The 72,089-nt window shown below is 43.1% G+C and overlaps 1 protein-coding gene across 1 annotated transcript; it reads left to right on the top strand.

Moving 5' to 3' along the window:
* The first annotated feature begins 21,644 nt into the window (after positions 1-21,644).
* On the top strand, positions 21,645-66,589 carry LOC126199516 (putative uncharacterized protein DDB_G0271606). Its single transcript, XM_049936439.1, has 2 exons — positions 21,645-21,650; positions 65,816-66,589. The coding sequence occupies exons 1-2, from the start codon at positions 21,645-21,647 to the stop codon at positions 66,587-66,589; spliced, it is 780 nt and encodes a 259-aa protein (XP_049792396.1).
* The last annotated feature ends 5,500 nt before the right edge of the window (positions 66,590-72,089 follow it).

The following is a 72,089-nucleotide window of genomic DNA, read 5'->3' as shown; positions in this document are numbered from 1 at the left end:
TACTACAATTCCTGCCTCGTTCACGACCATCAGAAGGGATGAATTTCCTTCACTGAGTAATACCGCTGCTAAATAAGATGCTAATTCAACGACTTTTAGTCCGCAGTGTAAGTGTTTAGGAGCTAATCGCCAAATAGTGGAATTAAAACTTTCATTCGCATTTTGTGTGGCCACCGAAACATCTCTCCAGTAATTCATCCCTTGATAGATCTTCATATATTGGAAGAATTACCTTCCGGACATCGGGGCGCAATGGAGCAGGTTGAGGTTCATGTTACATTGCGAGGGCTGGTCGTTTCTGCCACTCGTACTAGCTGTGTTCTCCCTCTGGGCAATACTCACGTCGAGGATTTTCATCCGTGGAAATCATATGATAGTATGTCGGCGTAACTGCTATTTCATATCTTGCACACTATTTGTATGTCTTCGAATCGCTAGTCCATAGTAAGTGCTACGCTTTTTTCCCCTAATGACAGTCTGCGTTTTCCACCACGCTTTATAGTTTTTCGAATGTTTCGGAGTCTAGTCCCCATTCTCTTCTGGACGTGACCCATACATTCGCTTTTTAAAACTCTGTTCTATGCTCATAGAATCTAAGCCAATGCGAATTTCGCTCTGAAATTTCGACAGCGTATTCTTGGATAGATAAGCTAACGATTTATGCAATAAAAACATCGCAGTTTTTGAACCTCCTGATGCGGTCCGCTCCACCCCTCCACCCCGTCACTCCCCCCACCCCCTCTCATGTCCGTTGTAAGGTTGGAGGAACGCAAACCCGTAACACTTGCCATTGAACCATGTCTAGTAAAGCACAATCTGGTTCAAATCTTCCTTCAGAGTGATGAAAGCTTTACTTACTTAAATTGTGAATAGAATACAGCTGTGTTGTTTTGTTACACGTCATAATTCGGAATATGAGACTATGGCTCTTTAAAAGTATCTGCTGAAAACATTCGCGCGAAACACAGCACTCATGCTATTCTTGTGACACACACACACACACACACACACACACACACACACACACACTTATCTTGCAACAACGGTAACATCACAGCACTGCAGCTTTAGTATTCTTTGGGCTTGTTGCAGCTTTAGTAAAACGTTAGGATCGTTTGTTACTGGTACGTTACCTCACACCAATCGATATGAAGTAAAGGTCTGTTCCAACCGACATTGTGTGGTAGTAATCATGGAAACCTAAAGTGGGATCTTATTTCATACCGACGTGAAACTATATCGTATCGAGGTACCCTTCCCACATTAAAAAAATTGTTATTTATGGACAAACACTTCAGTTTCACGTAATCGAAGCTTCTCTGTATCTGAATTTGTAGGGTAATAGAACATATTGGCAGACCGTGATTCGAACCCGAAATTCCTAATTATCTCGAGCAGCCGCCTTCACTATAGGCTATCTGCCCACATCTCCAGCCCTGACTCGAACTTTAACTGTCGCTGATGCATCCACGGACACGCAATGACGTCATTTGAAGTCATTGCATCATCATTTATGTATTTCATCCCCATAGATCTATCAATTTTATTTGAGTGCATTTAATTCATTTTCATGTGTGTCTGAAGTCCCTTAAAATGCCACACTGAACTAAATATTAAACGAACAGGCAAATTTCATTATACAAGATTGCAGGGAATGACATTCAACACCGGTTATTGTTCGGGAATGCAAAACCAATTACGGTTTTAAAATTTCATCACTTTCATCTGAACACCTGTCTATCTTCTAAACTGTCTATCTCATTGAAATTAAAGTTATTTCTCGATATGAACGAAATTCCGAGTCCTAATAGATGATGTAACCGCAGAACATGGAATTCTGCGTTTTGTTTATATTGATTTATTACTGATTTTACACACACACACACACACACACACACACACACACACACACACACACAGAGAGAGAGCTGTCAGTATCTATTCCCTCCGAACTGGAGCAACAAATTTCAGTGTCTCCCCTTCCGCATCCAGCCCCATACTCCACTGCTAAATTTCTCCGACATTCCTGTTCCTGGCCTAATCTGTCAACATTCTGTTCCACCTTTTATCGTAAGAGAACAAAGGGAATACTCGAAACTAATTCCCTCTCTTCCTCCAGCCTCGACTTGTCGATTGACAAACTAATCTCCGTCGAGCACCATTCATGCGGTCAAAAGCTGAGGAAACAAAGGCTGACCGTAATCCTTTTATTAAGGGTTCCCGAACACAAAGGGCCGGAAAGTACTTCTGGCGGGAATTAAATAAAGAATAGAGAGGACTTTGGCGAGGGGAGAAAAGGGGTGTTCTCTTCCTCACAGTGCCGCTGAGAAGTTGTGGTAACACCAAGCCCACTCAGTGAGAGCTAGGTCGATGTGGAAAACAGTGGACAGTAAACTTGGCATGAAATCTACGGAAGTGAAATTATCGGCAATCCGTAGTTACGTTAGATTCCCTAATTATTTTCGAGCAGAGAATTGACTTCTAGCAAGGTTTGATCTCAGGACTGAATGCCTTTGCCATGACTGACTTCATTAACAAGAGCTAAAAATATGTTCGAATATATAATCAGACTTCACAAAGGAACCGAATTTGAGGTCAATGTAATGAAATAGAAAATAAAGCGAATCAAACGACGATGGAGGACACGCTAGGCGAGAAGAATTTGACAGAGCGCTGAAAAACCCACTTCGAAAGAACTAAGCCGAAACGAGGCACCTGGAGTAGACGACATTCCCTCAGAACTAATTATATCCTTCGATAAGTCTGCCATGATTGGAGTATGCCACCTGGCGTGCAAAACATGCGAGAGGCAAAACACCCGAAGAATTCGAGAAGAACGTGGTAATTGCAGTTCCAAACAAGGCAGATGCTGACGTGTAAACATTACAGAACCCTGAGTTTAAAAACTCGTGGTTACAAAACGCTGACACGAATGAGTTGAAAGAATGGAATGGCTGGTAGACGCCGATCTCGGGGAGGATCAAGTAACACTGGTAGTATGACGTATTTTACAAGACAAGTTCCAGAAAGGAAAATTTACGTTTATAGTATTTGTATATTCAGAGGAAGCTTTGACAACGCTGACTTAAGATATACAAATTCTAAAGGTACCAGAGATAAGTATTCAGAGTGAAAAGTTATCTACAACTTTTACAGGAACCATGCTACAACACTGGAATGTAAGGACGTAGCATGGAAGCAGTCAGTAGCATAAAAGGGGATAAGACAAGGTGGTTACCCATACCCCAAATTATTCAATCCGTATACTGAGTAAGCAGTAAAACGAAACCAAGAATTTCGAAAGGGTGATAACAAGGAAAAGAAATTCCTTAACATCTACACTACTAAATAAATGCGAGTCGTCGTTTAACGTTGTTACCAAAAATCTCTAAATGCTTTACCAATTTACTTTAAATTTTTATACAACACTCTACAGAACCGTCGGAAAGGCAAAGGTTGTCATCTTTTGGTAAGTGTAATTTACAAATACACTTATATATTACTGTAATTATCAAGCAACTACTTTAACTTTGTTGTCAAAAACCTAGAAATGTATTTTTACTTCACATACTTTCATGATATTGTTATAAACACTTGAAGACGGCATATTTTCTATACTATAACGTGAAGGTTTGTATTACAAACTGCTGCCAGAAATAGAATGTTATTCTGCGCTCTACTATTAGAAGGTTCGGTTTTTGTTTCCTTTCTCGTAGTTCGCTCCAACTATGATAGCAAAACCATTTAAACTATTAGATGAGTTGTTTCCCTGTGCCTATTCTTTCTCAAAATCGTGTACACAACAATTTTCTGTTTTGCTTCTTACTCCCTGTCGGTTTTCACAGGAAACAGAGAAGTTGTAGAATGCTAATACGGAAACTGAATTTGCTGTAACAAACAATTAACAAGGCTCAAGGCCAGAGAGAAACGGGAAGGAAACAATGGATAGGGTGGATGAAATGGATGGACAGATAGAGAGAGACAGAGAGAGAGAGAGAGAGAGAGAGAGAGAGAGAGAGAGAGAGAGAGAGAGAGAGAGAGAGAGAGGGGGGGGGGGAGAAGGACAGATGGCAGGGGGGAGGGAGGGCGGGCAAGAAGGAAATTAGGAGGTATATCCAAATCCTATATACGTTTAGCGTCATTTCTTGCCTTTTTAGTCGTTACTTAACTGCGTCAAAATTCATTGAGGTATGTTTTATCCTGCAAATAAATAAAAGGTAGTTTGTGATTCGCTTTTTTTATAATCATCTTCAGTGGCGATTTCCAATGTTGCCAGTGAGTGAAGAAAAGCGGAAATCGGCGATCTAGAGTACGGGGACCGAGTAAACACACTGAATATGCTTCATAAATAACAAGAAGCGAAACGCGTATGAGAAAAAACAACCGCTTTTCATTAAGTTGCGAAGACTTAACATACCTGCATGAAAATATTCAGCAAATTGTAAAGCATTGCCTGGTCCGTACTCTGAAGTGTACATGTCAAATGTCTTTTCTGAAGGTATTCGTCTGGGAATTTGTCCGTAAGCGAAACGAATGAGAAATAGCACAAACATTTTTTTTTTTTAAATTTAGACAGAACGAGTAACTGGATAGGTACTGAATCGAATTGGGAGAATAAATTAGTGGCACAACTTGACCAAAAGAAGGAGTCTGTTGACAGGACACATGCTGAGACATCAAAGAATCGGGGACAAGGCGACAATCCTACATGGAGACCAAGACTTGACTACAGTAAAGAGTCATGCACAGATGGAAAAGCTTCCACAGAATTTACTGGCGTTGAGACCCTAATCGAAGTCTTCGAAATAATGAGTACATGTGCAAAATAATACGGTGAGAAACTTCTCCTGTTTCGGCGAGCAGAGCACTTCATAATGAAATTAGATACCTTGAAACTATTTGGCATTAAATAATTGAAACAAGGAAACAGTGCCGTTAGGGAGTAGTTAAATCTGTGCTTTATGATTACACCTTATTTTTCACTGCTTCGGAAACGAGACGGGCGAGATCGACATGATTTTTGTCACGACAACTTTAATATCTTCCATAATCAGCCCGGCCTGTGACATTTTACCCTCGATACTATGAACACAAGGTGACGAAGGAAGATTCAGTTTAACGTCACGTCAACATCGATGTCATTACGGACTGAGCAAAAGCGCTATGTGAACAATAGGGAACGAAATCTGCCTTGCCGTTTCGAAGGAACCATCCCGGCATTTGCGATTTAGGGAAATCATGAAAAACGTAGTAACAGATGACCGGACGCGGGTTTAAACCGTCGTCCTCCCGAATGCGAGTCCAGTGGGCTAACCACTGCGCCCCCGCCCCCCCTCCCCCCACCACCCCGCTCGGTGAAGGCAAGGTGAATTATCTCTTTTTCACAGCCAGCCTTGATACTGCAAAAATATTAATTTTGTGTATTGTTTCATGCTGCATCTCTGCGTGAGATAGATGTGCGAAATAAACATGTCAAACAAGATTTTCGCAGGTGTAGTGTTTTGTGCGATTTCTTCAACTGAATAAAAACGAACACCAGACCATTGTTTTGAACGGTTTTCCACCAACAGAATTTGACAGTAAGCTGATAAACATGCGTGACCAACTTCAGTTGTGCCGTTCCACCTTGGGAAATAATCCGAATGACGTACACAGTAAAAAAAAAAAAAAAAAAAAAAAAAACGAGATGAAACACGAAAGAATTATCCGAATGGGATGGAAATCGGTCGATGTACATATACAGAAACAAATTATAATTTCAGAAGAAACGGAAGATTTATTCACAAGAACGAGATTCACAAATTGAGCAAGTCAGTAAGGCGTTGGTCCACCTGTGGCCCTTATGCAGGTAGTACTCTGTTTGGCATTCACTGACAGAGTTGCTTCATGTCCTGAGGGATATCGTGCCCTAAGTCTGTCCAACTGACACGTTAGATCGTCAGAATCTCGAGGTTGTTGGAGGTTCCTGCTCATAATGCTCCTAACGTTCTCAGCAGGGGGGAGAGATGGCGAACTTGCTGGCCAAGTTAGAGTGTAGCAGCAATAGAAACACTCTCATTGTGCAGACGTGGATTTTATTTTTTAAATACACACATCAAAAAAGTTTGGCATCACCCCAGTTCCCAGAACTCGGGAAGATGAACGTTGACTGTGGATATTTTATCACAGACACAGTTCCTTTAACTGTTCTGAGGTGTCATTAAACCCGCCCAAAGATGTAAACAACTTTACATGAGCAGCGCTTATTAGACGGCGGGGGTCCGACAGCCATCAGTTCCATTCATACTTCCAGGAAGGAGGTACACGGCTCGTGTTGTCTGTAGTTGAACCATGCCTAGACGGTCTACATCACGGTTCGATCGCCTCCGCATTGTTACTTTGTGCCAGAAGGGCTCTCAAAGAAGGAAGTGTCCAGGCGTCTCTGAGCGAACAAAAACGATGTTGTTCGGACATGGAGGAGGTAAGAGAGACAGGAACTGTCGATGACATGCCTCGCTCAGGCCGCCCAGGGGCTACTACTGCAGTGGATGACCGGTACCTACGGATTATGGCTCTGAGGAACTCTGACGGCAGCGCCACCATGTTTAATAATGCTTTTCGTGCAGCCACAGGACGTCGTGTTACGACTCAAACCGTGCGCAATACGCTGCATGATGCGCAACTTCACTCCCGACGTCCATGGCGAGGTCCATCTTTGCAATCTTTGCAACCACGACACCATGAAGCGCGGTACAGATGAGCCCAGCGACATGCCGGATGGACCGATCATGATTGGCATCACGTTCTCTTCACCGATTAGTGTCCTATATGTTTTTGTCGAAGACGTGTTTGGAGGCAATCCGGTCAGGCTCTACGCCTTTGACACACTGTCCAGAGAGTGTAGCAAGGTGGAGGTTCCCCTGCTGTTGTTGGGTGGCATTACGTGGGACCTACTAGCCGCTGGTGGTCATGGAAGGCGGCGTAACGACTGTAGGATTCGTGAATGCCGTCCTCCGACCCATAGTGCAACCATAACGTCAGCATATTGGCGAGGCATTCATCTTCATGGACGACAACTCGCGCCCCCATCGTACACATAGTGTGAATGACTTCCTTCAGGATAACGATATCGTCTGACTGGAGTGGCCAGCATATTCTCCAGAAATTAACACTATTGAACATGCCTGGGATAGGTTGAAAACGGCTGTTTGTGGACGACGTGACCCAAAAACCACTCTGAGGTATCTACGTCAAATCGTCGGCGAGGAGTGGGACAACCTGGACCAACAGTGCCTTTATGAACTTTTGCATAGTACGCCACGAGGAAGACAGACATGCATCAGTCCAAGAGGACGTACTATTGGGTATTACAGGTACCGATGTGTACACCAATCTGGATCACCACCTCTGAAGGTCTCGCTGTATGGTGGCGCAATACGAAATGTGTGGTTTTCATGAGCAATATAAAGGGCGGAAATGGTATTATTGTTTATCTCTATTCCAATTTTCTGTACAGGTTCCAGAACTCTCGGAACCGAGGTGATGCAGAACTTTTTTGTATGTGTGTAAGCCCAGTATGTGTTACCATTAAAGGACGACAAAACGAGTCTTGCAGTATCGTCGACTTAACGCTATGGTGTAAGTGTGCCGCGGGCAACAACCAAAGAGGTCCTGCTATGAAAAGAGATGAGTGTTAACTTGGGAGCAATGGAGATTGTCTCTCAGGAAAGCGTCTAGCGAATTTTTATCAGCTTTTCAAGTAGATACGTTTTCTTCTATTTCTGGAGGATCTGGGAGGTACAGTATTCTGTCTCGCTACAACAACCTTGCATTCAGTACTTCCTGCAACCGTTTTGAAGCTCGTTAGTAGCTCAGGATTATTTGTTGCAACGATAACAAGTGAAAATTTTCAGACAATAAGTTTAGCACGATTTCGGACGATTTTACCACCGGATTTAAACATGTATTTTCGCCACATATCGAGAGTAAATTGAAGTCACCACCAACCATAATTGTTTGAGTCTGATGCGTATTTGAAGTAAGACACATGATTTACTACAGAATCGACAATCGAGGAGCCGCTAAGAACTTCATTGTTACTAAGCAAGGGCCTATGCAAGCGGTAGATGTTTTCCATCGTCAAATTTGACCGACCAGTTTCATGGCGAGGCTTTAAGCTTATTCAGATGGCGTTACAGACGTGTTCAATTCGGTTCAGATCAGGATAGTTAGTTTGGACAGACGTCAACGTGAAACCATTACCAAGCGCCTCATACCACTGCAGCCGAACTCTTTCCTAGTGACACCTTTATCATGCTGGAAGATGACATCGCCGTCTCGGAAGACATGAAGCATGCGAGGGCGCAGGTTGTCGGCAGTTACGGTCACATGGTCTAAATCTAAGACAGTGCCTTCGATTAGAACCCCTGCTCCCACCGACGACCAGGGGAATTAGCTCCACAATGCAGAAATGACAACCACCGTGGCGCGGTTACTGTTTCGAGCAGCTGTTTGCGTGGTTGACGGCATATCCCGGGACGACCATTGACCTGGTGTAACAGCAAACAAGATTCATCGGATCAAGTGACGTTTACATTGACCTGTGTTCCAATCTTCTTTATTTCGTGTCCACTGAAGTCTTAATTTACGATGTCGCTGGGTCAATACGGGAACAAGTCGTCTGCTGCGGAAACCCATGTTTAACGATTTGCGGTGTGTGCCGTGCTCTGAAACCATTGTGTATGCACGAGCACTGTACTTTTGCCGTTTGATTTGACCCACGTCGCCGCCTATCTTGCTTTGCGGAGTGAGGAAGTATTCCACCTCCACTTTCTGTAATGAAGTGTGGACATCCAATATCTTGTCGCTTCCTCGTGGCGTCACCGTGCTCCAACATCTTTGCATAGATGCTGACAACTGTAGCACGCGAACAGCCGATCGAATTCGCCGTTTTCGATATGATCGTTCTCAGGCGGCGCGCCATAACGATCTGCCCCTAGTCAATGTCGCTTTTGTCAGTTGACCTCCGTATTTCCGTCTCGTATAGTAGGTAGATGATTTCCCATCCTTCTCTGCTCCGCTTGTATACGCGCGCGCGCGTGCGTGCGTGCGTGCGTGTGTCACTGTTCTGTACGTTCCCTTGTTTTTCCTGCTGCATAATCACAGTTGTTTGTGGTGATACGTTGCTGTTGCCACGGAATGCTGTCAACGGCGGTGCGCTCTTTTCCGCCGCACGCACCACTACACCTAGCGCCGACAAAATGCACCCACAGCGCGTAAGTGCCGGCGCAGGCTGGAGCGGGCGACGTGCCCACGTGTATGAATACGTTTAACCTGTTCGCTTGCATTATTCAGGGCCTGCCTCACCTTGCACCAAATCATAGCCTACGGCGCCCAGACTGCTACATTTTTAAGGAAGTCCACTGACGCATCACGTAAGGTTACGAATCACTCTTCCAGTATTTCTATGTAGACCGATAGCCTCAGGGCCATGCGGGTTATCATTTTGCAGTATTTCATAGAATTAAATACTATGGACAGTTAATTCCATGGTATGTTAGCTGTCTTCACACACAGATAGGTATACGTGTTGTCAGAACATCGTTTGCAATAACCCTTCTGATGTGTTTCGGATACAGCTTAGGATACAATTCGAGGATTAGGTTAGGATGGGGATGGAAGCCAGCCATGCCCTTTGAAAGGAACCACCCCAACATTTGCCTGAAGCGGTTTAGGGAAATCACGGAAAACCTCTTTCAGGATGTCAGGACGCGGTTTTGAACCGTCGTCCTCCCGAATGCGAGTTCAGTGTACTAACCACTGCGCCACCTCCCTCGGTATGTAACAAGAAACATATTTTACTGCTGATGTCTATGCTGTATCAACGCCAGCTTTTCTTTTTAAGTAAGTGTACAACAGTTCACACTAGCAACCACAATGTGCGCACACTATACGAATCACGTCGTTCATTTAGTTACTGTGTTTGTACTCCCTCCCTGGTCTTTCATGTGTAAGAGTGACTGTAATATATTATATATCTTTGGTTTAAACGTTGTCTGAATGTCTGCGCCCTCTTAACAAGCAGGAATTCCTTGTTTCGGATGTGAGTGCTTTATCCTCTTCAGCGTCTTGACATCAGAACATAGTTGGTTAAGTCTGCTGCCAGTTATCGTAGTTTTGTTTACACACTGCCAGGCTTTCTGTATTTTCTTCTTTGTTGTCTTCTCGCCGTCCTTTACTTGACTACGTTGTGGTTTCTTGTTGGGCATGCGGCAGTATGAGTTATCTGAAGACACCGATGTATTGGCGTTTTTGATCTTCTTTTAACTCTCACGTTATTTGCCCCATTGTTATGTGCATATCAGAGACACTACCATTTTTAGGTTTAACGTACTTTCAGTTTAACAATTCACAGGAAGTCGCAGTTGTAGAAATTTGTTACTTCGTTAGTTTCAGAACAGCAACAACAGATCGCATGCCATCTAAAAATACTATTACTACTACTAGACATTACTGAATAAATTTGCAAAGAAAGTGATCACATGATCCATTTTAGGAAATACTACTGCACACGAAAAAAGATAAGGCAAACGGAGAAATACTCTTGAATCCGTGAAAACAGCATAACATAGTATTACAATTTACATTTTTCCATACCTTCCTAGCAAATGAACCCTACGGCGCGAAGAGGATGACTGAAAAAGCATCAACACCCTTGACGTTTCGGATAGCGTTTAAATTGCGTCTACTAGTTTTGAATGGTCCCCATTTGCTCTAACCTCTACACTAGAGCAAAATTTGCAGTCGCGCTGAACTACGCTTGGGCGCAATCACCTTCAATGGGGATGCAACCACACTCTGTCCTTATAGAAAAGCCAAGGGATGCCAGCAGGGTCTAAGGTCGTGAGGAATATCTACCTGCTGCCGATCGCACTATGAACCATCGTTTTCGACCGTCAAATGCGTGGGAATGAATATACCACGGATGGTTTCATTTACGTCCTTTAAGCCACCCCAAAATGCTTTTTCGTTTCGCTTCTCAACGGCGGTGTGTCTGAAATATTTTCCTCAGCCAGCCGTATGAAAACCACGTTACATCAACGCTAGGTGTCGCGGTTCTGACCTAGAAAGAAGGTGGCGAAATGTGGGTAAGAATGCTTTGACGACGTTGCCGTTTTGTGGCACGACCACGAGGGCATCGTGCAGAATTGTGGTGAAATTTGGTGCCAACGTGACATCACTAACTTACATTATAGCTCGCATGCAATTCTAAGCTGTGGCCTTTGTTTTTCCTGTGTGTTGACTCCTTGCTGTTCGAAGCCTCGCCAAGCCCGAGAGTAATGTCGCAGGGCATCACGCTTTTGCACCATTGCAGAGAGAGGTTGTAGACACCTTTGAGTCTAATTTCGAACTCACGCGTCGCAATGGGAGACAACTACACCGTTTCTAAGAGTCATCCTGTGATTTTGTTGCGCAGTGTTTAATACAAGACGAAGTGTAAGTGCATGACGTAGTTCTGATTGAAATGTTTTTTGAATGGGCTTCTTATGGATAGCACTGCGAGCAGTGTGGTCTGAATGAAGGCTCCGACGTAATCGGCCCAGTTGGTGGGCAGTATCACGATCTTGTTACCGAAAGGTTAAAAACTGAGTCTGTTGCGTAGCCGAAACGTCGAGCGAGAGAACAGGTATCTGCCGAGCTATGAAGGGGGGCTGGAGTATTCACTGGAAAGTTCGGTTCACTTTCGTTTTGCTGTAATAGAACTCTACGACAACGCTGCGAGGCAACTCGCCTCCCAAAAAGGAGCGACGTTTCAGCAGAAACGTTTTCGACGGCCAACGGTCGACCACGGAGAGGTAGCAGCACGGAGCTAACTGAAGGAGCAGCGGAGGATCCGCCAGAAGGTAGTGGAAGTTGCCTGCCGTCGGAGAAAGTTACAGTACCGTCGCTGCAGAGACTTACGTGTTATTTCAGTTACGTGACTTCCAAGGGCAACTTCTGGTCTTTTGAAGTAATTGGACGGTCAGTTTCCTAAAGCAGTAAGGAGAAATTCTCAAATAAAGCTTTAAGAAATTGCCTTTGAAAATTATAGAATTTCCGAACGCTGGAAAGTAAGAAATTTGGTAAGTATTAACACTGTCAGCGTAACTGAGTGAGTGGCGCTGAAACTTTGGGAGCTGTATAGTCGCTGTTCGAAAACTCTCTAGTAACAAAATTTTTTGCCTTACCAGATGATGCTTATAATTAGTGGATCATATTTTTAATAATAAATATTATTTATTAGTAGCCATGCGTTAGTGAAGTAAAAGTTGATTCTAGCTTGCGAAATGCCTTTTCGTTAAACGAAAAAATTATAAACGTTAGCAACACAGATTTCGAGCGGCAGGGGGATCCAAACGGATTTTTTTGCCTTTTACAGGCAATTGCTGTATCGACCGAGCTATCTAAGTACGACTTACGACCCGCCCTCGCAGTTCACCACCTCCAATTCCTCACCCCCTACCTCCCACAGTGGCATACAGTAACGGAAATCGAAGGCATGGGTATTGGCAGAGAAATTAACACTGTCGGTTGGAATAGTTATCCACAATGTAGATGAAATAGAATGAAATCCATTACACCGACAAATGCCGTCAACGATTCAGGTGGTTGGGATGGAACTCTGAATAACGGCAGTCGGCTCTGTGCGGTGTTAGTGTGTGCGTACGTGCCTTTACTGCGGATAGGCAACACACACCATTAGTATCAATGCGTGTTGTGTACATAAACCGTAACTCTGACAGTGCCAAGCGAAAAGCAGTTATGTGACGAAAAAGCAATAACCGCTACGTACAAGGAAATGGAACACACTAATCGTCCAACAGCCAAGAAGCTGAAGTGTTAAAGAACAGTGATACATTATTTCCTGAGAGCGGGCGCATGATATCGACAGAACGGGAAACATTGGCGAAGTGGAAAATTATCTGAGGCACAGAAAAAGTAAATTTTGCTCAAAAGCAAGGGCCAGAAACCGTTATTCTTCTCAACTTTTATCTAATTTACAGCTGCCAGTAACTGTCAGATGTGTACGCCGATTTTTGTTTCACAACTAACATCTTTATCTCGAGAAACTTCTCTAGAACCCCGCTCTAGCATCCAAACATAGAAAGACTAGACTGGAGTTTCCTCAAAGAAAGAAGAAAAAAAAAATAAGATGTCAGACTGCATAATGGGATGAAGTGATCTTCAGTGATGAGTAAACTTAATTTAGATGGGCCGGATGGATTTCATTATTTGCGTGAGCTAACAACAGATCAGAAATTTTGTGGTTTAAGTGTCATGATTTTGGGCAGCCTTCTGCGGTGAAGGTAAGTCACGCATTAACTGTCTGAACGATGGAATGAACTGAAGATGTACACGGAGATGCTAGAAGCGGAACTTACGAGAACGTGTGACGACCCAGGAGAGGAAAATCCAATTTATCAACAAGGCAATGCTTCTTTCATTGTTCCTGCTACAATCGAAACTTCGTTTTAAGATAGTGATATGGATCTCTTGTCCCACCCTGCAAGTCGCCTCGATTTGAACTCCATGGAGAACCTTTGGGGAATACTTGTAAGGCGTGTTTATCGCAATGGAAGGGACTTTGAAGCTGTATGTCTGCTCAAAAGGGTGATATGAGAAATTGGGTTGCAGTTCACTGCAAGAACTGCAAATCTAAAAACAAAAAAAGCAATGCCGAAGAGAATTTGTGAAGTAATTAGGGTGAACGGAGGTTAGACGAAGTATCAAGAATCCAGTAACACCACACAAAGCAGAGTGTGCCTTTAAACTAATCTCCACCCAGGAAATGGAACTGGCTTATTCCGTTACTCGTGTTATGAAAGAAACTGTAAATATGTTTTTTATGTCTTCTGTATGCTTCACCCATTATACTATTACTTTCGTGGAACCCTGCGTTTATACCGATTCCCACTAGTGCAGCCCCATCTATGCCTCCGCAGTATCCTTTCAACCTGTAGTGCTAGTCCCATGAGACGTGTGGAGTCTGGAAGATATGGTAAGAGTAAGGCTGTGAGGGTGGGTCGTGAGTCGTGCTTCGACGGCTCATACGATCGGACATTTGCTTGCGAAAGGCGGAGGTCCCACGTTCAAATCACACCGTTTTAATCTGCCCACGAGTTTCTAATCATCGCACACCCGGCTGCAGAGTGAAAATTCATTCTTCGAATTATTAATGCTTTTCAATCTTTGGAAATTAAAAAATGGGGTAAATTGCCTGTTGGACGTTTTGCAGTTTTGCACCTAATTTATTGGGAAAGTTGACAGTTTCAAGCAATTATAAAAGTAAAAACAATGGTAAGTGTCATTAACAAATTATAATTTAACATTTGTTAATTTAACATTTGTTAATTTAACATTTGTTAATTTAACATTTGTTAATTTAACATTTGTTAATTTAACATTTGTTAATTTAACATTTGTTAATTTAACATTTGTTAATTCAACATTTGTTAATTCAACATTTGTTAATTAACATTTCTATTGTGAGTAAAAATTATGTTGGTACCAGCGAGATACCACCGACATTAGGTTTACAGAACATTTATGATACGTACTTATCTAGCGATGACTATGTTATTAATACACAATTATCTACTTAATATCGTTTGGTTTTTCGAATTCTTTTGAGGAACTGCGTCGTACTACTTCAGGAAATTGATGTCTGGCACTGACCTAAAATTCTTGAAGTAAATATATACAGGAAGAGTAGTTTAGTGTTTAACGTCCCACAGACAACGAGGTCATTAGAGACTGCACAAGCTCGGATTAGGGAAGGATGGGGAGGAAATCAGGCGTGCCCTTTGAAGCGAACCATTCCGCCTTCTACCTGAAGCAATTTAAGGCACAGAAAACCTAAATCAGGATGGCCGGACGTGGGTTCGAAACGTCATCCTCCCGAATACGAGTCCAGTGTGCTAACCACTATTCCACCGCCTTCGATTAAACACGAACACACAAACAGTGCCCTATACATACCACCACTACCACCACCACCACCACCACCACCACCACCACCACCACCACCACTGCATCTACGTTAGTTGGCCATCTGTCGTAGAACACGATACGTTAACAGACCGAAGTTTTCCAATGAAGTATTTAACTGGGATGTAATCCACACCCCACTTGCTACCTCGAGTAAACTTCAGAGCCTTTTTCATATTAACTGAATTTTCCGCCTGTGCTAGATATATTATGTTCTGATAGTAATACTGAACACGAAACACTTCCTCCATGTTTCTGGTTGTATGGATGATGGGAGCTTGGAGCGATACTGTATGTGCATCCGCGGTTTTTTCTGTAAAAGCTGAAAATGTCTTCTTGTACTAATATCTATATCTTAAGATCCAAGAAATTTATAGCTGAGCCTTTCCGCTCCATTGAAAACTGAATTTTCATATGTTTTCAGTTTAAACGAATTAATGAGGTGTCTAATTCTCTAGTGGTACCAGTCCATAAACGTAACACATCATCCACGTAACTGACCCAGTATCTAATTTTGGAATTCAGTGGCGATTTCTGTGGTAAATTTATTTCGAGTTGTCCATGAATAGCTCTCAGCAGCAAAACAGGCGCAAACACATTGTTTTCCATTCGATGGTGCATGGTGTCTTATGTTTATATGAATCAGCCTTTCAGAAAAAACTGCAGACCATGTAATATAAAGCTTCCAGCAATGGCTACAGCTCTGCCCTGACTAGTAATTAAAAAAAAAAAAAGTGCATGAAGTTACACCACTTCTGTACGCTAGCCAACAGCAGTCACTAGACAGACGGGTCGCTACAGGAACTGCTGCAAAATCCCATATAGGGATAAATTGCCAACTAAATGTTTCGCAGTTACAGACCTGCATTTTGTAAAATCAACAGCATATCAAACATTTTATTCAATAATAAAGACGAAGTGCAACCCTTGGCATCGAGTGGAGTGTATAAAATCACATGCCAACAGTATGGAAAACTATATATTGGCCAGTCAAGCAGAATTGTGGGAACTAGGTTACCTGAATGTGAGAGAAACTCGAGATTACGTAAGAAAGATTCAATTTGTCGATAATCTGTTAACCAAAACCATTTTATATGACGTATAATGTGTCGTGTTTTACATTTCGTTAAGAAAAGCAAAAAATAACCATTATAGAAATCAACATACATATGGCCCAGAATGCAGTATTAAATTATCAGATTCAGATCCCATTTCCCCCTTTGCTAAATTAACATTTCGTGAGAAATACTGCATTCAACGTGTAAACTCAACCTGGTTTCTCATAATTTGTTAAATGTATCTCCACATAAAATAAGTTTGTTCCCTCTGTTTTAGTGAATTTAACGATTTCTGTGTGACAAAAAATTATCTTTTCCTTTATAAATGCTCTTTGTCCTTTCTGTATCTTTTGTAGAAGTAATATCTGTGTAACTCACCGATCATTTTATCTGAGTGGACCTTCAGCTGTCACCGTAAGATGGCCTAAGAAGCCGAACGTCTGTCAGTGAAGAAATAAATACAATTTTGCAAAACATTAGGAAATTTTTCTACTTAATATTCAGGAATTTTCCATTACAGATCTTAGCCAAATGCAACAGCACATTTGTTATCAGTACTGATTTGTGTTACTGTGACATTCATACGTAGTGATGGTATGGAAAGCTGTTCTTGAATACATAAAATTACCGAAGCCGCCTGGTGGCCAGTATCTCACAGACTGTTCTATTCACACAGAATCAACGAGCAGCAAGTACGGCCACTCCAGATGTGTTGAAAAGCTGATCACTTGACAGAATGAGACCACGAGAGAGCAGGCAATGCACGCACCAGTGCTTCAAAAAGCCTTTCCTTCTTATCTGTATACACAACACACACTGTCACTGGAGCAGCTGTGGGGAGCATCAACATGCACAAAAACTCCCGTCGCATCGTCGCCGCTACTTAGCGTTTATTATTTTGCTTCGTAACTTAACACTGGGTCGAGGAGCGACCAAAATGTCTTCTCTGAAATGTAAATCCGCGTCATTTCTCGGCGGAACTAATTAAAGTATTGCCAATATGTTCTCTCAATAATTCACTTCAGTGGGCACCGGCACTGGGGAAGTAAAAATTTCCTGAGGTTCACAAGTAACAAGACAGAGGTAATAGGAGAAAGCCGGCCGCTAATTTAGTAAATTTTTCTGTATTACTGTTGTAATATTTTCCAGTGTTCGCACGAACCAACTGTTTCCCTGGATCAAGCATGTACGAGAAAATGAGACTGCCATATGAGGGTGTTAAGGGAAGCTGAGAGAGTAGTGGAAATACAAGAGAGAGAACAAAATTTAAGTAATAAAGTTACAGTTAAGATACGAATTCAGGAATGTCTTCTAGTAGTTTCACATTTAATGAACGAAGACAAGGTTGCTTATGGATTTACACGAATTTTGTAATCTGAAACCGACGTTTTTATGATTCCATACAGAAGTGACGTTTTAGCTCCGATTTGGTGTATGTGTAACAACATTTTTAATGAAACATTGCTCGGCTTTATTGTAACTATGTTCTATCTTCGACGCTCACCTATAAAAATGAGAAAGATGGATTTATAGTAAAAATAGGTGATTTCTTTTTTGAACTAAGTTTTCCTTTTGTAATTATCATTGGAATACATCCTCTGCTAGTAAAGAAAGACAGAAACGTGAAGTTGTCTGGATAAACATTTTTGCAGATAACTGAACACTCAACTCTGTCTGGATAACGTCATACTCTGAAGTATCAGTAAGTTGCTTTCGACAGCCGCAATTTACGTGGCTGGACACTCACTACGAATACTTACAAGGGAACCTCCCCATCGCACCCCCCCTCAGATTTAGTTAGAAGTTGGCACAGTGGATAGGCCTTGAAAAACTGAACACAGATCAATCAAGAAAACAGGAAGTTGGGTGGAACTGAAGTAAATAAGCAAAATATACAAACTGTGTAGTCAATGCGAAAGATAGGCAACATCAAGGACAATGTGAGCCCAGGAGCACCGTGGTCCCGTGGTTAGCGTGAGCAGCTACGGAACGAGAGGTCATTGGTTCAAGTCTTCCCTAGTGTGAAAAGTTTATTTTTTTATTTTCAGACAATTATTATCTCTCCGTCCGATGCGAGGTAACTGCGCCGTAGTATGGGGCGCTACACCTAAACAAACATCGAAACACACGACGTCACTCGACTACAGCGCACGGAAGAGAGAGTATTCCTGCTAACGAGGCTCCCTGGCTGGCAGTTGACTGCTCGCTACTTTGGACGAGAGTGCATTAAATACGTGAGGTGTATTCCGTGGGCAATATGAATCCAGCAAATATAGCTCGCGACTTCAATAATAATCGCACGGTTTTGCGGTGCGGTCGCAGAACAGACACTGAACTTATTGCAGTGAACAGAGACGTCAATGAACGAACAACAGATCTTAACTTTGTGAAAATAAAGAAAGTAAACTTTTCGCTCGAGGTAATACTTGAACCAAGGACCTCTCGTTCCGCAGCTGCTCACGCTAACCACGGGACCACGGCGCTCCTGAGCTCACACAAACCTTTATGTTGTTTATCTTGTGTATGGACAACTCAGTTTGTATATTTTGCTCATTTTTTTCACAGTTCCACACAACTTCTTCCTGTTTTCTCGATTGATCTGTGTTCAGTTTTTCAAGGCTTATCCACTGTGCCAACTTTTAACTAAATCTGAGGGGGATGCGATGGGGAGGTTCCCTTGTTAGAAGTGCTGGTAGACATGTGCGGGTGAAAAACTGCGTGTAACAATTGGTAACTGAAACAGCCTTCGGTTAAGCAAAAGATACGCTACATTTTATGTTTATACGTTTTTATAACGTGTTGGTAATAAAAAAGGAAGTAAATTGAGTATCTCTTTGATTGGACCTACAGTTAGAAACGTAGAAGTTACCTTAGAAAAATATACATGCGAGCGATCGCCAGTGTGATTTTGGAAACGTCATGTATCGACGGAAAGCACGACGGAAAGCAAAAAATTGCAGACGAAAACCCAAATATCTGTGACGCCATCAATGGTGTTGCGACGTCTTCACTTCCGTTGTGGTGTTTCCCGCGTGCTGTATGCCTCGTGCTGCAGGCAGACGCTCCCGGCCCCGCCCGACAGAACGCGTTTTATTGAGTTAACAGACGCCTGCGCTGTGTGGCGTCAAAGGCATTGCCATGCGGCAGTGCAAAGCGCATTTCACGACAGGCGGAGCTGCGTGGGAGGCTCGGCTGCTCAGGAGGAAAACCTGCCGAAAGCCGGCAGTGGCGAGCGAGCCGAGGCTGCATCCCCTTCTCCTCCCCCGCCCCTTCCACCGCCACCGCCCGTTCCACCTCCGCCGCGCCTGGCCCTTTCGCCGGGCGTGACCCTTTCGCCTCGCCGTGCCTGGCGCCAAACTTTCCTGTTGCTCTCCGCGCCACCGCCGCCTCCGCTATTAATAACGCAGATCCGGGAAACACGGGGTGCGATGAGGCAACTCCCGAGTCCAGCCATCTTACAAAAGAGCACCAGCCTCCTCGGATCAGCACTCGGCCGACAGCGCGCCCTCCTTGTTAGTGAAGAGTTTTCCATTTTCAACGCCGAAAAAAGACGAGGCTCGCGGAACAGCCCTCCAGTGCTAGAGAAGCAGGAAGTCAGCTCAGGTCACCGGTACAACAAACGGCTGCGAAGTTGGCTTTCACACCTAATACTCTTCAGTGCCTGGCGTGCAAGAAGTTCCTACCAGTTACAAAGAAAATGGTTACAACCCGCACTACCGTGAGGGAGAGGAAATATGTGGCAGGCAGAAACGGAAGCATTTGACCGGACGACAGATGCGATTTCCCGAGGTTGCTAACGCACGACTGTGCGATGGCGCTTGACTCGGAGGTACGCCGGTTCGAATCGTGGCGGTGGAGGAACTTATCACTACCACTATTATTTGGCCGGCAAAGGAAAGTAGGGTGGTCAAATTAAGTTCCTGGTCACCGTTCTTTGCGTCGATGTCTTTGGTGAAATGACAAAGATGTCCGCAGTGTCATGAAGTGCGAACGTTTAACTGTGTTCATGGTGATCCGGTCGTCGAATGGCAACGTTGAACTTTAAGGTCCTTTTCGTGCTAGTTGGGAGGAGACGTCGGCTACGTGCCGGTACCGGGTTTCAACCTATACATTCTCGCACCGTTGCTGCCCATATCGATTGTACAGGGTGTCCGGAAAGTATTTCCCTTATTACATAAACTGATAACTCAGGCTAGAAGTAAGATACAAATATCAAACTGGTGTCTAATTGTTTACGAACTATCAAAGTTCTTTTTTCACACATAAGTAAACTTCCACATGAGCACCCTTTGTTAGCACGTAGCACATCTAGGCGATATTCAATTTCCGTCCACACATTAGCCAACATCACTGGAGGGATCGATTCAACGACTGTGGTTATCAGTTGTCGCAGAGTTTCAAGATCTGGTAAACGTGTTCGGTAGACCTCGTCCTTGACATAACCCCATAAAAAGAAGTCTAATGGAGTTATGTCAGGAGAGCGTGGAGCCAAACCGTTGGCCCATCAAGACCAATCCATCGCCCAGGAAAGGTCATATCGAGATAGGCACGGACGTCCAAACCCCAATGAGGCGGTGCACCGTCTTGCTGAAACAAGACATCGGGGTGATACTGAAGCAGCTGAGGAACAGCATACAGTTTTATCATGTCCAGATACACTGCAGATGTGATGGTAGCCTCAGCGAAGAAGAATGGTCCGATAAATCGATCGTGCAATAGCGCGCACCAAACATTCACATTTGGACTGCCTCTGGTGCACTCCATGACCTCGGCAGGGGGTTGTGAACCCCAAATGCGCACATTATGGCGATTCACTACTCCACTGACAAAAAAGGTCGCTTCGTCGGAAAAGGGAATTCGTCTGAGATAACCATCATCGTCCTCAATACGTGATAGCATTTCGACCGCAAAGTCATATCGACGTGTACTGTCATTGGGCAACAATGAAAGTGGAAGTTTACTGATTTGTGAAAAAAGAACAGTTTGTAAACAATTAGACACCAGTTTCATATTTGTATCTTACTTCTAGCCTGAGTTATCAATTTATGTAATCAGGTAAAGACTTTTCGGGCACCGTGTATTTCAGGAAGGAAGGTGAGGACGTAACCTACCGATGACGACGTCATTAGAGGCTGGGCATGAGGCCTGACTGGTGAAGGATTGGGAAAGATGTAGGCCAGGGCCACTACCAAGGTGGATCTGGATAGCAGCACTGGTACTTCAGCAGCATTTGAAATACGGCATACTCTAATCACAATACTGCCTTTTTGGACAAAATGCCTATTTTATTTTTGAATCCGAGTCCACCTACTTGTGATCTGTTAAATTCTCCAAGGCCTGTTACTCTGCTCGGAACAGACTTTTGTAACATATTAAACGAGGTTAACGATGAGCTGAAGTAGGCTAAGTAATATTCCTTTTCCGTCACATGTGTGTTCCCTTTGATACATTAGGCGACGAACTATTTTCTTACTGAATACCTCATATACGAGTACTGCATCTCCCAAGCTGGACGTCACACTACACAGGGCACAGAAGAAGACTACGGTTTAACGTCTCGCCCACGCAAGACCATGAGCGATGAAGGTAAGTTGTTTCACACGCTTGTGCCTGAAAACCTAGCGGTACATTTGAGAGAATGTGAATGAGAAAGTCTCCGAAGGGTTTAACGTCTTTTCATTGTGATGAGTGTAAGCCCAATATCGATAATGAGAAGCGAACAACGAACCGTAGCTCTTCTCGGGAAGAACTGAAGCTTTCATCTAGTACGACTTACGACAACTACGGAAAACCTTCATTACGTTGATGGGACATCGTTCAACCCGTCTGTTGACTGATTCAAATGCGAACGAGAGAGTGAAAAAGCAATTATCAGGAAAGTGTTGCCAGTAGTACGAGGCTGTTTTCACACAATTCGCCAAATAACGTGAGGGTTTATTCCATTAATTGTCATCGTATTTATGTTAGTTACAGCAGTGGTGCTTCAATAGAGGCAGCTGACTGTACAGATACGTTGTGGAGTCCACAGTTGCATGAATTTACAGTTCCATTAAGTGAAAAACGCGCCTGGTGTGTCCACAGGGGGCTGTAGCGTCCAGAGCGCGTTATTTTTCCGTTTGTAACAGTTTGAAAATATGTTTAAATAACGACACGCGGCAGCGGCGGGACTGTTGCACTCCCCACCAATCGGTGAAAAACGTAGCTGCTTGGCCAACAAATTTCATCTATTATTTAAAAAATTTATCCCACGTCTCTCGGCGCAATTCTGCGGTAACGCACTGTGTTACTGTCAGTGCTTGTCGAATTATTGACTTTTACGTACTCATGTGACCCTTAAATGGCTCGGTATTAAGGACCAAGCCGTGTCACCACGATGGTGCTCAAGAATCTATGGCAAGATGCGAAGTTATTAAGTAATGGTAATTGCTTCCAAGCCTTTTTGAACTAGGTGGTCATCTTAAATCCTACCGATATTTAACTTTCAAATTTAATTACCTAACTAATGAGCTCTATTTTCAAGAGTTTCCTCGTTTCTCCAGTTACGCGTTTTTTTTTTTTTTTTTTTTTTTTTTTCAGAGTTTAATTTCACTCCAACTCCCATCTTCGTTTACAAAATCGCTTGTCGATCGGCAATGAAGATTCTGTATCACCAGTGAGCACTATTACGGCTTGGTAAGTACCTCGTTATACTTTGAACTGAGCGTTTTTCCGCTTTTACCGTGGAATTTTGTGGCTTTTCGTGTGAGTCTGAGATTACAAATCTGAAGGCGTGTGGCTCAATCCTGAGCACATACAAAATTTATTTTTCAATCAAGTCTCTTGTTTCATGATCTATGTGAAGAATGCTGACCTACGTCCTGGTTCGGCGACCATGTTGAACCGTAAATCCCCCCATCAAACAGCAGAGTGTCAGTTCAAAGACCCCATGGAAAGTAAAGGCATACATTGTGAGTGGGTCAATACTAGGAAAGCACTCTGGTGTCCGAACTGAGTTTCGGACCAAGGGCAGCCTTTATCTACTTTTCCACAGGACTGAGTTGCGAGAATACTGGCAAGGAGACTAACAGTAGGCCTCTTACAACGTGACAGAGTAACGTCTATGTAACGTCGAACTCAAAATTAGCTAGAGAAAACGCTGAGGGAGGATAATGACTGAGCGTACCACACCGGAAAGCGTCCGAACTGCTTCAGGAAAAGCAGAGAAACCCTTATTAGATCGGCCCGAGTGGAGCTGAATACTGTGCCCTGACCTTCACGCCAGCCCACACGGTGGATACCGAGATGAAGGAAACCTTCCTTTGAAAATGTTTAGCGTTTTTATAGAACACAAATGTTCGCTTCGAGGTATGGACTTACTGACAGATCTTGAGTTTACCGCAACTCTGCAATCTTTGACATGCTAAAAGGAGTGTAAGAAGTATTTTGACACATGTTTCGGTTTCGGACATGAGGTGAGACTGTGCTAACAAAAAAACTGAGCATCATTTCCATGTGAAATGCGAATGAAATTAAAAATACAACGTACAGCGCCGAATAAAATAAAACTAGATATTGGCTTATTTTGGACGTTCAACCGCTTTCAAGGTCTTTTGACGTTTATCATTACTAATGGACAAATTTGTAACATCGGCAACACCTACCTGTGTGTACTTACATCTGCCTTTAAGTATTTTACCCGTGCAACATGTTAGTAATTAGGCCTGTAACCGTAGGTCCATTGCTTTATTTGCAGATACGATTGTTTCAAAAGAAGCTGGTTTTCTCGTACCTGATTCCGTATTTGCCTCTTTTAAAACAATATGCATATTCAACGCTAAAGTCTTAGGAACAGTTTGACGTCTTAGGCGCATGTTACTACCTAAAACGGAGCACAGAGTAGAAACAGGCGGTCGCAGTCTCAGCTCGATGTGCCCTATGGCTCACAGAGCCGTAGCCTGACACATATGATACTAACACAGAATCACTAGTGCCGGTACACCAACACGTCTCGTGGCGGTATGGTCCCGACACACAACTCACCGTGTGCTAGCCTGCCAGGGCTCGAAGAATTTAGCTTGACACGTTAACGAAGCTAAGCCTCAGCACTGATATGCTCAGAACCAACTCAGTCCCGAATTGATTGTTTTAGAATTTGAGTCCGGGATCAACAGGGTCACTTAGCATACAGGTCACGTACCACATGCACACTTCGTCAGTTTCAAATGTTAAATGTGGACAAGTATCTTATACTGAAAATTGTGCTGCTGTCTACAACGTCGTCTGGAAAAGACAGTAATGGAGACCAACACTACACGAATTGGCTGTTCAAATGACGAAGTACCCTACTGGACATAAAAACTAGCACCAGGAAGTGCAACATAATGAAATTTTACTTGTTCATGACAGTACAGTATGAAGAAAACAAATATGTAGGTGATTTTCAGGTATACAGGGTGTGATGTTCAGTACACAGTAACAACAGGTCTTAACTGGCATGGCATCGAGTCGATCTGAGCTTACTTGACAGATCTTAGTACATTATTTAATACTGTAACCGCTTTATGCCCGAGTTCCTCAATCTTAGCGTCAGGCAAGTGGTGGCGCCCCAATCTCTCTGTATCCTATGAGCAGTTGGCAACATGCCACAGATCTCGACAATGTGTTGACCAGTGCAAGAGTCCAACACACACTGTATTGATGTAGGTCAGGGCTCCATTGGCAATATGCTGTCTTACGTTATCTTGTTTAAAGATAACCTCGAAAATGGGCCACAGCCACCAGCCCTAACACCTCGAAATTATGTCCGCTGTCCAAATTACCAGCTATGCTTATCACTGGTGACTATGTGTGTACCCAATGGCATCACATACCATCATGGCACGTGCTGGTCCCATATGACTATGCCAAATGCAATTTGGTAACATCCATTCTCCTCGAAGTCCCCACAAACAGATGTCAACGGTGTCGTCGTAAGCTGTACCACTACTCATCTGGAAAAATGAGATGTCACTAATCCACCCAATGTTGCTGGACACACCTCTGTCGACGCACCTCTCCCTGCTGCAACAATGTCGCCATGCAAATAGCCATGCTCCTGACGATGTCATAATGTCGATGTTACTTGTGTTGCAAACAAGCCTATTTCCCAACTCAAGATTTGTATTGTGACTGGAGGATCCTGCAAGTATCTCGAGAGAGAGAGAGAGAGAGAGAGAGAGAGAGAGAGAGAGAGAGAGAGAGAGAGTGTACGCGTTCTCTCTCAGGCGATAGTGTCAATGAACACACTCTTTGATCGTATTTCCTCCCCTTCCCGCTGACCACTGATCTCCTCCCCCCCCCCCGTGTCCTCCATCTAAGTCTCTCCTGTATCATGCATCTCCCCTCTCCTCCCTCAATCTGCCCATAGCTACCTCTACCCACCTCAACCTGTCTTTAGTCAAGCTAATTACGTGTAGTCCCTGCAATATAGTTCAATAAAGCACGCTGATGCTACTCCCCCAACAAACTTCTCATGCAGGTAGGCAAAATATCGCACACTTTTAAGTTATTTGCTCCTGAAATGTAGGCTGCCCTCCAAAGCAACTTTATCTGGCAGGCAGATACTGTTCCCATACATCATGCCTGTCATGCAGCATAGCCTGTGCACCAGGGTATGGGAAAAAAGTTTTTGCTCTTATCTCTGATCCTTTTGAAGCTAGGCAGTTATAAACTCCACAATGTTAATACTCATTAAGCCTGCAGTTTCTGTGCCAAATTTGGTTGGAACAGATCCTGGTACTTCAGAGCAGACACTGGAGACAAATCAACCTAACAGTTGTGTTATCCCCACTATCAGCAGTATCACAGAACAATAAACCGCAGTCGCAGTAAGGAACTATCCTGCCACTGTCCGATTCCAAGAAGTGCTGGTAGATGCTTCTTACAAAAGACATCAATCTTTTCACAACAAACAACATTCAAATACTATTTGTGTGTTAGAAACTCACTGTTACTTTTCTTTAAAAAATAAGGATGGTGTTAGTACAATCTACTTTATACAGTTACGATGATATGCCGATCATTTACATATCCAATCAAACAGTTTTCTTCATTTTAATGTGATGTTTGCCGATTGCCAGTTTTGTGTATTATTGTTTGAATGGCCAGCAATGGTAACGTAATTAGCCTTTCTGCTGTATGTGAATGACTGAACGAGTTTAACACGTTTGTGAAATACGACATAAATTTTAGATATGAATGACTACAGTCATTTTTGCGTGAAAGATAAACAGCGCATTTGCACGTGATGCAGCTATCAGCAGACCTCTTTACAGCGAAACTGACAAATCAACGCTCAGTCTGTGGGCTGAGAGGGAGCTGACGCTATTAAGTGAAGCGGCGTACCGCTAGGCCGGGGCAGCACTCTCTGCTCCAGTTTCGTCGCAGGTGAAAACTCTTCGCTTGGCCGGGCAGCGCTCAGCTGCTGGGTGGCTTAGCGCAGGCGGTCACCGCCGCTGCCTTGCCCAACGCGCTGCCGCTGCTGCCACGGCCGACGTAGCGTGACGCAACTCAACAGGCAGCGGCCGCCGCATGTGCCAGTTCCCCAATTCCACGCACAAACACAAACGCAGTCCGATCAAGCCTAGTGACTGTCACTGTGCTTCGGAGGAGAACAGATAGATCTACTTGGCAGATCACAACTTTAGCACTGCTACCCTCCCCATCCAAGATAACCAAGGATAGATGGACCTAAACGGTCTTAGTACACTGTACTACCCAACCAAGTTATTGCACTTTGCTCTCGTGGTCATTATCGGGAACACGCAGTGCGTTGCAATAAACGAAGAACATTAATTTTTGGCTGGCGCATACACTGCGTAAGTACGAATAACTTCATGAGTATGACGCCTGGTCTTACAGTCGTGAACATTCTGATGGGCTTCAAGTACACAGGTAAATACACAAGCCGATCGAACCGCCCTCACTCCTAAGTCGACTAACGCCTACGGAAAGAATTCGGTTCTCGTCCCCCAGATGTGCACAAGCCGCCAGAAGCTAACGTATGTTATTGTTTATTTTTTGTTTATGGCAATGACGATGGTCGTCGTGGTGATGACGCCGATGACATTGTTGCTGCCGATGAAATCTTTGTTGACACCAGTGGCACTGTTGAGGAAATTGATAATAGCGCAGCTGAGCCTTAGGGTGTGTTCCTCAGTGCTCAGCAATGGTGTGATCTGATAAGGCATGCTGTAAATAGACTCAAGCAATAGTTGCGCTGCAGTAGCCGAGACGCTAGCTAGCGTGTAGTCTGCGATCGTCTTTTGGACAATCTGCACACAAGAAGGAAGTTCCCTATCGCGGTGGATTCTGCTGGAGTACCTACGATTTACTGAACCCAAATCAACAAATGCCTGATTTTGCTTTGTTCATGTTAATACTGAGTGGATCACATAAACCCGAGGCCAACGAGAAAGATCGCGTAGCGCGCGCGTGTGTCACGTCTGTCGTGTTCAAGCGTATGCAAGCTCTCAATAGCACACGACGAAGTTAATACCTTTAGTGAGTACCTTTTTGTACACACACTGATTTCCCGTGGGCCCCGCACGGGGCAGAGCGTTCGCGAAGTATGGCGGACAATGCGACTTGTTTGACGTGACAAGTCCGTTGCGGGGCCCATATTTCTCGAGGACCCCGCTGAAACCCTAGAATCCAATAGCGTATCAGACCAATAGTTCTTAATGAACAGCACAGTCGAAAGACGGCGTTATTCTCGCTAACAGTACCAAAGCGCACCTCCGGTCCCTAAACTATCGAGAGGCAGCCGCCTATCAGCTTCAACAGCATTCATAGGCATTTACCTTCGGCAGAGCCCGGTAAAAGCCTTCTCTCGTCTGTAACTTTTTCCGGAGGAGCGCCCGTCGCCAGAGTCGGTGAATCTAGAGAAGGGGCGCAATTGACAAGGCAGATAGCTTATTTAGTAGAGATGGGATTCAAACCCCGACCGGCTCTTTCTGAAAGTTTCCTTCATTACCTGATGCGAAGTTTTATCACCGTTTATTCCCTGAAATATTTTTAATTCGCCTAACGCTTCGACCCTAATAAGGTCGATGAGGCGTTAAACATTTTCTATTTTTACGTTATTTTGTAACGTTAGATTCGCAGTACCTTCAATAATAAAAGCAGTGTGACTCGCTGTCTTACGTAAGCCACTGGCTTTGTATCACTCTCGTGCTTTGTGTGTGTGCTTCGCTGTTAATTTTCGCACGTAGATGTTCAATAGTCCTCACGAGGCCGAACATACGGAGTGGTCACCAGGAATCGAACTCGAGGCCTGCACGTCAGGAGTCCGTGAAGCTAACCGCTGGCGCCCTGATATTTTCCACTGATGCACGATACAAGCTGTTTCTGCTGGTTTTTCAACAGTACTGAATGTAACTTTTTTTTTAGTATCCATAGACGTTATGTCTTTTCTTCCATCAGAATGTTTACTACTCTTGCCTTCCAGCTCCAACATTTTACGTAGTCTTAACAGTGTCTGCAGAGCAGTTCTATCAGGCGAATTGCCTTTGTGCCGTTTTCGCTAGAAAGGAAACTTGGAAAAAGTAATTCAAACATGACAACGTTTTTCAAGTTACAGCGATAGAAATATAACAGCACATGCAGTAATTAATCACAGTTGTGGACTAATAGGAACAGGTAACACGTCGAACACAAACTAGTTACTTCAGTTCTTGTTGCATGTATCAGGAAATAAATTCGTTGTAATGTTTCTGTTGATATAATCTGCAGCGAAACGGAAAAAACTACCCCTGAAATGTTACATCACCACTAAGTCTGTTGAATCATTGGTAAGTTTGTCCCCAACGCGCCGGAACTAAGATAAGGCGTGTCAAAGACAAAGACATCTGAATATCCAATTCATGTTTAGTAACGGTATCTCGGAAGGCTGAAACTTTTCGAACCAGTCACGCTTTTGTCATCCAATAGAACCAGGACACGTCTACAGTACTCAGACCAAGCTTCGCTGGCATATACACGCAACAAAATCTTAGTAATCTTTTGTTGTTTGACGTATTTATGTAACTGTGAAGCCAATACAAAATTTTGGATGGTCATACCAAAGTGCAAATTCAAGTCTGCCAATATTTCCATTAATCACAAAATTTTCGATTCAACTGAGTGTTCATTAATTTCGAAGACGAAAGTGATTGCGATGGAAACACAGGTAACTCGATATTGTTTACTTCACGTGTGAAAATTTAATTTTTTCATTTGTTAACAAGCATTTTTCTCGCTTTGTCGTCATGAATTGTATTACAAAATACAGTAATTCTGATTCTTACGAAGACCTCTGTGCATAGGGTAAACAAAAATGAGAAAAGTCTGTATAAGTTTTCTTAGTACTCCTTGAGCTTATATTAGTGGGAATCTATTTGTTTTTATGTGCTACACAGATAGCCGTGCACGGTCTTTCAAAAAATACCTCTCTTATCTCGTAGCTAAATGTGGAAAAAAAAAAAGCTTCGAGGATGTAGTACATATAGATTAATTCAGTGTTATGAAACCCTGAGTGCAATGAAATTAATCTGCAAATTATGTTACGCTTACACCAGATTGTATTAAGTTTTTACATTACTACTTAGGAGAAACAGCCATGAAATGTATATTTGGAATACGTTCATCACGAGACCGCACCAAAACCCTGGAGCTATCAAATGTTCTGATTTTCACTTATGAAAAGACTGAGAAAAGTGAGCTCTAGCACTATGATACTCTATCTAAAGTAATTTTCATTTGCCTTTAGCACGTCACCACAACTTCATTCGAAACTAGCGCCGTCCTCACCCAGTATGAATGAACCAGAGGATGCTGGTTGCAACTGTCGTTGCAAGTTTGGGGTATTGACGAAAGCAACTTCCTGAAACAATCTTTTGTTGCAGTATCAACTAACATACTCAAATCCTCGGGCGGTAACTAATAATTTATGTAGCATTCACATTATCTTAATTAGGCGATGTGGTAATTCAGGTTCATCACTATTATATATATATATATATATATCTCTCACTATTTTATGTATCTCTCTCACTATTTTATGTATCTCTCTCACTATTTTATGTATCTCTCTCACTATTTTATGTATCTCTCTCACTATTTTATGTATCTCTCTCACTATTTTATGTATCTCTCTCACTATTTTATGTATCTCTCTCACTATTTTATGTATCTCTCTCACTATTTTATGTATCTCTCTCACTATTTTATGTATCTCTCTCACTATTTTATGTATCTCTCTCACTATTTTATGTATCTCTCTCACTATTTTATGTATCTCTCTCACTATTTTATGTATCTCTCTCACTATTTTATGTATCTCTCTCACTATTTTATGTATCTCTCTCACTATTTTATGTATCTCTCTCACTATTTTATGTATCTCTCTCACTATTTTATGTATCTCTCTCACTATTTTATGTATCTCTCTCACTATTTTATGTATCTCTCTCACTATTTTATGTATCTCTCTCACTATTTTATGTATCTCTCTCACTATTTTATGTATCTCTCTCACTATTTTATGTATCTCTCTCACTATTTTATGTATCTCTCTCACTATTTTATGTATCTCTCTCACTATTTTATGTATCTCTCTCACTATTTTATGTATCTCTCTCACTATTTTATGTATCTCTCTCACTATTTTATGTATGTCTCTCACTATTTTATGTATGTCTCTCACTATTTTATGTATGTCTCACTATTTTATGTATCTCTCTCACTATTTTATGTATCTCTCTCACTATTTTATGTATCTCTCTCACTATTTTATGTATCTCAGTGACTAACAGGATGAACACGTACGATGCCTGAAGTCAGAACCCACGAATAATGTAGAAGCCAGTGTATAAAACGAACGGCTTTCAATGAGCGCATCGAGATGTAATTTCATTTCATCACAGAATGCTCACACGCCATAAACGCAGCTGTGGGAGATATAACGGGAATAATTCCACGAAGCCTTACGAGCGATGAACCGGGGCATCAGCGATGCGTACAATGGAATTACCATCCGTTGCAGAGAGAAATATTCCTCTTATTCACAGCTGATTTATCCGTGAGATTCTGTGAAATATACACAAGGTAGCTATCAAGTTTACGAAAACACAAGCAGATGTTTGAACGTTTGTCTTTAGGAAGTCCACGCAGTAACGAAGTTCGGTTAATCTGTCATCCTGTCGGAACTATGAGCTCAATAAGAGAACGTTCCTTAGACACCAAGTTGTGATTTTTTGAATTTTATGTTCGATCAAAAGCACGTAGAGTTTATATCAGACCATCTTTTTCGGGCAGGGTAGTCACGAGAACGTAGGTAGTATAATTTTTTCTCTGCCTGTGAGACTTCAGAAAAACTACTGCTACCTGTATGATCGATCTGGACATTGAACTATGTTCTCATAAGCGAAGCGATAGTATGCACACAGTAGCGGGTCATTGTCAACTTGCAAGCAGAGACAGCGAAGATACGTTCGCTCCTAACCAAACTCGTCGTTTTTCAGGAATAAATGATGTAATCATTAGGAATCAGCTATCATTCTTTCTAACATCATTCACTGTACAAGCTGCAAATGTTCAGAAAATGACGCAGCGTTTTAATTCGAACGTGTCTAAGACAATAACGCATCGAAAATGGGTAACCTGCTCAATTTTCAAAGCAATAGCCACTATGTGGCTAGTGGATACATCTGGCGAGGGATAAACGAGACGTTACCTCTTCTATTCGACATTAGTTGTTCAGCAAAAGCGATACAAGATTGAATGGTATTGTTCTCTCTCAGAATTAATCACAGCTAATTCTAGATGGGAAAGCAACAATTAACTTATTTCCTCATACGGTAAATATCTGATATTACCAGTGAAGCATCAATATCTGCAGGTGTCCACTAGCGTGGTCCGTGACAATTCTGAACTACAGCGTCAATTTCATTATTCAAATAATTTCACGCATTTTATGTATTGTGCTGCCGCAGGTTTTAATACTGTTGAGTATGGAAGGAGCATCGCCTCAACAGTTTTAAGGAATACTTAAATTTCCACTACCGGTCAAATTTGAACGTCTTCATTTCGCCTGTTATTACGACCAGCAAAGGCCATCGCATCTCTAATTATGATACTGTCTTTGAAAGTGGCCAGAACGAAATTCCGTAAATAGACGTGTTGCATTTAGTCTTACGTTCCACAATACTGATTAGCGTGACGAATGAATGCTGTGACGATTTTTATTTTAGGAAGTGCTATGAAGCCAAAACACGAAATGCATCATGTTTATCTGTAGGATTTAGATCACATCACATGCAAAGTTAGGTTCGTATTGCGATATATGATTTCTTCTACCTATCGTAGTAGATGTTCTCAGAGTATGTTCAATGAACCTAACTAGTGGTGGAAATTTAAGTATTTCTTAACGGAAACTCAGAGGGTGTTCTACATACACCTCAAAATTTTACCACCACTTCAGAAATCCATTGTCGAATTCATCTATTTTCCTGTTTACTGCCCTGCGAAATTAACATCAAACGGTCTCGCTGTCACCAAGCGGGAAGCGTACTACATACGAATAAGTGTCAATAACAACCACGTCCCACTCAGTTATGTTTTGTACTGACGTATCTCCAAGAACACGAAAATGAAAGACGCTTTTTGTCAATGAAAGGACAATGTCAGTTGTATTTACAATGGCGTAATTTTAACAAAATTTACACTATCGTAACTGCGTTAGAAGCATCATGCCCACTATGTCGCTACACGGATAGTAATACAAAAACGAACTTCGTCATGAGCGAACATTTTTTTTTTCCATCACGAAGAACCGTAGAAGTCATGAAATACACTCCTGGAAATGGAAAAAAGAACACATTGACACCGGTGTGTCAGACCCACCATACTTGCTCCGGACACTGCGAGAGGGCTGTACAAGCAATGATCACACGCACGGCACAGCGGACACACCAGGAACCGCGGTGTTGGCCGTCGAATGGCGCTAGCTGCGCAGCATTTGTGCACCGCCGCCGTCAGTGTCAGCCAGTTTGCCGTGGCATACGGAGCTCCATCGCAGTCTTTAACACTGGTAGCATGCCGCGACAGCGTGGACGTGAACCGTATGTGCAGTTGACGGACTTTGAGCGAGGGCGTATAGTGGGCATGCGGGAGGCCGGGTGGACGTACCGCCGAATTGCTCAACACGTGGGGCGTGAGGTCTCCACAGTACATAGATGTTGTCGCCAGTGGTCGGCGGAAGGTGCACGTGCCCGTCGACCTGGGACCGGACCGCAGCGACGCACGGATGCACGCCAAGACCGTAGGATCCTACGCAGTGCCGTAGGGGACCGCACCGCCACTTCCCAGCAAATTAGGGACACTGTTGCTCCTGGGGTATCGGCGAGGACCATTCGCAACCGTCCCCATGAAGCTGGGCTACGGTCCCGCACACCGTTAGGCCGTCTTCCGCTCACGCCCCAACATCGTGCAGCCCACCTCCAGTGGTGTCGCGACAGGCGTGAATGGAGGGACGAATGGAGAAGTGTCGTCTTCAGCGATGAGAGTCGCTTCTGCCTTGGTGCCAATGATGGTCGTATGCGTGCTTGGCGCCGTGCAGGTGAGCGCCACAATCAGGACTGCATACGACCGAGGCACACAGGGCCAACACCCGGCATCATGGTGTGGGGAGCGATCTCCTACACTGGCCGTACACCACTGGTGATCGTCGAGGGGACAGTGAATAGTGCACGGTACATCCAAACCGTCATCGAACCCATCGTTCTACCATTCCTAGACCGGCAAGGGAACTTGCTGTTCCAACAGGACAATGCACGTCCGCATGTATCCCGTGCCACCCAACGTGCTCTAGAAGGTGTAAGTCAACTACCCTGGCCAGCAAGATCTCCGGATCTGTCCCCCATTGAGCATGTTTTGGACTGGATGAAGCGTCGTCTCACGCGGTCTGCACGTCCAGCACGAACGCTGGTCCAACTGAGGCGCCAGGTGGAAATGGCATGGCAAGCCGTTCCACAGGACTACATCCAGCATCTCTACGATCGTCTCCATGGGAGAATAGCAGCCTGCATTGCTGCGAAAGGTGGATATACACTGTACTAGTGCCGACATTGTGCATGCTCTGTTGCCTGTGTCTATGTGCCTGTGGTTCTGTCAGTGTGATCATCTGATGTATCTGACCCCAGGAATGTGTCAATAAAGTTTCCCCTTCCTGGGACAATGAATTCACGGTGTTCTTATTTCAATTTCCAGGAGTGTATCATACAAACATGCCTCACTTACTGTTTAGCATTATGAACAGTGAGACTTGGTCAACAACAGTTCTTCATGAACCACTCCAGTTTCTACTCATATCAATGAGAGACAGTGACTAGAGTTGCGTTCTACCAAAACTATTGTTTACTGGTTTTGGTACTTTACATAAACGACGTCAATGTTAAGGATGGAACAGTAAATTAATACGATGGACGAACTGCGAGCCGACGACTGTCCTTTTTGTTCCTTTATTCCTTTGTTTAGCACATAATTGTAACCGCACATCGTTCAGCCTCAGTCGATTGTGTATTTTATAGCCTTACAAAATATAAACTGTATTTGATAAGTAATAGAAATTAGTTGACCAGGCATCTTCCGTGCTTTTATGTAACGAAAGCAATTGCTTTTATGTAAGTACAGTTCGCATCTACAAACATAAAAAAATTGTGTAATTATTCTGATAATGTACTCAATAGAACGTTCGTCATTATCGAAGGCAGAAGTTTACTGTTATTTTGGTAACTGCCGAAGTTGTTTAGAATAACGGAACCGTGTTTTATATGTAAGCTCGAAGAAGTATCGAATCGATGTTTGATATTTTTTGTTTTGCTTTCTTGGAAGTTCAGCTATTTTTTAGGAAACCGCGTTTTGTAGGGCTATATGATAAACCCGCATTTTTTTTTATTTTTACTACGTCGTACCTCTGGTTCACATTACAAATCAATTGTAGTTTTCACAATTTCAAATTTGCTATAAATAATGTTGATTTGTAAGTGACAGGAGGATAACTATGTAAAACAATTACGTTCCGTACGTTACGTCGTCCTTTATGTACCCTCATTCAGTTCCTCGACTTCTGGTTTCTAGCGGAATCTAGTAAGACACAGATCGCATACGTGGTCAGAGTAATCGAAATGAGGTGAAGTCCGATAGGCACTTACCGTACTTCGTGGGTACAATCCCAACTGACCGAAGATACTACGGAAACTACCTACGTCCACGCTTCCTCACGATGGTCTACAGCAGCCTACAGTAGTTTTACAACTCCAACAGCGACGTATGAGCGATACACAGAAATTTGGAAATTTATTTACTCCACCGAAAGTGAGTTCGAACAAAGAATTACTCAATAGGAACGCATAGAGTCATACGCGACACAGTACACTGATCAGTGTTGCATCTCAACTGGTTTCTCACCAATAATTGTCTTCTATCCATGATAGAGCTCACGACGATACCTTTACAACATTGTATCACCAGTGAAACATGTTTTGTTCCTTTGCGGATCCGCTGCCTCTAATTTATAAAAGGAAGCCTCGCCCTTGTAGTGCCGTAATGTAAGTGTGCTTTATTTAAATCGTACGACTAGCTAAATTTGACCATACTTCATTTTCAAGCACTTAATGGTAAGATTAAAATAGAGAACTTTCACGAGAGAGCCTACAACGCAATACGTCTTCTTTTGTAAAACCATACGTTTGGTAGCCAAAATGTCGCGACCCTGTCTAGTGGAAACAACCGACCACGTACCCATCTTCAGGTACTGCCATCTATCGAATTTTGGTCATTATGTTGTGTTAACGACCTGCAAATTAGTTTTTAGGCCTTTCCTATATTTGTAATAGTTTTTCAGCAATTAACCACAATTGTAACCCTTAATTACGTATACAGTAATAAGAACCAATTCATCGATTTTAGTTTCCCCTTGTCCATGCAACAGATTTAATATCGTCTTCTTCCTTTTTGTAACTTAAGCTGGGTTTTAGTCGAGGAAAAAAGTAGTCTTGTCCTTTGAACAATAAAGCTGTGAAAACCATTCTGGTGTTAAAATCTGGTAACGATACAAATTATGTAGTTTAGCGACTATGACGAAAAATTAATCATTTTTTCCCTGCGAAACTATTCATGCAGATAGAGCCATGATGTGCAGCTCATTAAACTGTCGTGGAATCTTTTAATCTCTCATTTTCTTTCACTGTGCTAGATTAATGGCGTGCTTTTGTGTGTGAACCGAGTTGGTTTTTTTTATTTTTTGCAGAAAAAACCGAATCGACAATTCGCCCAACACCCGAGAGTACGCTGTTAGTTGTTGCACATTACTACACTGAAAACTAAATAAAGACTGCAACGATGAGAATAGGCCTACGTACTGCGTGCTTGTATCCCTGAGAATTTCCTTGTCGAGATTCCTTGTACTCTGCTTCTGCTGCAATAGGGTTCAAGGAATTCCTCGGGAGTGCGTAATAACCAGTTACTCGCGAACAATTATCAGCTCCTGTTTCTCCTTATTTCACAGCTGTTTCTGAGTAACAGTTGCCGAAAGCAGGAGTTCCGCGATAACTGTACGTTAGTGAGGAGCCTGAGAAACGTGCAGTCAGCAGCACTGCAGAAGCACCTGTCGCTCTTATTACGAAATGTGCCTGAAGACCCGTCTGCGGCAGTCTTTTCTATTTAACGCCGCAAATGGACGGGAGACGGAATTGCAAAAAGACATTTGACAATTAGACGCGGACCGACAGTTTCCTCGAGAATGTGTCATCTGTTGGTTTTCCATTAATGAACATTAAACAACAGCGTATAAAACGAAAATTCCGCTCACTGTACAGAAATGTAACTGCGTAACCAAGCTTTATTTATGTAATAATTACCACTGAGCTCGCCTTCTAACTTGACGGAATTTAGCGCAGATGTGTTTCACAATAGCGAACGTAAGAGTGCTCTTAGTCCCACATGCATGTATTTTAGAGCCCATGTTTACCTTACGTTCTTTCTTGGAATGATCGTTCCGGTCATATCCCTGAATATCGACCATCACTGCTTGGGCATCCTGCATTCCTAATACTGGACAATAATGGTTGAGAATGAAACTGATGAGGAGGAGGGGAGGGGAATCACATCTCAGGAAGTGAAGGCACGTAACACTATTGATAGTGATCTGTCCGCCGAATAGGGAACTTAAGCTCAGAAGCCCCTTGATGTCATTCGAGGAAAGTAGGCTGTCTTGGTGCCGCTTTTAATTCCATCCCTCCTGTCGCCATCACCATCGAACCCAAACGTCACACACACTATACACACACTCAGGAACATTGAAAGTAACGCACGAAGAGGGAAGTATCGGATCGAAATGAAATTTATTAGACAATGATACAAATGAGAGATACACTTGATCCCAAAATCAAGACATTAAATACGGTGAGTACATGTAGACAAATACAGTGCAACATCAGTACCGTTCTTGACCATATTTTGCTGCAAAACATGTCGCGACACGGTCTGGCATCGAGAAGATTAGACGCCTGATGATGTCCTGAGACAGATTGGCCCCAAATCTGGAACAGCCGTCTCCGAATCATGTAGAGAGTGACATTGCGGCATCTGACGTTTCAGCGTCAGACACATGCTGATAGGGGACAAGTCCACGGAGCAGGCAGGCCGGCCGTGGAAGACTACAACTCGAGCTGTATTACCTTGCTCTGAACGTGCCTCTGGTGGACAATGTAGGAAGGGCCGTCCCAACACAAAGGATACACTTAAAAAAGGAACTCTCATGAGCCAAGTGGAGAAGGGCCACTGGGCGACGAGAGAAGGAACCTTTGCGGAGTATGTCAGGGTTTCCCAAACCGTGGTCCGCGCAACACTCGTGTCCCTCGCGAAGTGTGTAACGGCTCCGCGAGAAACTTAATAACCGGAGTTTTTTCCGAAATTTTGACAATACTAACTAAAAAAATGTTACTATTTTTCCCATTTAAAAATTTTATTAGCCTCCAAAATAAACAAGTTGTTCCGTGAAAGTATCAGGATTCTCGCAGCAAACTGTTAAACATGTAAAATGGAACTTAAAAAAGGGGGCAAATACGAGCATCCACGAAAAGTCCAAGAAATGGTTTGAAATATTTTAATGAAATGGGTTAAAACAAAATGTAGAGCCCAGCACTGAGTGTTAATTCTGAAGAATTTCTTTTCTCACCTGTTGAGTACAGTTTAAATGAACAAGTTCAAATCTTGGGCTTTAGTTTTACGTGAAAATTTACTTGCTAGAGGTACTATAATTTTTCAGAATGCAAAATTCAATTACCTGCCAGTTTGCTTATGTGTAGTATTTAAAAATACGCACCGAAGTATGTGATCCTGCATGATTAGAAGTAAAATTCTGCGCTTTTTATTTAGCGCAATCAAATGAACAAGTAAGTAATTGTAATAAGAAGTGTTATACAGCTTAACTTAAAATTTCGGAATTATTTAATCCTTAAATCCGTTTAAACCGATGGGTCCTAGAGACCGCACCTCTTAGTATTTGTTACAGAAAATTCACCTGGTGATGTAAGACTGTTTCTTCAATGACGGTATACGTAATTCGTAACAAGATGACATTTCTGGTTTCAGTGGGCAGGGGAAATTGATACTAAAGCTTCAGCTACGGAAACAGAAGTGGTTAAACAAGTAATACCCGCGTGGATCGTTGTGCGTGACAGCATGCCAATTCTAGGATTCGGGCAGGCGTCTGATAAAATCCGCCTGACGCAGTAACGGGGAACCTGTGTGCCAGCCAGCCAGCCAGCCAGCCAGCCAGCCTCACACAGTTCACATTACACGCAGACAGGGTACATGAACTCCATCCTGCGGGGAAGGTGGGGGGGGGGGGAAGGCGGCGAAGGGGTGGAGACAGTAAGGGCATCCAGCCAACAACTAATATTAACGATGCCTAGTCCGATAATAACTATGTCGACCCCATGAGGTGCAGGGGTAAAGGAGAAAGAACAATAAATAAATAGTTTGGGTGACATCATTGTAAGTTCTTAACTGCCCCTAGTAGCAAAGCCGATTCCTAATTACAACATTTTGTGTGAAAATAATTTTTGGAAAAACAACATGTTTTTGCAGAGCTGATACCATGCTAGGGTTAAGCGAGATTTTCCATCTAGTGTCCATTTTGCTGAATGCACAACTCACAGCGTCTTATGAACAACCTGCGGACGAAATGTAAAGACAGTAACCACCTTTCTAAATGTGCTGTTTGAAGTCGTTTTAGGTTATATGGTAGAAAATATTCTTACACTGCCGTATACAAGGCAGATTGGAATGCGCAAAAAACTAGGTTCAATGTGCCATCTGAACACAACCACTAACGTGCAGTATATTGCATACATCCTTTATTCTAGCTCGCCAACTTAGAAGTTTGGCATTAGTTGATTTGTACACAGTTTGTTCACATCCACATCTGCTCAACCACTCAGCAATTCAGCATTTTGTGCTTGGCAGAGGGTTCATCGAAACACTTTGAACCTGTTTCTCTACCATTCCAATCTGTAACAGCGCACAGGAAGAAGGAATTCTGACTCTTTCGGTGCGACCTTTGATTTCTCTATTTTATTGTGATTATAATTTCTCCCTATGTAGGTGGACCCAAACAAAATATTTTCGCATTTGGAGGGGAAGTTCGTGATTGAAATTTCGTGAAATAACCTCAGTGCAACGAAAAACTAGTTTTAGTGATTGCCAACACAACTCGCTTATCATATCTGTGACACTCTCTTCCCTACAATACATCTACTATGTGATAAACTAATGTTCATTTTAAAAAACATGCACTAGGCGTTAGTGCAGTAAGTGCAGATATTTACTGATGACTGAGGACAGTGTACTGAACAACAATGCATCAAGATTTACTTAATTTGTAGACTAATAATTATAGCTGTTAGGCTTAGTATGTTTTTAGGTTGATTAGTACCTGCACGTATGCGTGGCACATGCAGACCATTAATGTTTATTTCCCCCTGGGCAGCAAGACAGGTATTGAAGCGTTGACACGTGGATGCATGACGTGTAGTCTATACTGACAGGCAATGTCCATTTCGGATGTATTTACTACTATGCAGAATCATGTAATAAATTATATGATGAGTTTGCGGGAAGAGTGTTAGACACAGAGAAAAAACAACTAACAGTGATGTGGGTACATAGTAAGGTACCAATGATCAAAATATCTATACCTACACCTCCAACATCCTGTTTAACTCGTTGCTTTAACACTCTGGACGACTATGTTCCCAACTTCCAAATTCGGGAAGAAGAATGTCTCTTACGTTTATTTATGTAAACTAATATCCCTTTGACAGAATATTTTGGAACTTGCAGAGAAAAGACACCTAATCTGTAGCACCCTATGTTGCTAGCTCTGAGGAGGCTGTATGGTCTATAAAGACAATGGCGCCTTCGAGCACGCAGCCCACGCTATTACCAGCGCCAGAATCGGGAATGTGGCGGCGACAGCCAGTCTGCGCGGGGCGTGACGGCGTGTGAACTGACCTTACGCTCGCTCGCTCTGCAGACACCAGCGGCGACGCCCGCCCGGCCGAACCGTAGTTACGGGCTTCGCCGAACGACACGAGCCGAGTCGCCCGTGTCACAGCAGATCGGAGCGACGCGTCCGCCGCGGTCCTTCACCCCGCGTCCTTCATAAGCACCTCGGCGGTGTTCCAAGCAGGAAGCGCCAAGAAATAGCCGCCGTCACCGGGTCCCTGCCCCCGCTATCCAAACTCTTGTACCGGCCGCGTCTTTCTACTTTCTACGCTAGCTGCTCCATTCATTTCACGTGGTCGCTGCAGGTGACCACTATTACATTTCTCTTTGAAAGGTCTCTGCAAGAACTGTTTCATTATGTCTTACTCAAATTAACTTTGTTTTCCATATCATTCGCACCCCACACTTTCGGTTCATTTAGTAAATCATGTCAAGATAAAAAATTAGCATCTGAGTATCTTTATTAACCAGAGTTTCACGCATTTTCACAAACTGCATCTATTTCGTAACTAGTTTACACTACAGACGTTGGCTCTGCTGCTGTGGCAGTTTAGCCGACTTCTACAAAGACTTAGAATGGAGCAAAGAGGTTGGGTCCTGTAGTCGAAGAACTATTGTGGTTAAATTGACACGGTGCGGAAACTTTTCTCTGGCCACTGACGTTACCGTCGAAGGTAATATTTCCAAGACGACCTGCAAACGAAACGTCATTTTGACATCACACGCAATACTTGCAAACAGGAACTGCTATCAAGTTTCGTTAGTGTTCGATGCGGGCCATTCTCACACGAGTAACTGTCACAAGCCTTCAATTACACATGACGTCATTGACGCCACATACGGCATCCAAGGCTTTATAGAACGTCTCGTTCTTGGTTCGATTTCTTACAATTATTACTATTATAACTAAGCGTCACATAACGAGTTATCGGCGATTAGAGCTATTATGAGATCTAAGTTACGGCAGAGAGTCCAAACTTCTGCGACGTCACCGTTGTGTAATTGTTCTGAGTGTACGAATGTGTAGTGGGAGCTTGCTAGCTGCGGGTTCGCGTCTAACAACCTCAAACTTTTTCCCCTTATCTGGAAGATTCAGTGACTGCCTTATTGATTTAGTAGAAGTATGTTCGGTAAGATTTGATGTTACATATATGAGGAGTGCTCTCAGGAGAGTTGTGACCGTCAGCGATTTACAAATTCAGCGCTGAACGCAAAAAATACGAGTAAAATTTCGTAACATGTCGGTCATAAGGTGTAAAACTGTTGAACAATAGAACCCGTAGGAAAGACTGACATTTGGAATAGAATTAAAAGGTAACAGTTTCAGCCGTCTATTAAGTTTAAAAGACAATTTACGAGCTAGTTGTTTTAGGTCACTTCTTTGACGAAGAAGAACGACTTCAGTTAAAGTATGTGTAGCTCCAGTATGACGTTTCTCGTTATTTTATTACAATAAACTGTACCAATACAGACGCGTTTTCGAGACATCCTCGTTGTGTTACGTGGAACGTAAGTCAAAGAAGTTGCCACTTTAATTCGTCTGCTAGACTGCCTATCTAACCCTTATAATTACACACAAACTCCGAAACTAGTTTTCAGAGTTTCTAAAAATAAACTTACGCTGTTGAGACATCTAAACGGCCAGTGTTTTGTATATACACCGTACGTTGTATGGAATCAGTGTTGGCTGGCTTCTGTTTGTTTTATTACTAGTAAATCAGCAAGTCGACTCAATTTGAATTAGTGAAGACGTATTACGAAAAACAGAACGTTTTCATTAAATTTCGAAATTAATTCTTGCAACACTTCAAATCCTTTTATCATCCACAGTCCCGTTCTATGAACGCGGAACTACAGACACTTACAAACAAAGCAACTTCGAGGTTAATGTACCTTCAGTTCTTTCTGAAACGAATGTTGTTACGAACACCATGTTCGCCTCACGTGTTGTGAAACGTAAGGTAACGAAAATCGGTAGACAGCTCTTCCCGTGTTCGACACTGAGTGTGACGTCAAAATGACGTCTTGTTTGCAGGGAGTCTTGTGAGGTGTCACCCGCCTGTGTAGGCCTTTATTTTCCTGCGTGCTCAGGCATTCGTCACTGGCATCTTTGTGACTGAGGTCCCAGACTGATCACTGAATACAGTCTTAGTCTAGTCAACGAGATTTTGGAGATGTCCCGGACAGCTGGCTGTCATTGATATTGGGCTCGACAACCGGGGGTGATGGTTTGGCGTCTCATTTCATTTGTCACGCGCGGCACCGTTAAATCACAGTGGTGTGTCGATGCTATACTCCCCGTTTTGTTAGCCTTCATGGCAAGCTATCCTGGGCTTACATTTCATTTCATCAAGATAATCGCCGCCCACACACGGCGACAGTTTCTACTCTTCTCTTCGTACTTGACAAAACCTACGTTGGCCAGCAACGTCGGCGGATCTCTCGCCAATTGAGAACGCTTGAGTCATTATTTGACGATCTAACACGCCAACTGGACAGAATCTGGCACGGTATCCCTCAAGAGGACACCTAACAACTGTGTTAATCAAGGCTAAGCCGAATAACTGCTTACCTAAGGGCCAGAGGTGTACCAACGCGTTATTGCTCTATTTGTGAATCGCTTTCTCTTTAACAACTCAGACTTTTCTGGAATTGTACGTCCCGTTTACCGACTTCGTCCCATTCGGATACTTCCTTCGTGATGCGCCTGTCTTTCCTTAGAAGATATTGACAAGAAAAGCAGTAATCTATGCACAACATGCACGGGGGAGTGCAATACAATAGAAAGTTGCATAATGATCTTACTATGAGTGTAGTCTTTCCCTTAGAGTTTCATGGGTATTATTCTCTCTCGATGTCAATATTCATTCATATATTGAAACAATCTGCATGAAATGAGAGTAATGGGCCAACTTGCGACGACGCGCTGAAAAGCAATGCCTCCGATTTTTTGTGAAAACTAAGATCTTAAATTACACATTTTTAATATCCTACAAATTTATCCTCTATGTCTGTGTGTATTTCTCTATATGATCACTACGGCGACGGTTATAGACTGTTTGTTGATACCGTGACTGTACGACGTTTCACATTTTTGCCGTAGCTACAACCTCACCTTCGCTTGCACCGGTCCATCACTGTGAAGTGAAGTCCTTCAAGGTGTTCTTTAAGTTTTGGAGAAAGACTAAAACCGGATGAGGCCCGGTTGGGACTCTATGGACGATGATTGACGGCGTAACTGTTACAGCACTCTCTCATGCACCGAAGCAGTTACTTTAGGCAGCACCGTGTCACACGCTGCAATTGGAAGGCCCTCTGGTGGCGGAGGGTTGCGACCGAGTCAGCCAAGCGGGAAAGCCGACCGATCACATGCACGGCACGTAATACCTCATCGGTACTGAGAACATGCATTACTTTTCATCCCGCTCTCATATACTCCCATTAGTCTACCACTACAAACTAGTAACGGCACGTCGAATGTACGGAAGAGGATGTTGTGAACTTACGTTAACGCACTCACTGCATAAAGGTATTCCCGGGAGGTGGTTTTGCTGTTCATGGCTCCACACCCGGACTCGTTCTGACGGTCGCTCTAGAGTGGGAAAACGTTTCATTGTAGATGAATACGCCGCGTCAGTTCAGCATTTCTCACAATGTACAGTAAATTAACTTTGTGCCTCAAGTCTGACAGTCTGAGGCAAACACACGCAATGAGCAGCAAACCTTTGAAAGCAGGAGTGAACGGAACGGCGTGCCTGTGTGGATGACAATGGGGTCGCCTTCGCGCGCGGCTGTAGCCACAGATCAAAGTCCGTACTCACGCTCGCGATAGAACTCACAATCGCGACCCTTGTGTTAGTGACAACTTGTCCTAGCGAACTGATACTCAGGCAGAAAAATACTCACGTGCTAGGTACAAATTCTATTGTTAGACTTAAAGTTTGACTTATAGTAGTTTAATTTCATTATTTAAATGTTTACCCAGAAGCAATAACAGCACCCAAATTGATTTGGGAAAGTGGAAGAGGGTAAAAGGAATGGGCATTCACACCGAAAGAGGAAACGAAAGAAACCAACAAAAAGGAAGATACGTACACCACAAAGAAAAGTAGAGGAAGGTATTCAAACCATCGAGCCGATGGTCTGGGCTGGCTGATCACAAGAATACAAGAGGATGAGCCAGCCACTCTGCAGCATACTAAAATATCCAGCCCAAACCGCAAGATAAGATGAACACACATAGGGAAAAGATGAACAACAAGGCCAACAAAATGCAAAGAAAGGGTGGTGGGGCAAGGGATGTAACGATGATACAAATAACACATGTCTCAGTTAATTACAAATTATAAAACAAAAATATCGTGTGTAAGAGGGGGCTGGACAGCTTCGATAAATATTAGGAATTGAGGATAGTTATACTTAATTGTATCTATTGTTATATTAGGACTATCGATTTCCGTCAAATGCATATCATCTTCGGATCATAAAACCTGCGAAGTTGCGTATTCCACAGCTGCAGTGATTAAACATTCAGAAATGTTTAAGTATGATGCACACTAACAAACATGTCCTTTGTCTAGTAAACAGTGGACTGTTAATGTGAAGCACTTTAATGCGGAAGTTGCAAGTCTGAGGATAAGATTGCTGTAACACATGATATACTTCAACAGAGCATTTCAGAAAGTTCAGTCATTACGATCGTGGAATGAAGGACTGAACAGGTTTTATGACCCGAAGATGGTATTAATTTGTTTGAAATCTGTACTCTAAACGAAATAGGAAGTAGATTTGTGTATTATACAATGCTGTTCTTAAGAAAAACACCCAACGTTACATAAGACCAAATTCTATATAGATAAGCGCACAGTTATGTGACAAGAGTAAAATACTGCGAATGCGTCTGTACAATACGGAAACACGTTTGTAATATAAAATCGAATTATATATATTCGTTGAAGTATACCTAAGAAAACATAAGAAAAGCTTGTCAATATTTGAAGTGCCCTTTTGTAAGAAGTGGTGCAATAGCAAATACGCCTGGTAACGAAGTTACATTAAGATAGTAGTTTGAATGATGCACGTATTCTACGTAGTTCCCCTTGTTCAGAATGAAGTGCAGAACGTTCATCCAACCACGTGAAACTGTCAGGAAAGTCTTTCTTTGTGATGCTTTTCAACTAGCGCGTCACATTGGCTTTAACGTCTGTTATGTCTTAAAAGTTTTCACCGTTCACATGAATGTCTACACTGTCGTTTTGTGATAGGGTCGTATTGGTTACACCATACCAGTTACCAGTGACGATTTTGCCGTTTAACGCAGTCGCGGAAGGCGTCAACGCCTCATTGTTTTTGTCGCGAGTGGAGGTGAACGGTACGAACTTTGCACTCGCTTTTCTTCTACATTACATTCTGGAGAATGCCTTCAACATTTGATTTAGAATTGTTGTTCCGTTATGACCTGTGATAACTTTGATACACTACGGTCACACGTCCACTATTTAACACTGCCTGCTCTCAACTGACGGGGCGAATGATCATCTGCTGTTTACAGTTGTTAGTTCTAACTCCCACGAATGTCATTTTGTTAGTATAAAAGTAATCTGATTGTAATCTGTTAGTAACGACATTTTTTCCGTAACAGTTTGAACACATGTTTCTATACTGAACTGTGAAATTAAACTGAAAAATTTACAATCGAATCATCCAAAAGCTGCCATACGATACGTTGATAGCAAATGGTGAAACAAGCACATTTTGATGAAATAGCGCTTTTGGGGTAATTAAGAAAATCCTCCCGCGTTCCCCTGCATGTTGACGTGCTGCCGCAGTTGGAGGCGCCTTTTGACATTTTAAACTTTGCTCCACCATTGGGATGCTACGCTCAGTGTTTCAGTCTATTTCTGATACACGAGAGAAAATTTCCCTACTATTCATTTCCTATACATATTTCCAAATCGTATACGACTTTGTTAACAGTGTCTGGTCGTGGTATTCGACCTGCTCCCAACAGAAGGCCTGACTACGTTTTTGCTGCGGCAGACGGGGCTTTCAAGATACGTGATGTATCATGAAAGACTAACTTTTTTGCGCTAGAATGCGGAACGAAACCACATATTCTGTAACACTGGCAGAGATGCGTGCATCAAGCGAAATCATCTGATACACCCATAACCGAACATCATTGCGGTATTATCAACAGTTCTGTAACTTCACGAAAAGGCGCTGCCAAACGTGAAACTCACATTAATCAAGACAGAAGAACTTTTATTTACACAGAGTGTTTAATGTCAGTGCATATGAACCGATGTGATATAGAATAAATCTAAGTAAATAGCTGATAGCTAATGTATGTACCTCAAACTACATGGTGCGTTTAGACACGCAGGAAACATTTTTTTTGTAATATCTAAGAAATTCATGAAGGTCTATGAGATTTAACCGTTTAACAGTATGTTCTTCGTCATCTGCAGAGCTACTTGGCATATAAACTTTTACTACTGTAGTAGGCGTGGGCTTCGTGTCTATCTTTGCCACAATAATGCGTTCACTATGCTGTTTGTAGTAGCTTACCCGTACACCTATTTTTTTATTCGTTATTAGAGATTGTACAGAGTTTCAGGGAGAGCATAAGGGAACAATTGACAGGAATGGGGGAAAGAAATACATTATAAGAAGAATGGGTAGCTTTGAGGGACGAAATAGTGAAGACAGCAGAGGATCAAATAGGTAAAAAGAGGGCTAGTAGAAACCCTTGGGTAACAGAAGAAATATTGAATTTAATTGATGAAAGGAAAAAATATAAAAATGCAGTAAATGAAGCAGGCAAAAAGGAATACAAACGTCTCAAAAATGATATCGACAGGGAGTGCAAAATGGCTAAGCAGGGATGGCTACAGGACAAATGTAAGGATGTAGAGGCTTATCTCACTAGGGTAAGATTGATACAGCCTACAGGAAAATTAAAGAGACCTTTGGAGAAAGGAGAACCACTTGCATGAATATCAAGAGCTCAGATGGAAACCCAGTTCTAGGCAAGGAAGGGAAAGCAGAAAGGTGGAAGGAGTATATAGAGGGCCTATACAAGGGCGATGTTCTTCAGGACAATATTATGGAAATGGAAGAGGATGAAGATGAAATGGGAGATAGGATACTGCGTGAAGAATTTGACAGAGCACTGAAAGACCTGAGTCGAACCAAGGCCCCCGGAGTAGACAACATTCCATTGGAACTACTGACGGCCTTGGGAGAGCCAGTCCTGACGAAACTCTACCATCTGGCGAGCAAGATGTATGAAACACGCGAAATACCCTCAGACTTCAAGAAGAATATAATAATCCCAATCCCAAAGAAAGCAGGTGTTGACAGATGTGAAGATTACCGAACTATCAGTTTAGTAAGCCACAGCTGCAAAATACTAACGCGAATTCTTTACAGACGAATGGAAAAACTAATAGAAGCCGACCTCGGAAGGGGAAGATCAGTTTGGATTCCGTAGAAATGTTGGAACACGTGAGGCGATACTGACCCTACGACTTATCTTAGAAGAAAGATTAAGGAAAGGCAAACCTACGTTTCTAGCATTTGTAGACTTACAAAAAGCTTTTGACAATGTTGACTGGAATACTCTCCTTCAAATTGTAAAGGTGGCAGGGGTAAAATACAGGGAGAGAAAGGCTATTTACAATTTGTACAGAAAGCAGATGGCAGTTTTAAGAGTCGAGGGGCATGAAAGGGAAGCAGTGGTTGGGAAGGGAGTGAGACAGGGTTGTAGCCTCTCCCCGATGTTATTCAATCTGTATATTGAGCAAGCAATAAATGAAACAAAAGAAAAGTTCGGAGTAGGTATTAAAATCCAGGGAGAAGAAATAAAAACTTAGAGGTTCGCCGATGACATTGTAATTCTGTCAGAGACAGCAAAGGACTTTGAAGAGCAGTTGAATGGAATGGACAGTGTCTTGAAAGGAGGGTATAAGATGATCAACAAAAGCAAAACGAGGGTAATGGAATGTAGTCTAAGTCGGGTGATGCTGAGGCAATTAGATTAGGAAATGAGACACTTGAAGTAGTAAAGGAGTTCTGCTATTTGGGGAGCAAAATAACTGATGATGGTCGAAGTAGAGAGGATGTAAAATGTAGACTGGCAATGGCAAGGAAAGCGTTTCTTAAGAAGAGAAAAATGTTAACATCGAGTATAGATTTAAATGTCAGGAAGTCGTTTCTCAAAATATTTGTATGGAGTGTAGCCATGTATGGAAGTGAAACGTGGACGATAAATAGCTTAGACAAGAAGAGAATAGAAGCTTTCGAAATGTGGTGCTACAGAAGAATGCTGAAGATTAGATGGGTTGATCACATAACTAATGAGGTATTTAATAGAATTGGGGAGAGGAGGAGCTTGTGGTACAACTTTACTAGAAGAAGGGATCGGTTGGTAGGACATGTTCTGAGACATCGAGGGATCACCAATTTAGTATTGGAGGGCAGCATAGATGGTAAAAATCGTAGAGGGAGACCAAGAGATGAATACACTAAGCAGATTCAGAAAGATGTAAGTTGCAGTAGGTACTGGAAGATAAGGAGCTTGCACATGGTAGAGTAGCATGGAGAGCTGCATCAAACCAGTCTCAGGACTGAAGACCACATCAACAACAGTATGTTCCTCTTTCGACATATCAACGTTAACGACAAATAGTGAGAAAAGTTGAGTTCGGCGAGCGCTCAAGGAAACGTTTCTACAAGTGTTTCCATCGAATTTTCAGAGAGGTAGTCTGGCTATGGGACAGTGAATCGTAGTATTGATTGCGACTGTACACGTTTGTGCAGCAGTATCTTCCGAGTCTCCTGTGCTTCAGGTGTGTCTATTGGATCTTTTGCATCCAGGTGGACTCAACTGTGTATGACAATTTTGCAGTGTGCCACATGTATAGGAGAGCCAACATAGAAGGTGCTACTTCACAGTCCTGTAGTTGTACAGATAACTACATTTTTAACGTACAGAGATAAGTTACAGATTAGAAGAGGGCTGAGACAACGCTGTAGTATGTAACCCCATCTAAGTCAGTTTATACATAGGAGTGGCCGTCCGGAGATGGAAGGACAGCTGTGGAGGTATGGATATCATTAGTGTCGCTTAAGCGTTTTTGTTAAGTTTTTCTGATGATCAAGTCATTCTAGCACAAGACTAATACGATTTTGTGTCTCTGATACGAGGCTTGTGTCAGGAGTATGGCAAATCAGAACTATAGTTGATTCTAACAAAAACTAGAAGTGAATAGTGATGCAAGATTTGAAGCACAAATCAATGAGTAGTTGCGGGACAAGTGGAAACACTGAAATATTTATGGGCATATACTGACAAGCGTAGATTGGGTAATACAGAAGTAAAATACGAAATGCAACAAAGAAGCGAAGCTATGTAGTGTATGAATTCTTTTTGGAGGGACAAGAACAGTTGGAATTTGTTCTGTTCTTTGGATCAGAACTATGAATTCTGTATGTGGACCTCAAAAGGAGACTGATAGCTGTGGAAATGGATTATTTACAAAGAAGTGCCAGAATATCAAGAATGGAGACAAAAATACTATTTAGAAGAGCTACAATGAGGGCGAAAGAAACCGTGATTGGACTGAACAAAAATTATTTAACTGGTATGAAAATGTCAGATCATTGGTGGCCAATGACAATTATTAAATGGTAACCACCTGGGAGACAGAAACGTGACAGATCCCTATGTTCTTGGAAAGATCATAACAACGGAACAATAGAGCACAGCTCTCTACACAAGTAGGACACCCAGAATATGGAGGTGCGATAGAAGGTAGCGAATACAGCAAAATAACGACAACAGACTCTCAGTGGCAGAGCACCTCTTGTTCCTGCTGCTAAGAAGGCGAATACACCATTCGTTTGTTGTATATTTTTACGAACTTCAAACAGGAGCGACTGCAGTAATGGATAGGAACTGTGATTACTATGTACAGATGTGAGATGAGTTGGCGACCCTCCACTCACAGCTGCAGGCTGCGCTGGCTTCCTTCACACAGCTTGAGGCTGCTGCCAAGGGCCATCACTGTGGTGGGTCGGACGCGGGGATGCGAGGGACGTCGAGCACGTCCCCATGTCCCCCCGTTCGGTCCACTGCTGTGGCTGCCCCGGGTACTGCTTGCACTGAGGTTGACCCCTCACCCATGGTCGAGTGGGAGATCATTCCAAAGGCTGGCAGGCAGTGAAAAACTTTCCAAGTGGCCGATCGTAGGGCCTCCCGGTTAGTTTGACGTAGGTTTCGGGCTTTATCCGTGGCTGGCGATGTGTGTGAGCTGGATGCAGTTATCCACCCTGTTCCAGAGGCAGCTTCTCATCCCTCAAGGTCTGGGTGTTCACAGAGAGTGGGTTTGCTGGCAGTTGGGAGCTCCAACGTTAGGCGCGTAATGGGACCCCTTAGAAACATGGCTGCCAACGAGGGGAAGGAAGCCAGTGTGCACTCCGTGTGCATACGGGGGGGGGGGGGGGGGGAGGGGGAAGTCATTCCGTCTGTGGAAAGGAAAGGCTGCTTCCGGATGCCACGAAGAGTACAGGGTGCAGCCAAGTGCAAGTGGTGGCTCACATCGGTACCAAGGACGTTTGTCGCTTGGGATCAGAGGAGATTCTCTCTAGTTTTGGGCAGCTAACGGAAATGGTGAAGACTGCCAGTCTTTCTTGCGAGATTAAGGTGGAGCTCACCATCTGCAGCATTGTCGATAGAACCAACTGTGGTCCTTTGGTGCAAAGCCGAGTGGACGGTCTGTATCAGACGCTCAGGCGGTTCTGTGACCGCGTAGGCTGCAGATTTCTTGACTTGCGCCATCGGGTGGTGGGTTTCCGCTTAACATGTCAGGAGTCCACTACACACAGGAGGCTGCTACACGGGAAGCGGGGGCTGTGTGGAAGGGAGTGGGTGGCTTTTTAGGTTAGAGCGCCTCAGCGAAACATAGAAAGGGCATCCTTCTAAAAGGGATTAGTAATTTAGTTGCAGAAACGATCGGCATTGTAGTTGTAAAATGTCATAGCTGTGTTGGGAAAGAGCCAGAGGTCCAAGCCCTAATGGAAAGCACTGAAGCTCAAATAGTTATACGTACAGAAAGCTGGCTCAAGCCGGAAATACGCTCAGCAGAATTTTTGTAACAATCTAACGATGTTCAGAAAGGATAGATTGAACACAATTGGTGGTGGAGTATTTATTTCTGTCTTAAGTCGTTTGCCTTTTAGTTAAACTGAAGTAGATAGTTCCTGCGAGATAGTATGAGTACAGGTTATGCTTTACAATCAGACTAAACTATTAATTGGGGCGTTTTACCGACCCCGACTCAAAAGATATAGTTGCTGAACAGTTCAAAGAAAACCTGAGTCATTTCAAATATGCAACCCACTCATACAATTATAGTCGGTGGTGACTAATCTACCCTCGATATGCTGGAAAAATTATACGTTTAAAGCCGGCGGTAGGCATAAAACGTCATCCGAAATTGTACTGAATCCCAAAGACTGGAAAAGTGTTGCGGAAGTTCGAAATACAGCGCGTACTTAAATGCGAGATGCTTTTAATAATTTCCATAACGAAATTCTGTCTCGAAATCTGGCAGAAAACCCAAAGACATTCTGGTCATACATAAAGCACACCAGTGGCAACACGCAATAAATGACTTCACTGCGCGATAACAACGGTGAAGTCACTGGTGACAGTGCCACTAAAGCAGAGTTAATAAACACTATCTTCCGAAACTCCTTAACCAAAGACGACGAAGTAAATATTCCTGAATTCCAATCTAGAACAGCTGCCAAGAAGAGAAACATAGAAATAGATATCCTCTTTGTCGCAAAGCAGCTTAAATCACTTAATAAAAGCAAGGCTTCCGGTCCAGATTGTATACCAGTCACGTTTCTTTCAGAGTATACTAATAAAAATAGCTCCATATTTAGAAATTATATACAACCACTCGCTCACAGAAAGATCCGTACCTGAAGACTGGAAAATTGCTCTAGTCAAACTAATACCCAAAAAAGGAAATGGGAATAATCCGTTGAATTACAGGTCCATATCAATGACGTCGATTTGCAGTAGGGTTTTGGAACATATACTGTATTCGAACATTGTGAAGTACTTCGAAGAAAATGATTGACAGTCAGCACGGATCCAGAAAAAATTTTTCTTGCGAAATAACTAGCTCTTTATACTCATGAAGTGATAAGTGCTATCGACAGGGGACGTCAAATTGATTCCATATTTTGAGATTTCCGGAAGGCTTTCGACACCGTTTCTCACAACCGTCTTCTAACCGAAGAGCGTGCCTACGAAGTATCGCCTCAGTTGTGCGACTGGACTCGTCATTTCCTGTCAGAAAGGTCACAGTTCGTAGTAACAGACGGAAAGTCATCGAGTAAAACAGAAGTAATATCCGGCGTTCCCCAAGGAAGTGTTATGGGCCCTCTATTGTTCCTGATCTATATTAACGACATAGAAGACAATCTGAGTAGCCGTCTTAGATTGTTTGCGTATCATGCTGTCATATACCGTCTTGTAAAGTCACGAGATGATCAAAACGACTTGCAAAATGATTTAGATAAGACATCTGTATGGTGCGAAAAGTGGAAATTGACCCTGAATAAGGAAAAGTGTGAAGTTATTCATGTGAGTACCAAAAGTAATCAGGTAAATTTCGATTACGCGATAAATCACACAAATCTGAAGGCTGTAAATTCAACTAAATACTTAGGGTTTACAATTACAAATAACCTAAATTGGAACGATCACATAGAAAATGTGGGTAGAGCCAACCAAAGACTGCGATTAATTGGCGGAACACTTAGAAGGTGCAACAGATCTAATGAAGCAACTGCTTACACTATACTTGTCCGCCTTTTTCTGGTGTGCGGTGTGGGATCCGCTTGAGATTGGACTGACGGATGACATCGAGAAAGTACAGAGAAGCAGCAGCTCGTTTTGTATTATCGCGAAGTAGGGAGATAGTGCCACATTCATGATACATGAATTGTAGTGGCAATCATTGAAAGAAAGGCTTTTTCATTGCGACGGGATCTCCTCATGAAATTTCAATCACCAGTTTTCTCCTCCGATTGCGAAAACATTCGGTTGGCACCCACGAGCATAGGGAGAAATGATCGTCACGATAAAAGAACAGAAATCAGGGATCGCACAGAAAAAATTAAGCGCTCGTTTTTCCCGCGCGCCGTTCGGGAGTGGAACAGTAGGGAGACAGCTTGAAGGTGGTTCATTGAACCCTCTGCCAGGCACTTTACTGTGAATAGCGTAATCACGTAGATTTAGAACAACCTGAAAGTGCTGCTGTGTCAAGCGCAAGGGCGTATCTCAAAGTATTTTTGTTGGCAAGCAACTGTAGCGTTCGACTATAGAAAGGGTTAATCCGCAAAGGCGTATTTTGAGTTAGTGTGTGTTGTGTTAGGTTACGTTCAGGAACCTGAACTTAAATTCAGCAAGAAGAAATGGATTATGGAGTAGTCGTATCTCCCCAGTAGTACATACTTGCTACCAGCATGTGGTGCATTCGAAAGTACGGCATATAATGGAATCACACTATCCTTTCTGAATTGAGGCTTAGAATTGTCTTCCGCAGACCCCTTCTATTTTCTGTGCTACTCCTTTGTACACCAGTGATTACACCTACGAAATTAGGTGAAAAACATTTGGGCAGAAAGGGTAACGAAAATTCAACTGGAGAATGCTAGTGGAAGTTATACTTGTATTTGCGTAATTAGCACGGAAATAACAGTGAGGAACTATAGCTGCAAATACTAACACTGGGAATACTACGAGGTGTGGCTAGAAAAAAACCGGACTAGTACTGGTGAAACAATAAAACGAATGCAATAAGGCTGAAAGTCGCGTGGCCTGTCACGTGACTCTCGCTCCGCCTACTGCTCGAGTTTCATCTGCCTCCTGCACTCAGTCTGCCCGTGGCGTCTGTTTTAAGTAGTTGACGTTTTCTCTGTGCGTCGGAAAATGTTGAGTGCACAGAAAGAACAGCGTGTTAACATCAAATTTTGTTTCAAACTAGGAAAATCTGCAAGTGAAACGTTTGTAATGTTAGAACAAGTGTACGGCGATGATTGTTTATCGCGAACACAAGTGTTTGAGTGGTTTAAACGATTTAAAGATGGCCGCGAAGACACCAGTGATGACACTCGCACTGGCAGACCTTTGTCAGCAAAAACTGATGCAAACATTGAAAAAATCGGTAAACTTGTTCGACAAGATCCCCGTTTAACAATCAGAGCAGTGTCTGAGTTAACAAGAGTTGACAAGAAAAGTGTCGAACAAGTTTACCGATTTTTTCAATGTTTGCATCAGTTTTTGCTGACAATGGTCTGCCAGTGCGAGTGTCATCACTGGTGTCTTCGCGGCCATCTTTAAATCGTTTAAACCACTCAAACACTTGTGTTCGCGATAAACAATCATCGCCGTACACTTGTTGTAACATTACAAACGTTTCACTTGCAGATTTTCTTAGTTTGAAACAAAATTTGATGTTAACACGCTGTTCCTTCTGTAGACTCAACATTGTCCGACGCACAGACAAAACGTCAACTACTTAAAACAGACGCCACGGCAGACTGAGTGCAGGAGGCAGATGAAACTCGGGCAGTAGGCGGAGCGACAGTCACGTGACAGGCCACGCGACTTTCAGCCTTATTGCATTCGTTTTATTGTTTCACCAGTACTAGTCCGGTTTTTTTGTAGCCACACCTCGTATGTTTTCCGTGATGATACCGACTACGTGGTGACTATACAGGGTGAACAACGTATGGCGTAACGCACCTATGTTATTTCGTGAACTGTTCCAGATACAGAAACTAGGTGTACGGCAGATGATAGTACGTTTAGGAACATATACTTTGCTTTATGATAGTCTTAACTTTTGTTTCGATCGAGATACGGAAGCAAACTTTTTTTTAAATGGAATGAATTTTTAACGGCAATCTAAAGCGCTTGAGAAGACGAGTACAATGATATATGTACGTTACTGTTGATGTTTACATTCTTCGCAATACAGTCCGAGGAATATTCTAAAACTGAAAGACAAGTCGACCGGAATTCTTTATTCCACTGTGAACATGCTCCGTGCCTGGCTGCGTCGTATCAAGCCTTTCATCTGCTGACTTGTCTTCATGACTGAACTAGCAGGAACTGTCTTCTTTCGGCATGTCATTTTATCGTATGCCTAAGCTCATGTCCATTAGTATGCTATCACTTGCCGTAAACCTAGTTTTGATACCTGGAACCGCTCACGAATTAGTAGTGGTGTTACGTCTTAAGTGACTCACTGTATACAATCGCCCTGTTTATCGAACATCTGAACCGTTGTGGATACGTAAAGCGGTCCCTGGGCGACAGTTCGACCAAATACACTACTGGCCATTAAAATTGCTACACCACGAAGATGACGTGGTACAGTAGCGAAATTTAACCGACAGCAAAATGATGCTGTGATATGCAAATGATTAGCTTTTCAGAGCACTCACACAAGGTTGGCGCCGGTGGCGACACCTACAACGTGCTGACATGAGGAAAGTTTCCATCCAATTTCTCATACTCAAACAGCAGTTGACCGGCGTTGCCTGGTGAAACGTCGTTGTGATGCCTCGTGTAAGGAGATGCGTACCGTCACGTTTCCGACTTTGATGGAAGTCGGATTGTAGCCTATATTGACTGCGGTTTATCGTATCGCGACATTACTGCTCGCGTTGGTCGAGATCCAATGACTGTTAGCAGGATATGGAATCGGTGGGTTCAGGAAGGTAATACAGAACGCCGTGCTGGATCCCAATGGCCTCGTATCACTAGCAGTCGAGATGACAGGCATCTTATCCGCATAGCTGTAACGAATCGTGCAGCCACGTCTCGATCCCTGAGCCAACAGATGGGGACGTTTGCAAGACAACAGCCATCTGCACGAACAGTTCAACGACGTTTGCAGCAGCATGGACTATCAGCTCGGAGACCATGGCTGCGGTTACCCTTGACGCTGCATCACAGACAGGAGCGCCTGCGATGGTGTACTCAACGACGAACCTGGGAGCACGAATGGCAAAACGTCATTTTTTCGGATGTATCCAGGTTCTGTTAACAGCATCATGATGGTCGCATCCGTGTTTGGCGACATCGCGGTGAACGCACATTGGAAGCGTGTATTCGTAATCGCCATACGGGCGTATCACCCTGCGTGATGATATGGGGTGCCATTGGTTACACGACTGTCACCTCTTGTTCGCATTGACGGCACTTTGAATAGTGGACGTTACATTCAGATGTGTTACGACCCGTGGCTCTATCCTTCATTCGATCCCTGCGAAACCCTACATTTCAGCAGGATAATGCACGACCGCATGTTGCAGGTCCTGTATAGGCCTTTCTGGATACAGAAAATGTTCCACTGCTGCCCTGGTCAGCACATTCTCAAAATCTCTCACCAATTGGAAACGTCTGGTCAACGGTGGCCGAGCAACTGGCACGTCACAATACGCCAGTCACTACTGTTGATGAACTGTGGTATCGTGTTGAAGCTGCATGGGCAGCTGTACCTGTACACGCCATCCAAGCTCTGTTTGACTCAATGCCTAGGCGTATCAAGGCCTTTATTATTAGGGCCAGAGGTGGTTGTTCTGGGTACTGATTTCTCAGGGTCTACGCACCCAAATTGCATGAAGATGTAATCACATGTCAGTTCTAGTATAATGTATTTGTCCAATGAATACCCTTTTATCATCTGCGTTTCTTCTTGGTGTAGCAATTTTAATGGCCAGTATTGTATATTTCGGACTATTTCTTTTTTAGTGTCAAGTACCGCCAAGGAATAAAGCGGCCAGAGCAGGCGATGACGAAGTTACACAGTCCCGCTGACTGCCACAAATTTGTGCACCTCTTGCAGGGACCATTGTTATGGAAAATCACTTTCGCGAGGTAATGAAAGTACCTTTCACGTCAGTCGGAGCGCAACTGTTTCGCAACGAGCCGCTTCTACGAGGCAGCGCATGCACCTCTGCCGGCCCGTTACGGACTAGCTAGCTGGCTGGCTGGCTGCTGCTGCTTTGAAGCAGCGTATCCGCTTGCACGCCGCGCTGCTAGCCGAGCGCAGCGGCAACACGGTAGTCGTTAGGCCAGCGCGTTCGCCCTTTCACTGAAATTCCACTCGCTGCTTTTCCTCCAGTTCGGAGGCGATTACTGGAGCAACTGGGGCCGAAACTGTTCTCCACGCAGATGGATCCCTCGATTCAGATCGTAAATAATTACAGGGATTTCTGTTACAGTTCGTTGTGGAATTTCAATTCGTGATACATAATTATGCTGAACAAGTTTCGCGTATTTATTGGCTCAAAATGGTTCAAATGGCTCTGAGCACTATGGGACTCAACATCTTAGGTCGTAAGTCCCCTAGAACTTAGAACTACTTAAACCTAACTAACCTAAGGACATCACACACACCCATGCCCGAGGCAGGATCCGAACCTGCGACCGTAGCAGTCCCGCGGTTCCGGACTGCAGCGCCAGAACCGCTAGACCACCGCGGCCGGCTATTTATTGGCAAAAGAGTTATCAGTGTAGATTTTCAACAGACGACAGTACTTACACGACTGCCGAACTGTCTGCACTTCTATTGTGGAAAATGTTTGCCGTATCGCCGCATGCACAGATTTGTGTGTGATTATGTATCACACATACGGTTGCCCTATCTAGCTGGGACCTCGTCGGGACACAGACTGTGATTAGAAGTGAGGTAACGAATTTATTCAACATAATTGCTTTTCATTTAGAGCACATTTACATGGAAGTTTTTGCGGCAATAGTTGGTACACCTCATTTTTCGGAATATTTTACCTCTTAACAAGTCTGTCTTTCCCTTTTACGTATTTATGAAACTCAATGCAAGTCAGCTTGTACTTAAAGTGGCACTGGAAGATTCCAACGTTCCTGGCAGCAGTGCATTTCTTTCATCAGTCCACTGGGCTATCACCGAAAATACTCTTTCCACAGCGGCGTTGTGTGCAGGAATGGAAAATAAATTTTTCGTATTATTTTGGCAGTTGGAATTTGCGTTCAGGATTTTCGGTTTTGCTTAAAAAAGTTAATCCATTTTGCCCCCGAGTTTTTGATCTTCCATTTTTCCGAGTCACGCTTTGTTTCTAAAAAAGCTCTTTGTGTATTCCTGAAAGCTATTGTCATCTGAAACCTTCACACAATTTTTAGTCAGATATACAGGGTGACCAGAAGTCGGTATAAATTTGAAAACTGAATAAATCACGGAATAATGTAGATAGAGAGGTACAAATTAACACCCATGCTTGGAATGACATGGGGTTTTATTGCAACAACAAAAAATACAAAAGTTCACAAAATGTCCGACAGATGGTCCTTCATCCGATCAGAATAGCAATAATTACCGTAACGAAGTAAGACACACCAAAGAAGATGATCTTTACAGGAATTGCTCAATATGTCCACCATCATTCCTCAAAAACAGCTGTAGTCGAGGAATAATGTTGTGAACAGCACTGTAAAGAATGCCCGGAGTTACGGTAAGGCATTGGCGTCTGATGTCTTTCAGCATCCCTAGAGATGTCGGTCGATCACGATACACTTGCGACTTCAGGTAACCCCACAGCCAATAATCGCACGGACTGAGGTCTGGGGACCTGGGAGGCCAAGCATGACCAAAGTGGCGGCTGAGCACACGATCACCACCAAACGACGCGCGCAAGAGATCTTTCACGCGTCTAGCAATATGGGGTGGAGCGCCATCCTGCATAGACATCGTACGTTCCAGCAGGTGTTTATCAGCCAGGCTGGGGATGATGCGATTCTGTAACATACCAGCGTACCTCTCACCCGTCACGGTAGTAGTAACAAAGCCAGAATCACTCATATCCTCGAAGAAAAAAGGCCCGATAACGGTAGATGTGGTAAATCCAACCCATACCGTGACTTTCTCATCGTGCAATGGAGTTTCCACGACAGTTCTAGGATTTTCGGTAGCCCAAATTCTGCAGTTGAGGGCGTTGAAAGACCCTTGGAGCGTGAAATGAGCTTCGTCGGTCCACAACACGTTACTAAACTTATCGTCATCTTCCGCCATCTTTTGGAAAGTCCACACCGAAAAGGCCCCCGCTTCACTAAATCGCCAGGTAACAGTTGATGCCGATGGATTTTGTACGGATAGCATCGGAGGGTACGGCTAAGTGCCAACCAAACACTAGTGTATGGAATGCCGGTGCGACGTGCGTCTGCACGAGCGCTGACTTCCCCGTGCATAGACGAACCCGCTGCAGTCTCCATTTCTTCCTGAACTGTCTGAGCAGCATTACGCCTTATGCTCGGTGGGCCACTACGGCGTCTATTGTCTAAACAACCCGTGGCTTCGAACTTCGAAATCAATCTCGCCACAGCTGCGTTTCTCCTATGACGATAGAATTTTAACGCTGAACTAGCACATTCCCCATTCTGATAATAAAGCTTCACTAAATGCGCCTTTTCAGGTAACGTCAACATGCTGCGACTGCTGGCGCATCTGATTCATTCATTCTCTCTCTCTCTCTCTCTCTCTCTCTCTCTCTCTCTCTCATTACAGCTCCTTTTACACGTGATTGCCATGCGCAGTCACTGACGTTTTGCTGTTCAGCGCCATCTGTCCGACGTTTTGTGAACTCGTTTTTTGTTCAAATAAACCCATACCATTCCAAGCATGTGTGTCAATTTTTACCCCTCTATCTACATTGTTCCGTGGTTTATTAAGTATTCAAATTTATACTGACTTTTTGATCACCCAGTACAATAGTGTTTTCAATCATAACCCCGTCTGAGGTTCCATATAGCGCCGTCCACTCGAATACGTGTTATTTATTAAAAGAACTAGCTCATTTCTCGAAGTAATCAAATGCTACGGTACACAAAACGATTGTCTCTTTCTCATATTACAGAATCAAATTTTTTCTTGGTTACGGTTATCATTCTTTCATTTCTTCAAATTCATCTATGTTTGCATGCTCGTTACTAGCCAGGATAATTTGTGCAAAGAGATCAATTGTGTTTTCACAACCGTTTACTATCAGCGTGGGCTCATGAACTAACTGCTCGAAATAATTTTCAGAGAATGTCTTTAGCACAATCTCGGATAACGTTTAATCCGTACCTCCGTATTTCAACATGTATTTTCACGAACACATCGAGAGTAAATTAAAGTTACAACTCTGTGTTCGACGGGTGCTCAAAATTTTACGGTGAAAAATAATGGTGCAGAATCGTATTACATAATGTCCAACTCTTCTGTATTTTGCGTAGACATACTGCCTTCCGAAATCAATTAAATGCACGGACGAATTGCGAAACTTTTTTTGACAAACGCTGCTATTTTCATGTTGAAGTCCAATCTCCATGATCTCTTGCCCAGTGGAATCTTAACTTACAATGTCGACAGAACAACACGGGGGACAAACGTCGACAGAACAACATGGGGGACACATGGCTAATCGTCTGCAGTGGAGACCCTTCTCAACGACTTGCGCTGAACAGTGTCCTCAGAAACGTGCCTGCACCACCACTCTATTCTGTCATCGTACCTGCCATAGATCGCCCCCCTTACCCTGCTTTATGGCGCAGGCATCCCTCAGTCCTGGGCGTTCTTTGAGGCGGCGTGGACGTCCTACGCCTCGTCGCCTACTCTTTCTTCAACCACTTTGAACAGATGCTAAAGGAAAATAGCTCGCTAACAGGCGACCAACTTCGCCGTTCTTGCGGTGCTCGTTCGAAGGGCCCGGACGTAACAACCTGCCCTTAGTCAAATTCGCTTATATCAGTATGTTGTTGTGGTCTTCAGTCCTACGACTGGTTTGATCCAGCTCTCCATGCTAATCTATCCTGTGCAAGCTCCATGTCCCAGTGCCTACTGCAACCTACATCCTTCTGAATCTGCTTAGTGTATTCATCTCTGTCTCCCTCTACGATTTTTACCATCCACGCTTCCCACCAATGCTAAATTTGTGATCCCTTGATGCCTAAGGACATGTCCTACCAGGCGATCCCTTCTTCTAGTCAAGTTGTGCCACAGACTTCTCTTCTCCCCAATCCTATTCAATACCTCATTAGTTACGTCATCTACCCACCTAATCTTCAACATTCTTCTGTAGCACCACATTTCGAAAGCTTCTATTCCTCTTCCTGTCCAAACTATTTATTGTCCATGTTTCACTTCCGTACATGGCTACACTCCATACAAATACTTTCAGAAACGACTTCCCGACATTTAAATCTATACTCGATGTTAACATTTTTCTCTTCTTAAGAAACGCTTTCCTTGCCATTGCCAGTCTACATTTTATATCCACTCTACTTCGACCATCATCAGTTATTTTACTCCCTAAATAGCAGAACTCCTTTACTACTTTAAGTGTCTCATTTCCCAATCTGATCCCCTCAGCATCACCCGATTTAATTTGACTACATTCCATTATCCTCGTTTTGCTTTTGTTATTGTTCATCTTATACCCTCGTTTCAAGACACTATCCATTCCATTCAACTCCTCTTCCAAGTCCTTTGCTGTCTCTGACAGAATTACAATGTCATCGGCGAACCTCAAAGTTTTTACTTCTTCTCCCTGGATTTTAATACCTACTCCAAATTTTTCTTTTGTTTCCTTTACTGCTTGCTCAATATACAGATTGAATAATATCGGGGAGAGCCTACAACCCTGTCTCACTCCCTTCCCAACCACTGCTTCCCTTTCATGTCCCTCGACTATTATAATTGCCATCTGGTTTCTGTACAAATTGTAAATAGCCTTTCTCTCCCTGTATTTTACCCCTGCCACCTTTACAATTTGAAGGAGAGTATTCCAGTCAACATTGTCAAAAGCTTTCTCTAAGTCTACAAATGCTACAAACGTAGGTTTGCCTTTCCTTAATCTTTCTTCTAAGATAAGTCGTAAGGTCAGTATTGCCTCACGTGTTCCAACATTTCTACGGAATCCAAACCAATCTTCCCCTTCCGAGGTCGGCTTCTATCAGTTTTTCCATTCGTCTGTAAATAATTCGTGTAAGTATATTGCAGCTGTGTCTTATTAAACTGATAGTTCGGTAATTTTCACATCTGTCAACACCTGCTTTCTTTGGGATGGGAATTATTATATTCTTCTTGAAGTCTTAGGGTATTTCGCCTGTCTCGTACATCTTGCTCACCAGATGGAAGAGTTTTGTCAGAACTGGCTCTCCCAAGGCCGTCAGTAGTTCCAATGGAATGTTGTCTACTCCCGGGGCCTTGTTTCGACTTAGGTCATTCAGTGCTCTGTCAAATTCTTCACGCAGTATCCTATCTCCCATTTCATCTTCATCCTCTTCCATTTCCATAATATTGTCCTGAAGAACATCGCACTTGTATAGTCCCTCTACATACTCCTTCCACCTTTCTGCTTTCCCTTCTTTGCTTAGAACTAGGTTTCCATCTGATCCCTTGATATTCATACAAGTGGTTCTCTTTTCTCCAAAGGTCTCTTTAATTTTCCTGTAGGCTGTATCTATCTTACCTCTAGTGAGATAAGCCTCCACATCCTTACATTTGTCCTCTAGCCATGCCTGCTTAGCCATTTTGCACTTCCTGTCGATCTCATTTTTGAGACGTTTGTATTCCTTTTTGCCTGCTTCATTTACTGCATTTTTACATTTTCTCCTCTCATCAGTTAAATTCAATATTTCTTCTGTTACCCAAGGATTTCTACTAGCCCTCGTCTTTTTACCTACTTGATCCTCTGCTGCCTTCACTTCATCCCTCAGATGTACCCATTCTTCTTCTACTGTATTTCTTTCCCCCATTCCTGTCAATCGTTCCCTTATGCTCTCCCTGAAACTCTGTACAACCTCTGGTTTAGTCAGTTTATACAGGTCCCATCTCCTTAAATTCCCACCTTTTTGCAATTTCTTCAGTTTTAATCTACAGTTCACAACCAATAGATTGTGGTCAGAGTCCACATCTGCCCCTGGAAATGTCTTACAATTTAAAACCTGGTTCCTAAATCTCTGTCTTACCATTATATAATCTATCTGATACCTTTAGTATCTCCAGGATTCTTCCATGTATACAACCTTCTTTTATGATTCTTGAACCAAGTGTTAGCTATGATTAACTTATGCTCTGTGCAGAATTCTAACAGACTGCTTCCTCTTTCATTTATTAGCCTCAATCCATATTCACCTACTACGTTTCCTTCTCTCCCTTTTCCTACTGTCGAATTCCAGTCACCCATGACTATTAAATTTTCGTCTCCCTTCACTACCTGAATAATTTCTTTTATCTCATCATACATTTCGCCAATTTCTTCGTCATCTGCAGAGCTAGTTGCCATATAAACTTGTACTACTGTAGTAGGCATGGGCTTCGTGTCTATCTTGGCCACAATAATGCGTTCACTATGCTGTTTGTAGTAGCTTACCCGCGTTCCTATTTTCCCATTCATTATTAAACCTACTCCTGCATTACCCCTATTTGATTTTATATTTATAACCCTGTAATCACTTGACGAAAGTCTTATTCCTCCTGCCACCGAACTTCACTAATTCCCACTATATCTAACTTTAACCTATCCATTTCCCTTTTTAAATTTTCTAACCTACCTGCCCGATTAAGCGATCTGACATTCCACGCTCCGATCCGTAGAATACCAGTTTTCTTTCTCCTGATAACGACGTCCTCCTGAGTAGTCCTCGCCCGGAGATCCGAATGGGGGACTATTTTACCTTCGGAATATTTTACCCAAGAGGACGCCATCATTTAACCATACAGTAAAGCTGCATGATATCAGTATATCAGCGGATTTCCCCAATCGCGGCCCGTATCGTCGCTCTCAAAGATCTGAGTCGAAACAAGGCCCCTAGGTTAGACGATATTCAGTCAGAACCGTTGATGGCCTTGGGAGAGTCAGTCATGACTAAACTCTTCCATCGTGTGTGCAAGATGTATGAGACAGGCGAAATAACTTCAGACTTGGGGAAGAATGTAGTAATTCCAATTTCAAAAAAGCCGTTGCAGACAGGTAGAAAGTTACGTAGCAATCAGTTGATGAAGTCATTGTTGCAAAATACTAACACGAATTCCTTACATAATAATAGAGATATTGGGGGAAGCCGTCCTCGAGGAAGATCAGCTTCGATTCCGGAGAAATGTAGGAACAAGCGAGGCAATACTGGCCCTATAACCTGACACTACGACTTATCTTACAAGATGAAGTAAAGACAAACCGGTGTTCATAGCCCTAGAGGAAAGGCTTTTCACGATGTTGACTGGAATAGTCTCTTTGAAATTTTGAACGTAGCATGGGTGAAGTACAGGGAGCGAAAGGCTACTTACAACTTGTGCAAAAACCAGACGGCAGTTGCAGGTGTCGAGGTTTATGAAAGGGAAGCAGCGGTCGAGAAGGGAATGAGACAGGGTTGTAGCTTATGCCCGTTGTTATTCGATCTGTACACTGAACAAGCAGTGAAAGAAGTCAAAGAAAAATTTGGAGTAGGAATGAAAGTTCAGGGCGAACCACTAAAACAGTATGTGAATTTTGGTATTTGGGCAGCAAAATAACCGATGACTGAAGTAGAACGGATATGAAATGTGGACTGGTATTAGCAAGAAAAGCGTTTCTTAAGAAGGGAAATTTGTCAGCATCGAATATTCATTTAAGTGTTAGGAAGTCTCTTTTGAAGGTATTTGTATAGGGTGTTGTGATGTACGAATGCGGAACGTGAACGATAAACAGTTTAGACAAAATGAGAATAGAAGCTCCCGCATGTGGTGCTACATAAGAATTTTGAAGATAAGATGGCTCCATCACGTAACCAATGAGGAGGTATTGAACAGAAATGTGGAGACAAGAAAATTGTGGCACAACTTGAACAAAAGAAGGGATCGGTTGATAGGACACATTCTGAGACACCAAGGGATTATCAATTTTGATATTGGAGGGAAGTGTAGGGGAGGGGGGTGGGTAAAGATCGTAGAGGGAGACCAAAAGATGAATACATTAAGCAGGTTCAGCAGGATATACGTTACCGTAGTTATTCGGAAACGAAGAGGCTTGCATGGAGTAGAGTGGTATGGATAGCTGCAGCAAACCAGTCTTCGGCCTAAGGGCAACAGCAACAGCAACAGCAACAGCAACAGCAACAGCAACAGCAACAGCAACAGCAACAGCAACAGCAACAGCAACAGCAACAGCAACAGCAACAGCAACAGCAACAGCAACAGCAACAGCAACAGCAACAGCAACAGCAACAGCAACAGCAACAGCAACAGCAACAGCAACAGCAACAGCAACAGCAACAGCAACAGCAACAGCAACAGCAACAGCAACAGCAACAGCAACAGCAACAGCAACAGCAACAGCAACAGCAACAGCAACAGCAACAGCAACAGCAACAGCAACAGCAACAGCAACAGCAACAGCAACAGCAACAGCAACAGCAACAGCAACAGCAACAGCAACAGCAACAGCAACAGCAACAGCAACAGCAACAGCAACAGCAACAGCAACAGCAACAGCAACAGCAACAGCAACAGCAACAGCAACAGCAACAGCAACAGCAACAGCAACAGCAACAGCAACAGCAACAGCAACAGCAACAGCAACAGCAACAGCAACAGCAACAGCAACAGCAACAGCAACAGCAACAGCAACAGCAACAGCAACAGCAACAGCAACAGCAACAGCAACAGCAACAGCAACAGCAACAGCAACAGCAACAGCAACAGCAACAGCAACAGCAACAGCAACAGCAACAGCAACAGCAACAGCAACAGCAACAGCAACAGCAACAGCAACAGCAACAGCAACAGCAACAGCAACAGCAACAGCAACAGCAACAGCAACAGCAACAGCAACAGCAACAGCAACAGCAACAGCAACAGCAATGCCGCTAGGACAATTCTCCATTCGTCTCTGCTCCGCTGATGTAGCATATTTACTTAGTCACGTGCTGGCATCGCCACCGAATAGCATTCAATCTTGCGATAGACAGTGACCATAATGTTTTGGTTGATCAGTGTGTATTGTCATCCTGTGCTCCTGAACTTGGGGGGACAATCTGAATCACTGCTGTCTAAAAAGCTCTGGTGACATACAATATCTTTTTCGATCATTCTGTGTGTTTCTCGTCCTCGGTCTCAGACCCAACGCATCGTAAAATGCTTGTAGCAAACAATACGCTCTGAAAGACAATATAGACACTTTTTCATGGTAAAAACGTTGTGTCATATCCGTAAGTAGTTTGTAATTCACCAATTCACTGATAATTCTCAACTGTCTATACAGCACAGATACACAGAGACATAAGCCAAAGGGCCAGTGGGAAACGGACTTTCTCTTAGTGCCGTCTATCTCCATTGACGCGCTGCAGCAATAACGTATTTTCTGTGACGTTCTTTCTGTTCAGTTGAATCAGTGATGAATTTGAAATATATTCCTGACTTTGGACGTAACGTACGATCTGTCAATAGCACATGTATGACCCTATGTATATGAGCAGTTTAAAATTTGGGCATTTTATGGTTGAAGTGGGCAATAGTGCTGAATAAAACATTTAATTCAAATGAGGTTCATTCTCTGCGAATCTATGACTTATTTAAAACAAGTTTTAGTTGTTCGCTATCGTGATAACTTACATGAGAAACATCTTTATGCAAACATATGAGATACTCCTGACGGATAATGCAAGGGGCATGTATTTGGACATCCATGTCCAAATCTGAAAGCGTTCGGCCGATGTATGAGCAACCAAACACTCACAGAGGATGTTTGAGGCTGGTTGGTCGACAAGCTCCTGGAATTACGTATACCTGGCGCCTGTTGAAATCTTGATTTTTCACATGAGTTCTAGTTCCTGTTAAGTCAATCCCACGAAAGTTGCCACGTTTTTCGATACACCGGTTGTTGTTGTTGTTTTCAGTCCTGAGACTGGTTTGATGCAGCTCTCCATGCTACTCTATCCTGTGCAAGCTTCTTCATCTCCCAGTACCTACTGCAACCTACATCCTTCTGAATCTGCTTAGTGTATGCATCTCTTGGTCTCCCTATACGATTTTTACCCTCCACGCTGCCCTCCAATACTAAATTGGTGATCCCTTGATGCCTCAGAACATGTCCTACCAACCGATCCCTTCTTCTGGTCAAGTTGTGCCACAAACTCCTCTTCTCCCCAATCCTATTCAGTACCTCATTAGTTATGTGATCAACCCACCTAATCTTCAGCATTCTTCTGTAGCACCACATTTCGAAAGCTTCTATTCTCTTCTTGTCCAAACTATTTATCGTCCATGTTTCACTTCCATACATGGCTACACTCCATACAGATACTTTCAGAAAAGACTTCCTGACACTTAAATCTATACTAGATGTTAACAAATTTCTCTTCTTCAGAAACGCTTTCCTTGCCATTGCCAGTCTACATTTTATATCCTCTCTACTTCGACCATCATCAGTTATTTTCCTCCCCAAATAGCAGAACTCCTTTACTACTTTAAGTGTCATTTCCTGATCTAATTCCCTCAGCATCACCCGATTTAATTCGACTACATTCCATTATCCTCGTTTTGCTTTTGTTGATGTTTGTCTTATATCCTCCCTTCAAGACACCATCCATTCCGTTCAACTGCTCTTCCAAGTCCTTTGCTGTCTCCGACAGAATTACAATGTCATCGGCGAACCTCAAAGTTTTTATTTCTTCTCCATGGATTTTAATACCTACTCCGAATTTTTCTTTTGTTTCCTTTACTGCTTGCTCAAAACCGATATCAGTAACTATTTCTCGACTGAAATGCGAACTGTAACCTGTCACTTTCTTTAATATTTCCACTAAGTGTTTCGGATAATACATCATTAATAGTGTGAATGTCACAAGTTACTATATTTTAATTGCCTAAGCATTGCGATTTAAAGAAGGATAATCATCCGAAACGCGCAATAACTGGAAGTATTTGGTTACAGTTATTTGCTAGTCTGATGTTCGTAATACTTACGGTTACGTTTTACCTAAAATCTTTTCTTTTTGACTGTTTTCTGTGTTTGTCCATCGGCGTATGTCACGAGTAAAAATGTAAGCTCAAATTTAAGGAAATTCTTCGAAAAATGCTGATATGTTTCTATACTACAGCCGTGGTGTTTCCTATCCCCATCTTTGTCCAGTCTGTGCCATTTTAGTAATGATCTATACGTCGGTAGAATGTAACCGATTTCCTTTTCATGTTTGCACGATTTACACAGGCACAGTGCACGAGCGCACATACAACTGGAAATGACTTAGTTTATGGTTTAATTCTTCGGCTGTTCAGAGCACCAATATGAGCATTTAAAAGCTGCTGTGAAGAAAAATGCCTTTTTGAATTGGTAATAGTACCGAATTACAGAATACAGAACAGGAGCTCGTCGCCTCTTTGCAAGGTGGTGACGGAGGGACGAACCAATCCAAATTTTTCCACGTATTATACCTGTAACGGAGTAAAATGGTGAAGTTTAACACATAAGAAAAAAAATAGTGAAGGTACAAATGAACACCCACAAAACAGAAAATAAGTGAACATTTTAAGAAAATAACTGGCAGTATGATTAGATGCGAGCACTGTTTGTCTAAACTTCTGACGAAAGTTAGTCTTTTGTTGAAGCTAATGGTAACGATAGTGCTGTAGAACACTGCCATCTGGTATTAGTGATATCCCTTTTCGCCGATGTGTGAATGAGCGAGCAGTGCTTTCGAAAGGCTCGCTGGAACAAACTGCGAGAACAGACTTCAGAGAAGAGCAAATAAGCCACCTGCCTTCCATGTGTGAATTAAATAACATGAGCAGCTTAACGCGACGGCCAAGGATCTGTGTACATCAAAAACAAATTGTTTACGGGATGGTGCTCGAATAAAAATTATTTTGCCTAATTGAGTTCGCGTACGTAAACAACGAGAGGAAACCGCAAAATTAGCAATCAAGCACGAAGCAGCGGAACGAAGCGGCTTCATTCGGAACATTTCAATATCGGATGCGGTAATAATCGTCCATGGTGTTTGCGAGCCCGGTACATTAAAACAAAATATTTAATATCGGCGCTGTGGTGACATTTCTGGATATTAATACACATCAGCGACAAGTGTAGACTGTCAACAGCAGGCGATAATGTTCTGACGAACGGCGAACACACTTCCAACAAATACTCTCGTGTTGCCTCGAATGCTGAATCTGAAACGTTAGCGGCCTGAGACTATTACGCTTGACCATAAGAACTGTAATTAATGCCAGGCTGAGCCGAACAGAGCACTGATTAAAGCCACTGGACTGTCATGAAAGAGGAGCAGGGATCAAACCTCTTTTCAGTCGTCTATATTTAGGCTTTCATGGTTTCGCTGAATTACTTGAATATCCGTCACGGTTCCCCTTGAAAGGCCACGACTGATTCCCCGCCCTTTTCTAGTGTACTCCGAGCTTGTGCCACGTCTATGCTGACCTAGTCGTAGTCTGCCTTGCTTTATTAAACTTCCAATTTTCACGCGCGGACAATGAGCCGACGATAATATCGAAATGTTTTTAAGCGAATGGCTAGTATCTGTTCAGTAAGTTTTACTTAAAACAAACCAGACTATTCAATTTTACAGCTATCTAATATTGACCTTATAATTAGAGAAATCCCAATCGCTGCTGTGTTTAACGTATTTAGTCGTTTACTGGTTTGGGTAAGTCTATTTCGCCTACAATGCCATTTTGTGGCTGTCTGCGAATAATACGCAATTTCGTTTGCGTTGTTTCTATTCTTATGTGTAGTTATTGACACTGTTGGGTGATTGCGCAATAGTACGTACGTCAACTAGAACCCGTTTATCTAGTTGTCACCTTGCACGTGTTCGCTACAATTGATTAAAGCACAGAGAGGTGGGGAAAGAAACTGTCACCTATTATAGCCTATAGGCGAGTAAATGAGACAGCATGAAACTACCGTGATTTTTCAGTCGTGCCTGACTGTGATCCGAAATAGCTGCAAGACGGAAGTTTGAATTCCAGGCTAACTGAATGATACCTGAATTAAGAGAGGGACAGCTGATCATGCCGATCCTTCTCGTTCGTTTTAAGATATTCCTGTAAAGCCGAAGCTCCTGGATACTTACTAATGTACTGTTTACGTGATACCAGCGTTTGCTATCTTGTTTTATAAGGAACAGTCTCTCTCTCTCTCTCTCTCTCTCTCTCCCCCGCCCCCCCCCCCCCTTTCCCACTACGTATATTAACAATCCAATGCTAACCAGTCTGCCTTCAAAGTCTCAATTTTCAGGTTTCTAAGAGCAATCCTGGAAGTTTAAAGACCACGTTCGGTGTCCTATTTCTTGATTCTAATCTCTGAAGTATATGGATTGAGACTGTTAGATAATAATGGAGTTACGATAACAACAGTTTACCAATAAATGAGCTTTTAGTTTACGAAAGTATAGGCGTTTATCCGTGGTTTTCTTTTTTCCCAATTCCGATCTTCTGTTGCCCGGCTCACTAAGAATGTCCTACAAGGGTTATTGTAAAGGGCGATCGAAAAGAAACTAGCCGGAGGCATAATTATAGAAACCAGTACCTGTTCGTTAGAAGTATTGACCCTGGCTGTTGAGACACTTGTCCCACTGCGACACAAGGAGGTGAATGGCTGTCTGATAAAATTCCCTGGGCTGTGATGTTAACCAGTTCCGCACGTACAGCTGGACGTCGTCGTCCACGTGACTACAGAAAGGTTATGCTGACGTTCTTCTTTGACCAAGACTCACTTCCTGCAGCACGGGACAAAAGTGATTGCCCAGCGTTACTCGCAAACCTTGACCACCCTTCGCCTAGTGATCAAATCAAAACGACCAGACAATCTCGCCCGTGGGGCCATTCTGCTCCACGACAATGCAAAGCCTCATACGGCCAACACAGTCGCGACACACCTGCAGAAATTCAAATGGGAGGTTCTCTGCCACCCTCCCTACGGTCCAGACCCCCATCCCTGTGATTACACCATTTTTTGTCCCCTTAAAAAGGCTGAGGGGGCAAACGATTCACCTCTGACGATTTACGTTCCTTTGCAACAAGCGCAGTGCACGGTCTGACAAACATACCCTAACGGCTTTAAAATCAGGCGCGTTGTGACGCAACGCGTATTCAAGGTACAATTCTGTTTTTCATACATTTCACAGCACTTATGAATGATGTACTGAACCACGCTGATGATTGTCACTTATGATATAATGCCAATGGAAATTTTCTTAGCTAGCGGCTCCGAAGCCGCGGGAAACCTTAGCCAGAAGTAATAAATGACAGACGGTAATCGGCAATGACGTGATCGTAGCTGAGGCACTGAAGAGGGACTCCACGCAATGCAAACAGGTTCTGCTCATCACGAAGTTTCGTCTCAGTATTAATG

This window comes from Schistocerca nitens, chromosome 8 (assembly GCF_023898315.1).
Source record: "Schistocerca nitens isolate TAMUIC-IGC-003100 chromosome 8, iqSchNite1.1, whole genome shotgun sequence".
NCBI lineage: Eukaryota > Metazoa > Arthropoda > Insecta > Orthoptera > Acrididae > Schistocerca > Schistocerca nitens.
Note: the sequence above shows the minus strand (reverse complement) of the source record. Positions and strands in the feature narration are given on the sequence as shown.